Source organism: Lycium barbarum, chromosome 8, assembly GCF_019175385.1.
Source record: "Lycium barbarum isolate Lr01 chromosome 8, ASM1917538v2, whole genome shotgun sequence".
Lineage (NCBI taxonomy): Eukaryota > Viridiplantae > Streptophyta > Magnoliopsida > Solanales > Solanaceae > Lycium > Lycium barbarum.
Genome location: NC_083344.1, coordinates 105,906,914 through 105,979,002, shown reverse-complemented (window position 1 = coordinate 105,979,002; position 72,089 = coordinate 105,906,914). Strand labels below are relative to the sequence as shown.

Sequence of the window (72,089 nt, the reverse complement as noted above, 5' to 3'; positions counted from 1 at the left end):
CTATGTCCGGTGGGTTTGGGGTGAGTTTTGGGTATCCATTCCGAGTTTGGAGGAGACCAGAAAATTCTAGTGTCCAGTTTCTGGTTTGCTTCTTTGAGTTCGCGAGAGAAGGGACACAATCATGTAGTCGTGTTTGCGTGGGCCTTCTCGCGTTTGTGAATAGGAGATAGTTCGGGCCGGCCAAGGCGAGAAGCCTCGCGTTCACGTATGTCCAATCGAGTTCCTGAAGGCCAAAATTCTTGGGCCGGGTTTCTTGTCGTAGCGATCGCGATGGGCCTCCGTGATCGCGATGAAGGAATAATCACTTAATAGTGATTTATACTGAAAATCGATGTGAACCCTTCATTTTTCAAATATTTGGAGTTCTAGAGCTCGGTTTTGGATGATTTCAAGTTCCACTTCAAGATTCTTCATTGGGGTAAGTTTCTAACTTCCATCTAGGCTTTAATCCGTGATTTCATCCTTAAATTTTTATTTGAATCCATGATTCTAAGTATGAGAATAAGGGTTTTCTCATAAACTGGGTTTAAAGTAAATAGTGGAATTGAAGGCTTAATTGTGGATAGATTCTTATGAAATTTAGGCTACAGACTATCTAGGCTATGAGTAAGATAAATTTATGCTCAATTTCTAGTTTTACCTTGGGATTCGAGTTTGGTTAATTTGGGTTAGTTTTTAGATTCCGGACCAAAGTATAGCAATATGGGTATCGGTGGAATCGTGAGACTTTGAATGAATACTATTTTGACTATATTGAATTCGATTTCATGATAAATTATCGTTTTGACCTTCGGGATTTGAGACGTAGTTTTAGGTTGACTTTTTCGGACCCAAATTCTTTTATGGCAATATGGATATCTGTGGAATTGTATTTTAACGTAGAATTCGTGTTTGATAGACTTCGATCATTCCAAAGCACTCCGAAAATAAGAGGCGTTGGCTTGAGGGTTCGTGGCTCCCGTTCGGCCTCAAGAAAGGTTACGATTTATTCTTTAGACTCTGTTTGGAGGGCATATTTAGTTTATAAATATTGAAGGGGTATTGGACGTGATGGGTGTCCCACCTGACTGTGATGAACACTTATGTGGGTACCAGTGTAACTGTATGGGTTGGTGTGGTGAATAGTGATTTGAGAGGGGGAATGCATATTAGGGCCTTCGGGAATGATTGGGTGATATATCCACTGTGTTGGTATAATTGCTGATTATCTGGGCCATGAGAGTCATATTGATAAATACTTGCAATTACTGATGTCACTTACCTTATCACTCCATGAATTGTATGACTTGTGAAAGAATGATCCATGTTGGTGCTTGACTTGAAATATTTGAGAGACCATGATATTTATATGCTTATCCATTCATACATGACATGTACTTGATAGACATATGGTTCTTGATATGATGCATACATGCATTCATTCATACATACTGATGGATAAATGGTGAAAGAGGTAAGATTGAGGTTCATCCTTGTGATGTTATATGGGATCAGGTTACACGCCGCAACATATATATATATGTGTATATATATATATAATCCATGGATAGGGTAGCATGCCACAACATGGGATCGGGTTGCACGCTTCAATAGGGTATATAGACCTTGCAAGTCCTCCATGGGTCATGACTACGTGGCAAATCCCATAGCATGTGTATACCAGGTTTGACATTGGCCATTTTATTACATTCATACTTTCATATATTCACCATTCCCTATCTGTCTTATGTGCTATGTGCTTATATGTCCTGCTGTGATATTGAACTATCAGGCATAGTTGGTGAAACTAAGTTGAATTGTTGTGACGAGTGTTTAGCTTCGGTCTTTATATTATGTATATGTGTTTCCCTTCGTGGTCGGCCTATGATACCTACGAATACTAGTGTTGTACTAATACCACACTTTTGCACTCTTTTTTTTTATATGCAGTACTGCTCCCTGTTCTAGCTCAGGACCTCGTGGTTGATCCCGAGGCAGTGTGTTTGAGACATTCAGGGTGAGCTACATAGTTGACCCGTGGCCCCTAGATATCTCTTCCGTAGTTGTTTTCAGTTTATTTTACAGACAACTTATTTTGTTCCACGGGACTTGTATCAGACTATTCTAGTGCTCTTGTACTACTAGACCAGGTTTGTTGTATGTGACTGAGATTACTTTCCGCACTTATTTTATTTTATGACACTGTCGGATTTGTGTACTAGTGTATTGTTGTTCTCTTGTTACATTTCAAATATTTATCTGACTCTTGGGAATGGTTCGCCTACCGGTGAGATTGTGTAGGTGCCATCATGGCTCACGAAATAGGTTATGACATCAATAAATAGCCAAATAATTTTCTATATATTTCTATTTTACTATGATGGCGAGGACAAGCACAACAACCATAAGAACAAGCAAATTTTCTTGTAATTTACAAACGAAATTGAATCGAAACCAATGAAACAATGAAGAAGCTTGAGCAAGATGAGATCAACTTTCTCATTACAACTAAAAATAAGAAGGAGAAAATAATTAACCGCCTAAGTATGACGATTTATACAAATATATAGTTAGATTAACTTCCTAACTAAAACTAGCCAAAGCAAAATCAGAAAAGGGAATCCAAGGGAACCAAAGTCATGCGGGCTCATCAATAGACTTGGTGTCACGACCCAAATGACGGGCCATGATGGCACCTACACTTTCCCCCGGTAGGCGAATCAATCCCAAAACCATTTAACTCTTTCAAGACATTAGATGCCAAAAACAGCAAGTACACAAAATTAAACCGTTTAAGTGATAAACCAATGCGGAAGAAATGCTATCAATATAACCATTTCCCAAGACCTGGCCTAGACTCATACAAGAGCTTCTAAGAGATATACAATTTGAAATAACACTATAAGCTCAACTGAATACAACCTCTGTTTAAGGATAAGAAATAAACAGAAACTCAACGAGAGACTCCGGGCTGTAGGATCCTCTAGTAGCTCACCTGACGCCTTTGATATTTACCTCGACCAGTTACAAGGCTTTGTACACAACCTAAAAACACCTCTACACCCTATAAAAGGGTGAGCAAAAGTAGTATAAGCACAACACTAGGATCGTAGGTATCATAGGCCGGCAATGATTAGTTAACACATATAAATGAGCAGAAATTAACATGTAGGGCAGATAAGTAATCAAGTACAGTAAAAAATCATACTCGGATAATAGCCCACAACAATGAGATACAATATCACATCTTCCTCATGTCGTAGGCCTAGATGAAAGTTTATAATCCTCAATCCGTCAAGTCCTTAAATAAAGGTTCGTACAACACACAATAATCCAGCTAAATGATCAATCTAGAATCCACGAGAAACCTGTAATACAACAATATGGGATGTGATGTGAATGCGATGCAATGCTCCCCAGGCCTTCTCTCCATACCATACACACATGCTAAGGGAAATGCCTCATAGTCATGACTCATCAGGGACCCGCAAAGCCAATGTAACCATTGTCCCGACAAATGACCTCAGAGACGAGCACTCTCTTGCTCCAGTAAATGACCTCGGATCATGAGCACACAATCCGCTCCGGTAAAGACCTCAAATCACGGACTCTCATCTTTTTTTTATGCTCTCCGGCAAAGACTTGGGAGGCTACACTCTCTCACTTATCAACATTTCTAGTTATCGTTCATAACCAATCATCCTATAAAATAAGAGTGCATGCCATGCATGATATAAACATCAACACTAAATCATATTAAATCTAAGACAATTACTTGGAATAATGTACACATCACCTTCATGTCATTTCCATATTCCTTACTTTCCAAATGATTAATGAGATATCAAGGGAGAGAATGCAAACACATAACACAAATATAGTATATTATGGCGTCAAGCCCACATAATAGCTGACGGAACCAACCTAAATAGAATTTTCCTCCACACCATGCCCAAAGGCCAATCATTCTCTCCCCATCAATAACTATTGTCTACATATGTTCCCTAATTGGAGTCTAACAATAGTAAACCACAACCTACCTCAAAGCCGAACATGAGCCACGAACCATCCATCTTGAGCTTCTTCCCTTTCTGGAACGCATCCAAATGAGCAAGGTCTAATCAAATAAATATTCCATGTTAAGGAATGAATATAAGTACATCTATAACACTTCTAAGTAGATACCCCGAACGCCACTTCAAAACGACTTCGGGCCCACAAGGGAAAAATCATAACTTTAGGTTAAATTCACCCTACTCATGGTTTAATTAGTCCAAAACTTAATTATCAACCCTTTTCTAATCCCAATTGAGCCTTAACATCATTATTTTCCCCAAATCCCCAAGTGTGCTAAAACCTTAAATCAAATCATTTAAGAATCCGAATTAAATTGGTAAATTTGGGCTAAAAATAGTTTACCCAAGGTCAAAACAAGTTCAAACAACATAACTCACTCCATCCCATAAGATTTAGCCTCTAGATTCTAGATAAGTTCAATCCTTAAGTTAGGGTTAAAACCCCCAATTTCTAAACCACCAAAGCATGAATGAATAACTAATGGAAGAGGAAGTATTTAAGAGAGAAATGAAATAAGGATTAGGACTTACCTTCACCAAGGACCAACGGAACCCTCTGCAATTTCCCCCAAAATGAGCTCAAGAATTTTAGGTGGGTGAAAATGAGGTCCAATCCGAAATGGTAGAATAAATATCTTGTCTGCTCAGTAATTTGTGCTGACGTGAAACTTTACTGGCCGATGCGACGCCGCATCTGCAGAAAATATTCCGCAGATGAGAGCTCACTTATCCAGTCAAATTTTTGCAGATGCAGAAGAATACCCGCGGAAGCGGTCTTGCAGATGCAACCCAAATGTGCGCAAATATGGGCCACCTAAAAAAGAACGGACAATTTCTCACCAACTTCCAACAGTCATCTAAAGGTCAACCCTTACTCTCAAAATTAACTGAAAAGACCTAAAAATACTTGAGGACCACGTCACCCAGCCTCGTCAACCAATATACACGTAAAAATAACTCTAAAAAAGGGTATGTTATGTAGAAAATGAGTGAAATATCTATAACGACCAAACATGCCGTTACATCATATACCAATTAAACAACCGTTCTTCCTCGAACGGAGGGTAGCGAGAGGAACATATCTAAATCGATAAAAGTCGGAGGGTCTCGACTCAAATAATAGGACCGAGTACATCATGTTGTCGATAGCACTCCCAGCGCGGTTCCTCACTAGTTTTGTTGATTTGAAAATCATTTTACCCGGAAGGTATATAACGCCATCCTGGTCAGTCAGACTTCCATCGTTGGAAAAAGCTTGGCAAGCCCGGACGATTAGGCTTGGTGTTTTTGAATCCAAAAATTCCATCCCCATGTTATCTTGAAAATAGTACTTTGTTGACTAAACACACACGATAAAGATTACGATTGCCTGAATTTACTTTGCAAGGAATTCCATAAGCCAAGGGGTCGAGTTTTAAATCACTGGGCTGACTGGTGCCTTCGGAAAAATTTAGGTAGAGGGCACATCTGTGAAGAGATCCTTTGCAGAGGCGGAGTCAAAGACGTAGGTGTCTGTTCGCAGGTGTGAAAGTCGCTAAGGAGGAGAGAATTCGCAGAAGCGGATAGTCTTCAACAGAGGCGCTTTAGCAGACGCGATCGAAATTTCACAAAAGCGGCTAGGCTAGAGAAGGGCGAGTTTCACGGAGGCGGTGAAGTTTTCCACACATATGGATACGGGTAGGCGGAAGTTGGGCAGTTTCAAGTAGGGAAAGAGGAGTTTTCCCCCAACTCTTCATGCTCCTACTCCTATATCCCACCTAAATCCCACTCCCTACTTCCCAATCATTACAACCCCTCACTCTCCCCACTCCCCGTAAAACTCATCCCCTCACCCCTTTCTACCCCATTCCAATCATACACCTAGAAAACGAACCACAAAAATCGGTCAAAACTCTAAGAACTGAGGGATTTTTAAATAATACTCATCTCCTCCAAATCTCCACTACAAGGTATGTTCTTTGCTTTCCTTATGCTCTAAGAAAAATTTAGGCTTGTAAATCTGGGTTTATTCCTGATTATGGGTTGAGAATTTTGGGGTAGAATGTCAAAATTTTGTGATGTGGGTTTGCATGTGGGTGGTTGCAAAATTTCTAGAATTTGCTTGTGCTATAATGTGATCATGTCTACCAGTGTGTAAAGTACTAGAATTGCTCGAAATTAGGTTGAAACACTGAAGAACAATCGGGTGGGTGGTCATGGTAGTTTTTAGAATTTTAGGATGTTTGTTGCTTGAAATCGTAGCCCATTGTGTTTAATCTTTGTGCATGCTTGAGTGGTGGAGGATTTAGGAGTAAAAATTAAGAATTTTGGGTCCAAATTCCATAGGTCCTTGAGGATGAAGACGATCCTCGCATCTGCGAAACGAGTTCCGTAGATGCTGCCTCACATCTGCGCATACTCTTGCGCAAGTGCGGTGACATGCAGGGTAAAGGCTATTCTGCAGATACGCAAGGTTTTGCGTGGATGCAGCTTCGCATCTTTGTAATTCTTTTCGAAGAGGCGACACCTGTACAGATTCCCCGATTCCATAATTGTGGAAAATTTACGCGCAAGCAGCCTCGCATATGTGGTGCTAGTTCCGCAGATGCGACGCCTGGACAGAATTCAGAACCAATAGCTTCAAAACTGGTGTGGTTAGGTCATTTTTGCTGGTTTCTTTGGCTTGCCTGATAAATATTAAATTGCTAGACGAGAATTTATCGCTAATCTAACTTGATTTAGATCAAGGAAGGTGCTAATCGATGAAAAATGGATCTAAACGAAATGAGAACGTCGCTCAAGTCCAAGAAAATGTACCAGCCCAAGAAAATGCCGAAGGGGATGCTGAAGAACAATATGACACTACCTGATTCATGCCCCACGACTACCAGCCGATATTATGACTATTTGCCAGATAAGAAGCTCTTGCCCGAGAAGGGGATTAACTTGCGTAAGGTGCCCGAACATCTATCAGAATTCTAGAAGTATCTCATGGCCACAAGCTGGACTTGTTTTACCCCCACCCTATACAAGGCAAATGATGAATGAGTGCGGTAGTTCTACGCGAATCTAAAGCACGTGAGGTTGGCTAATCCGGAGATTATCATTCGGGGTACGGTAGTGAAATTTGATGCTGTGGTGATCAATGCCTATTACAACTGGCCCAATCATCTTGTGGGATCGATGCAGGAGAAATATTATTGTAGGAACGAGGACAGGTTAGTTTCAAATTGTGCCCAGAAGGCAAACGGGCAAGATTACTTGGGCTCGCAAGAAAACGGGGATAAAGAATACAAACTTTACCGCGGAGGCGAAGTGATGGCAGTACATCATTTCTCGTAGGGTATGACCTTCAGGAAACACGATGGACTGCCCATACATCCATGCCCTGATGATTTCCTGCATTCTGGATGACATCCCGGTGAACGTTGGCCATCACGTGATTCGGGAGTTAGAGTACTTGCACCAAAATGGACCGAGTCTGATGTTTCCTTCTTAAATCATTGATTTATACTTGAATGCAGGGGTTCCAGACCATCTTACAGATAATTGGGTTGACCTAGTGAGGGCGTTTTACCCACTGAAGGTTATCGGGAAGGTAGCATGGTGCAGAGCAAGAAAAGAAAAGTTGAGGTGACCATAGATGATGATGATTCCCCCTCACAACCAGAAAGACCCATTGGTTCGATAGATTCTCAGTTGAGGGCCATTCGGAAGCTAGTGACACATCTCTCTAGTGGTCCCTCAGAGGTAGATTCCTCAAAAGCTTGTTCTAGCCAGTTCACACGGGAGGAGATAAGGTAGTACTTGGATGCATAGAAAGAGTTTAAGGAGTCTGTAAGTTTGCTCGAGAGAGCCTATGCCAGTATGGCCAAGGCCTGTAGTGAGCTTCGTCAATATATCGACACAGAAAAGAGGAAAAACAAGTCGAGGAGAAAGCATTTGGTGCATATATAGAAGGCCATCAAAGCAATCTTCAAGTGGGCAAATCTGAAGGGAAAGCTTACAATCATCAGGTACGCGCGCTCTCTTATTTCGATAAATAACCTCGGATCACCAGCACACATTCTGCTCAGGTAAAGACCTCGGATCATGAACTCTCATCTTTCTTTTATGCTTTCCGGCAAAGACCCCGGAGGGTACACTCTTTCATTTATCAGCATTTCCAATCATCGTTCATAACCAATCATCATATAAAATAAAAGTGCATGCCATGCATGATATCAACATCAATAATAAATCATATTAAATCTAAGAAAGTTACTTGCCATAATGTACACATCAAATTCATGTCATTTTCATAATCCTTACTTTTCGAATGATAAATGAGATATCAAGGGAGAGAATGCAAACACGTAACAAAAATATAGCACATTTTGGCGACAAGCCTAAATAACAACTGACGGAACCAACCTAAATGGAATTTTGCGCCAAACCATGATCGAAGGTCTATCATGTTTTTCCTGTCAATAACTACTATCTACATATGTTCCTTATTCGGAGTATAACAATAGTAAACCATAACCTACCTCGAAGCCGAACAGGAGCCACGAAACATCCATCTTGAGCTTCTTCTCGTTCTAGAGCGCATCTGAATGAGAAAGGTCTAATCAAATAAGTATTCCATGTTAAGGAACAAATATAAGGACATCTATAATGTCACACTTCTAAGTAGAAACCCCGAACGCCACTCTAAAAGTGACTCTAGGCCCACAAGGGTAAAATCGAAACTTTTGGGTTAAATTCACCCTACCCATGGTCTAATTAGTCCAAAACATAATTATCAACCCTTTTCTAATACCAATTGAGCCTTAACATCATTATTTTCCCCAAATCCCAAAGTGTGCTAAAACCTTAAATCAAATCATTTAAGAATTTGAATTAAATTAGTAAATTTGGGCTACAACTAGTTTACCCGAGGTCTAAAAAAGTTTAAACAACATAACCCACTCAAATCTCACAAGATTTAGCCTCTAGATTCAAGATTAGTTCATTCCTTAGGTTAGGGTTAAAACCCCCAATTTCTAAACCCCTAAAGCATGAATCAATAACTAATGGAAGAGGAAGGATTTAAGAGAGAAATGAAATAAGGATTAGGACTTAGCATCACCAAGGAACAATGGAACCCGCTGAAATTTCCCCCAAAATGAGCTCTAGAATTTTAGGTGGGTGAAAATGAGATCCAATCCCGAAATGGGAGAATAAATATCTGGTCTGCTCAGCGATTTGCGTTGACGCGAGACTTTGCTCGCCAATGCGACGCCGACTGCGGAAAACATTCCGCACATTCGAGCTCTTATCCAGTTAGATTTCTGCAGAAGCAGAAGAAGAGCTGCATAAGCGGGCTCGCGGATGCTGCCCAAATGTGCGCGAATGCGGATCACCTGAAAAAAAAGGTACAATTTCTCACCAACTCCCAAAGTCATCTAAAGGTCAGCCCTTACCCGTTTATTTAACTTAAAAGACCAAAAAAATCCTCAGGGACCACGTCACATATCCCCTTCAACCAATATATACGTAAAAATAAATCCTGAGAAGGGTATCTTCCGGAGAAAAAGAGAGAAATTTCTATAACGAACAAAAAGTTGTAACATCAGATACCAATTAAACAATCATTCGTCCTCGAACAGAGGATAGCGAGAGGAAGGTACGTAAATCAGTAAAAGTCGGAGTGTCTCGGCTCGAATAATAGGAACGAGTACATCATACTGTCGATAACACTCCAAGTGTAGTTCCTTACTATTTCTGTTGATTTGAATATCATTTGACCGGGAAATTATATAATGTCATCCTGGTGAGTCAGACTTCCATCGTTGGAGAACGTTCGCTGTGTCCAGGCGATACGGGTGGGTGTTGTTGAATCTAAAAACTTCATCCTCATGCTATCCCGAAAACAGTACTTTGTTGACCGAACATACGCGATGAAGATTACGATGGTTTGAATTTACTTCGAAGGAATTTCATAAGCTGATGGGTCGAGTTTAAAATCAATGGGGATGACCGGGGCCTTCAGAAAAACTTAGGCAGAGGGTGCATCTGCGAAGATATCCTTCGCAGAGGCGGAGTCACAGACGCGAGTGTCTGTTCATTGGCGCGGAGGTCGTTAAGGAGGGGAGAATCCAAGAGTTTTTCCCTAACTCTTCATGCTCCCACCTCCCTCCCACCCGAATCCCACTCCCCACTTCCCAAACGTTACAGGCCCTTACTCGCCCCACTCTCTATAAAACACATCTGCTAACCCCTTTCTACCCCATTCCAAACACACATCCAGAGAAGGGACCACAAAAATCAGGCAAAACTCTAAGAAAAGAGGGATTTTTCAATAACACTCATCTCCTCCAAATCTCCACTACAAGGTATGCTCATTGCTTTTCTTATGCCCTAAGACGAATTTAGGCTTGTAAATCTGGGTTTATTCGTGATTATGGGTTGAAAATTTTGGGGTAGAATGTTGAAATTTTGTGATGTGGGTTTGCATGCGGGTGGTTGCAAAATTTCTAGAATTTTTTTGTTACTATAATGAGATCATGTCTACCAATGCGTAAAGTACTAGAATTGCTTGAAATTGGGTTGAAACACTGACGGACAATCAGACGGGTGTTCATGGTAGTTTTAGGTGGGGTTTTTAGAATTTTGGGATGTTTGTTACTTGAAATTGTAGCCCATTGAGTTTAATCTTCGTGTATGCTTGACTGGTTAAGGATTTAGGAGTAAAAATTGAGAATTTTGGGTCCAAAGTCCATGGGGGGATTCGGACCTTGCTGGGTCCTTGAGGATGAAGACGATCCCCGCATCTGCGCATACTCTTGCGCAGGTGCAGTGACATGCGGGGGAAGGGCTTTACCGCAGATGCAAAAGGTTTTGAGTGGATGCGGCCTTGCATCTACGTAATTCTTTCAACAGAGGCGACGCCTGCATAGACTACCCAATTCCGTAATTGTGGAAAATTTACGCGGAATCTGCCTCGCATCTGCGGTGCTAGTTCCACAGAAGTGATGCCTGGACAGAATTTAGAACCACTAGCTTCAAACTGGTGTGGTTTTGGTCATTTTTGTTGGTTTCTTTGGCTTGCTTGATGAGTCTTAAATTGCTACACGAGAATTTATCGCTGGACTAACTTGATTTTGATCAATGCAGGTGCTAATCGGTGAACGAATATAAGGACATCCATAATGTCACACTTCTAAGTAGAAACCCCGAACGCCACTCCAAAAGTTACTCCGGGCCCACAAGGGTAAAATCGAAACTTTTAGGTTAAATTCACTCTACCCATGGTCTAATTAGTCCAAAACTTAATTATCAACCCCTTTTTAATCCCAATTGAGCCTTAACATCGTTATTTTCCCCAAATCCCCAAGTGTGCTAAAACCCTAAATCAAATCATTTAAGAATCCGAATTAAATGGTAAATTTGGGTTACAAATAGTTTACCCAAGGTCTAAACAAGTTTAAACAACATAACCCACTCAAATCCCACAAGATTTAGCGTCTAGATTAAAGATAAGTTCAATCTTAAGTTAGGGTTAAAAACCCCAAATTTCTAAACCCCCAAAGCATGAATCAATAACTAATGGAAGAGGAAGGATTTAAGAGAGAAATCAAATAAGGATTAAGACTTACCTTCATCAAGGAACAATTGAACCCTCTGAAATTTTCCCTAAAAATCCGAAATGGGAGAATAAATATCTGGTATGCTCAGCGATTTGCGCTGACACGAGACTTTGATCGCTCACTTATCCAGTCAAATTTCCGCAGAAACGGAAGAAGAGCCGCGAATGCGGCCCAAATGCGGGCGATCTGAAAAAGAAGGTACAATTTCTCATCAACTCCCAAAAGTCATCTAAAGGTCAACCCTTACCCGCATAATTAAATTAAAAGACCCAAAAATCCTCGGGGACCACGTCACCCATCCCGTAAACTAATATACACATAAAATAAATCCAGATAAGGGTATCTTTTGGAGAAAAAGGGAGAAATTTCTATAACGACCACATAGGTCGTTACACTTGGGCCTCTCAGCTGGGCTAGAGTTTTGAGATAGAATGAGGCCCAATAGTTCCAACATCCCTACTCAAGGTGGAGAGTGAAATCACATCTAACTTGCGTAAAATGACATGACGACCAACACCAGATGGCATCTTAGTAAACATCTACAAGTTGAGAATTAGAAACATGAGATAGCTGAATGAGATCATTCTTCACCTCCCAAGCTATCCTTCATGAAACTACCATTCCACACACTCCACAACAAAATGGAATGGTGGAAAAGAAATACAAATTCTCTCCTATTTTCAAATTTACTACCATCGAACGTCTCCTTTTGTTGTTGCAAAGAATCACTGGAAAATTTTGCAAATTGATGTTAACAATGCTTTCCTCCATGGTAACCTTCATGAAGATGTATATATGAAGGTCACTTCCGCTGATTCTTCCATCTCTCCTTTGGTGTGTAAACTGAAAAAGTCACTTTATGGCTTCAAACAACTTCTAGAGAGTGGTTTGCCAAACTGTCTGAAGCTTTGTTATCTAGAGGCTACATTGCAAGCAAGAATGACTAGTCTCTTTTTACTAAGTTTGCAGCATCAACACAAAATGCTTGAGAAGAGAAAATATGCTACGGTGTACTCCTTGATCTCCTACTATTTAATATTACAATTACATGCCTCCATAAAGTCATCACAAAGTTTTATATTCCTCTTTCACCCAAAAGTGATTTGTCAAGACAAGAAGAGAAGTAGCAAAGAGGAAATGGCAGAACGTCCTGCTAGACATAAGAAAGATAAAACAATAAGTCATAGATGAGGTCAAGTATTCTTTCAGCCTGAAGATATATATCAACTTGTTAGAAAAATAACTTTGGGTCTGACTCAACCTCAAAAGCCAATTCAAAGGCGAGGATGACCCAAAATCATACAAGGATACAAATTTGCCTCTCGCTCGCTGATATGGGACAATTCAACACTCCCTGCACGCTCGAGGCATGGACAAGATAATATGAGGGTACACTGAAGAATTGATAGGTGTGGCTCAAACATCATATTAAGAAAATGGATATCGGGTCTAACACAACCCCAAAAGCTAATTCAAGCGGCGAGTATTGCCACACCATATAACGAGACAAATTAGCCTCCCACCCACCGATGTGGAATAATTTAGCAGAACTTTTAAAATTACCTACAAAAATCGCACATCATATGTTCAATGATGATTCTATTCTCATTTTCAATCTCATTCCGCCATTGGAGACATTTGTTCATCATCTTAATTTTCCTCTTACACCGAATATTTAGTTCTTTTATCAATAAACTAGCTATTTCGACAGGTGGATGCGCGTGAATCTCATGTTAAAATACGAAATTTTAAAAATATCGAGATAAAAGAATATTTCATACTTTGCTTCAATTTCATATTATGCGGTCAAATTGAGCCGTACGTTAGCACATTTTTCAAATATACGCTCAATTAAGGTATTTCCCCAATTTCCCATTACCTAATGTCACTTCTTAAATCATTAATCTGTAAGCCGTAATCTATAATTCATAACCCAATTTATTTACCGCATGAGAAAGAACAAACAAACAGAGGGAAAAGGGTTGTAACTTTGAAAGAATTTTCCAATGTATTTTATTATTAAAAAGAATAATAAACAAAGATAGATGTTTAAAATGGTTTAAATATAATTTGGGAAAAGGTGATCATGCACAGAAAGCCTCCAAGCTTAGCAGCTTACGTTAATTTATTACTGGTAAGACGCCATAAAATGTCCTTTTAATAATGAAAATATTCTTTTAAAGCCACAAAAATACAAATACTTATTTATTGTATCATGTAAGAAGGTTTTTTATTATTAAAAAAAAGCTCAAAATTCTTCCACATTAAGATATATTAAATTAAAAAAAAAGAATCCAATAGGAAAAAGGGTCAAATTTTACTTCTATTGAAAATTGGGCTATGGGTTAAATAGATTTTGAGTTACAAAGGATTTATGGGATAATGAAGCGAAATTGGGAACTTAAAAGTTTTTTTTTTTTTTTTTTTTAGCTGAATGGAACTTAAAAGTTTTTTTTTTTTTTTTTAGCTGAATGGAACTTAAAAGGTGGATTGGGAAAATCCATTAATTTGAGGGTAATTTTGAGAACTTTGCTAATGGTGGATGTATATTTGACATATATAATGAAAGATTAATGTGATTAACATTTTAAAATAGAGAATTAAATATGGCCTTTTCCCAAAAACTAATTAAAGCCTTCAGATGTTACTCCTTCTGTCACAAAATAAGTTTCTTCGGCTTAATTCATGCCCATTAAGATAAATATAAAATATAGTTTATTAAGTTAATTTTATTTATTAGATGTTTCTTGGAACTGAGCACTATTAAGAAGATTTTTTTTTTTTTTTAATATAAGAGTGTTGTATGAAACAATTACTCTGTTCATCTCAATTTAGGTGTCTTACTTCCCTTTTGGTCTATCCCAAAAAAATTAACTCCTTCTGTATTTAGTAAGTTGACAACTCAAATATCCCACATGACAAGTTTATAACCACATGACTCAAAGAACAATTCAGTACGTTAAACACATCTTTGATTTTAAGATCATAAGATTCGAAAGTCTCTTTTTTTCTTAAACTTCATGTCTAGTCGAACTAAGACACTTAAATTGGGACGGGGGAATTACTATTTTAGCCTTGAATTCCTCAAATGATACTCCCTCCGTCCCAAAAAGATTGTCTTACTTTCCTTATTAGTTTGATCCAAATAGTTTGGCATATTTTTATATTTTGAAATAATTTAACTTTATGTGATGATTTACATACATACAAATATTTGAGTTTTTTTTGGGCCACATATTTCAAAAGTCTTCCTTTATTTCTTAAATTTCGTGTCAAATCAAATTAAGGCAATCTTTTTACACGGAAGAAACAGGGCTGGGCATAAATACCGAAAACCGAAAAATCGGACCGAACCGAACCGAACTTCAAGAAACCGAAACTGAAAGAACCGAACCGAACTAGTTTATGTTTTGTTGCTTTTGAGATTATAAATTAGTGTAAATGGAATTGCTTCTAATATCATATCAAAAAAATTGAATTGAAAAAACTGAAACCGAAAGAACCGAAATAGCCAATGTTTAATAAAATCGAACTGAAGAACCGAACGTCCACCGTAGTAAGAAATACTTATTTTGGAACAATTGTTTTGATGAGGTGGCATATTCTGAAGCAACCATTGAAATGGAGTGAGCACCAAATTAGTGCCCCCTAAACCCCAAATCCAACCCCCAAATGGCTGATGCAGAACTACCAAAACGGAGCCCCGAACTCCGAAAAGACAAAATCAACAACAAGTGGGTCATATTTTCACCGGCAAGATCACGCCGTCCATCAGACCTCAAAGCCAAATCAAACGCAAACCCTAACAACCAAACCTCATGTCCATTTTGCGCTGGACACGAACACGAATGTGCACCAGAGATATTCCGTGTACCCGCAAATTCCACTAATGATTGGAAAATTAGAGTTATACAAAATCTGTATCCGGCAGTAAGTAGAGAATTGGGTTTTGAAAATAATCGGGTTTCGGGTCAAGGTGACGTGGCAGTTAGTGGATTCGGGTTTCATGATGTGGTTATTGAATCCCCGGTTCATCATGTGAATTTGAGTGATCTTGAACCGGTTCAAGTTGGAGAGGTTTTGTTAGCTTCTAAGAAGAGGATTGAACAACTAAGGGATTTTGACTCTATTAAGTATATTCAGGTAACATCAATTTGTCTATTCTTTTTAGGTGATATGGTGTATTCATTCTTTGTTTTTGTATGACCCAACCGCTGTTCAAAATTATAACCCAACCGCAAAATTGGCTAATTGATTTATTGGTATCGGATTATCGATTAATGATTGGTGAACGGATTATATTTTTGTAGTTAACGACTTATCGCTCTGGGAGCGGATTACTCAATTTTCTTATGGGACAGACCGTTAACCCGCTAAAGATTATTATATTTACATATCTACCCTATGTTTCAGTCTTCAGCTATATGATTATATTATCAGTTGTATTGTAGACTTTTTGTTGAATTCTAGTTTCTGGTTGAGACTTGAGATTGAGAGCTTCATTTCTAGTTTAAAATACACCAAATGAACAATTAAATGGCATTTATCTGGTGTGCTTTGTAATTGCAGAAAACTATGTATCTTTTCATTTCAAATTTATTTCTTCATTAGTAATTTAATCGATAACCACTAAATCGATACCAAACCAACCGATATCCTAACAGTTGTCTAGCGAATTAGTACATTTAGAAACCGGTAACTGATAAATCAAACTGTTAAGCGCAAATATTTAACCGATCCGCCTGATAAGCAGCCCTACATACAGACTACAGTACCGTGATTGTTAGAAACTAAAAATATTATTTCAGAAAACTGTTGTAGAAAATTGCATGTCAAAATTAGAAGTTGGTTAATATTTGTTTGGAAATGTGTTGACAGTGTTTTGAAGGTCTACCGCAAGGTGAATTCTTTGGTTGTAGTGAAAAGAAATCTTTAAAGATAATTGGTTCTAGTCTTTTTGGTGATTAATGGGTTCATTTCCATTGATTTGGAAGTGTTCTGCTTTTTGTTTACAACTGAAATATGGAGTAAACATTAATGGTAGGGCATCGCCATTTTTGAGACGTTGTGGGTAAAAGAATCTGGCTTCTTTGATGGAGTATTCTGGCAACAGTTTTTTTCCATTTATGATTTCTTTCTATTTATCGACCATTGCATTTTCATAGATAAATTATTGATATGAATCGTGCAGGTAATAGAAAAAATAGTTGTGCTTGGAAGTGTTGGAATTATAAGAAATTTCGAGGTTCTTAGCGTTCGACTACCTACTAACCTTTATCCAAGGGCTAATCTAATGTATAAAAAATGGGTCACGTGAACCCATGGTCACCCGACTAAACTCGGTATATTATGCATATAATCCTTAAAATATATCTAATATTAACTGAAGGACCACATGATCAAACTAGACTGAGTGGAGCGTTGGTTAAGTGCTGGGTTTAATCCCTTAGGGTTGTGGGATCGAACCCTACTAAGTGCACTTTTGCGTCTTTTTTTTTTAAAAAGGAATTTCTAAGGTGAACTCATCTTGGATTCGCCTGTGCTCCTATCTAGGGTCATGCCCTCGGTAAGCTGCAAGTGTGCCATGTCTTTTCTAGCTCTTTAACCAAATTGACTTGCTAAAACACTGGACAATTATGAGGACGTGTTTTTGTGCATATTTTAGAGCATTCGGCGAATAGAAATCAAGTGCGTAATAACAATGAGCAGCTAACAAAGAGAACATATCAAGTTATCAAAAATAGATTATAGTTTGGATGTTCAACTTGATACCAAAAATATGCTACACCATTTACAAGTTTCAAGTGTTCTTTCATTAAATGGTTCAAATTGACAATCAAATGTGATATATAGCTATCTACCCTATCAAACAAACTTTATCCAAATGCTACCTTCTTTTCTCCTGTCACTAAAAATACAAACTCAAAATAATCTACTATGCCCATCAGCCAGTTCACGTAAAATGGATGGAGAGTTATGTTACAAGCTCCTACGCGGATTAGCATAATCTACCTCCAAAGCAACTCACCTAAATACCTAATTAAAAACAGTTAACCGTAATGATATGCCTCAAGGGACTGACAGTCTATGAAATTTTTAAAACTCGTATGGAAAGTATACAGTAACTACCTATGAATTACCACAACTTCTTCTTTCTTGAACACCATGGTGTCCGGGCCAACTTGCGTGCACCTCGACTAATTCCACGAGATACCTGCCATCTCCCACTAACAACAGGTATTAACTCTGTCCACCAAGGCTAGGATAGATGAGAAGAAATCACCTAGCGTTCTTGATTCCTGTTCGCCGAATACTCTAAAATATGCACTCCGAAGGTAGTTATTTATTGATAAACTGCTAGTCATCCTAAATCTATGTAAGATAACTGATTAATTTTCATGAAACTAGGAGATGAATGAGGACACAATGGAGATTTAATGGCTGTTCCGTATCTGATCTAATGCCTTTTATATTATTTTCTATTATATGTGTAAAGAATCTGCAGCGTGAAACAGCATGTATTGTTTTTTGCTCTTTCTTGTTGAGTATAATATTGATTTACTCATTGGCTTTTAAAGGTGTTCAAAAACCATGGAGCCTCTGCTGGTGCTTCGATGAGCCATTCTCACAGCCAGATAATTGCTCTTCCCATTGTTCCTCCAACAGTTTCTGCCCGTCTTGACAGTATGACGGAATACTACAAGCAGACTGGGAAATGCAGCCTGTGTGATATTCAACCAAATGAGTTATTAATTGATGAATCAGCTCATTTCATATCGCTGGTTCCCTTTGCTGCAACTTTTGCTTTTGAGATTTGGATAATTCCTCGTGAACACTCTTCTCATTTTCATGAAATAGATCGTGAGAAGGTAATGGATGCTTTTCTTGTCCTTAGTTTGTTTTCATGAGAAAATTATGTGAAATTACAACCTTAACATTGTTTCTCTTCCTCAACCACTTAGTTGAAAAACCTGTCTAATGTTTTGCCATTCAAATATGCAGGCAATTGATCTTGGAGGGTTGTTGAAACTCATGCTTTTGAAGATGTCTTTGCAGTTGAACAATCCACCATTCAACCTCCTGATTCATACCTCCCCATTTCAAGATGACCCCTCATATGCACCTTCCACACACTGGTTTATACAAATAGCTCCCCACTTGAGTGGAGTTGGTGGATTCGAAATAGCTACGGGATGTTACATAAATCCTGTTTTCCCAGAGGATGCTGCCAAAATTCTAAGGGATGTGAGAATATCTAATTAACAACATTTAGAGGAAATTTATCTAATTATATATATCTTTAGATACAGTAGTTAACCCTCTGTTTGGATGGTTGTTTCCCGTGGTTCATTCATGTACAGTATGGTATGGTACAGCATGGTGTTGTATTGTATTGTATTGTATTGTATTGTATTAATGAACACAGTGTTTGGATAGACTGTATCGTTTGTTGTGGTTTAATAACATTTGTATCGTTTGTTTGACTGTATGATAACTTATAAGTTTACTAAAATACCATTAACTCTTAATTAGAAATTAGTTTACATATATTAATAAAATTCAGGTAAAGAATAAAATAGGAATTTTAAAAAATAAGTAGGTAGTGACTGGGGGTGGTGGAGGGGTGGGTGGTGTGAGGTGGGTGGTTGTGGGATGAGGGTGGGGGTAGTGGCTGGGAGGGTGGGGGTGGAGTTGGGTGGTGGTGAGGGGTAGTTGGTGGTGGAGGGGTGGGTGGTTGTGGGATGAGGATGAGGATGGGGTGGTAGGGTGGGGGTGGGGTTGGGTGGTGTGAAGTGGGTGGTTGTGGGATGAGGATGGGGGTGGTGGGTGGTAGGGTGGGGGTGGAGTTGAGTGGTGGTGAGGGGTAGTGGGTGGTGGAGGGTGGGTGGTTGTGGGATGTGGGTGGAGGTGGGTAGTAGGGTGGGGATGGGGTGGGGGTGAGTGGTAGTGTTGGGGTGGGGTGGATGGTGGAGGGTGGGGGTATAATGGGGAAATGAAATACGTAACCACGAAAAAATCACCAAATCCGTGGTTACAAAAATTGAGACTTTTTATGGTTATATAACCATGGGATGAAATACGGATTTACAACACCATATCACATAATTTTAAGAACAATGAAAATAAATATGGTTCATATAAAACCATACATTAATGAACCATGGGAAATCACCATCCAAACAGGGGGTAAGGAGATAAAGAGGATAGGGAAGTTCTACTTTTTTTAACTATATAATAAGTGTACGTTGGGCTGGACGATGAATGGCACTTTAGTGAGTCGTTTGGTGCTATTTTGACTTATTGAATGATTTCGGGTTTAAGGCCATGGACTTATCAGATTGAAACAGATTTGAAAACGCATTTCGGATAATGTTTGTGTTTGGCCTAATTGGTCGAGAAGATGGCTAGTCTCGTGAGTTCCTATTCTAGTAGTACATCATTGCTTAGGGTCCGAAGCCAAAATAACATATTTTTACAGCAATTAGACCAAAATAGGCTGTCTTTTTTTTTTTTATACCCAAATGGGTATTTCGTTGATCATTCAACGAAATACCCCAGTTACTGTTCATAGCAGCAACTCTTTTTTTTTTTTTTTTTTTTTTTTGCTATTTCGTGGATTGTTCCACGAAATAGTTTTTTTTTAATTTTTTTTTGCATTTCGTGGAACAATCCACGAAATAGCATTTTTTTTTTTTTTTAATTTCGTGAAAAAAATGATTTTTTTTTTACATATCATGACACAATCCACGAAATAGATGTTTTTTTATTTTATTTCGTGAATAAAAAAAGAAATAGGAAATTATAATTTTTTTTTTGTTTTTGCATTTCGTGTATTAAAAAACGAAACAGGATAAATTTTTTTCTAATTTCGTTCGTATAAAAAGGAAATTGGAATATATATATATATATTATTTCGTGTATTAATGAAGGAAATTGATTTGTTTTTTTATTTTTTTTGCATTTCGTAATCTAATGAACGAAATAGGTTTTTTTTTTTTTGTATTTAGTGAATAAAAAAACGAAATAGGAAATTATATACATATATATATATATATATATTTCATTCATGTACCAATGAAATAGGATGAATATATATATATTTTTGTGTTTCATTTATAAAAACATTTATATATTCACGAAATAAAAAAAAATCTTATTTCGTTTTTTTAATAAACGAAAAAAAAAATAATTGTAAAGTCAAGACATAACTTTATTTTAAATATAAATATAATTCTAAAAAATATAGGGAGAAAAACTAGTTGTAAAGTCGTCAAACTTTAGATGGTCATAACTTTGCGCTCGGACGTCCGATTTACGCGATTTGTTTTTTTGATTTTGGGTATTTTTCCGAGATCTATGCACACAAACTGCCGTAAGGCGGTTTGGCCGAGCCAATTTTTAAAAAAACGCCTTTTATCACATTCAATTTCAATTTTCCCCCAAATTAGCATGAAATTTTCAGTTTTATTTACTTATAAGATGATGATACGCAATAGATTTCAACGTAAAATTTCAGGGATAATGTATCTGTGAATGTCAATTTCACTTCTGCGGTTTCAATTTTTGAAAATAAAGCTGACTAATTTTCTCGATATATAAAGTTGACTAAAATAACCTTACAGTTAAACACTAAGTTTTTTGAAAAATATATTTAAAAAAAATTAAAAAATGGCTTTTAATCAATTTGGAATATATATATAAGATCAATTTCAAAAAGATATAAAAAAACTGTTTTTTTTTTTTTATATTTCGTGGATTGTTCCACGAAATGCAAAATAAAAAATAAAAAAAAAACAGTTTTAAATTAAAAAATAAAACAGTTTCGTTAATATAAATAAAACTGTTTTTTTTTTTTTTTTTTGCATTTCGTGGAACAATCCACGAAATATGTTTTTTATTTTTATTTTTTATTTTGCATTTCGTGGAACAATTCACGAAATATTTCATTGGTACATGAATGAAATATATATATATATATATATATTCCTATTTCATTTTTATATAAACGAAATGAAAATAAAATTATTTTCCTATTTCGTTTTTTAATACACGAAATGCAATATATATATATATATATATATATATATATATATATATATATATATATATAATTTCCTATTTCATTTTTTTATTCACTAAATACAAAAAAAAAAAAAAAAAAACCTATTTCGTTCATTAGATTACGAAATGCAAAAAAAATAAAAAAACAAATCAATTTCCTTCATTAATACACGAAATAATATATATATATATATATATATATATATATATATATATATATATATATATATATATATATATATATATATATATATTCCAATTTCCTTTTTATACGAACGAAATTAGAAAAAAATTTATCCTATTTCGTTTTTTAATACACGAAATGCAAAAAAAAAAAAAAAATTATAATTTCCTATTTCTTTTTTTATTCACGAAATAAAATAAAAAAACATCTATTTCGTGGATTGTGTCATGATATGTAAAAAACAAATCATTTTTTTCACGAAATTAAAAAAAAAAAAAAAAAGCTATTTCGTGGATTGTTCCACGAAATGCAAAAAAAAATTAAAAAAAAAGCTATTTCGTGGAACAATCCACGAAATAGCAAAAAAAAAAAAAAAAAAAAGAGTTGCTGCTATGAACAGTAACTGGGGTATTTCGTTGAATGATCAACGAAATACCCATTTGGGTATAAAAAAAAAAGACAGCCTATTTTGATCTAATTGCTGTAAAAATATGTCATTTTGGCTCCGGACTCTCATTGCTTAGCTGGTTGGGAAGGTATGATATTCATCTTGGATCGATGTATACCTTGCCTAGTTGTTTGAGGGGTACGACAACCATCGTGGACGGTCTCTGTGTAAAAGATGATATAATGAAGTTGAATTTTACTTGCAAAGTTCCGTCCTTTTCTTTGGCTTAACTTTCGGCTAATTATTACTAAATCCTAATTAACCAATACGCATTCTTTTATTAATTTCTCATTTAAGCATGATAAATTAGCATAGTTCGATGTAAATATTAGGTGCGGGTAAGTGTTTACCAATATAAAGTGCTAATGAAATTCTTAATGCACATACAAATATGGTATCAATATCATGAAGTAGTCATCATCTGCTTCATAGTTTGATTGGATAAACTTTTAACACGAAGAGCGACCAATGTGCTCTAAACCTTACATAAAATATTAGGAAATTCCTCCCTTAGTTATATAGGAGAAATTCTTAAGCTTCATTCCAGATGGCGGTTTTACAACTTAATTTTTCTGCTGCGGAGAAGGAAGTTTTCCTTCAATGAAGGCAGTGAAAAAGGTAACTGCACGAGCGGGCTGATAATATGGAACAAAATGTCCTGCTCCTCTTACTGTCAAGAAAATCAGATTTTCATATTCAACCACATAACCGCCAACCTGTGAAATATATTAAACTTGTCAATTTATATGTTTGTATATCAAATTAGTTAAAAAAAGGCATAATATATAAACAGACCCTCAAACTTGACATCAGCTGTCAACTAAATACTCCAACTCTGAGAATGCACATCTAGACACCTTAACTCTTCTCCGTTGCATCGGTTGAACACTCAAACTTATAAAATGATCATATAGACACCTCTAAAATTTATGTGTCACGTCAGCATCAAGTTTCCATGAGGCATAGTGGGGACAAGTTGAGATCAGGGGCGGACCTATGCTCAATGTAATGGTGCTCTAGCACCCGTTAAACTCGCCGCAGTCTAGGTATAGTTATATAAAAAATATATGAAAATTGGGTATAAAAACTCGAAAAGCACCCCGGAAATAAAAAACACAGCTGGGTGCTTCGGTTTCCAGGTGGAACTTCAAAGATTTGGGTGACCAGAGAACTTGGGTTCGAACCTCTACTCAAGATTTTATTTTATTAAATTTAATGAGGCACCCACGACTCTTAAATCCTAGGTCCGCCACTGTGCCAAGTTTGAGTGTCTGTTTACGTATTATGCCTTAAAAAAATAAGCAAAGAATAAAAAATGTCCTTCAATTTAATTTGATTACCTCGCACTGGGAATACCAAGGATACCATGGAGTCTTTACGGTTGGTGGACCAAGTTGATTTATAGCATATTTAACTGATGTTACAGGTATCACACCGCCTGTGTCTCCACTGTGTGGACAAAAATTAAATGTCCATGTTAGTTTGGAAAATTAGTTTCAAGTAGCATTTTTTCATATAACTGAAGTTTTATGTAATATGTTACCTAAAGATCCAAACACTGATATTGGCAGTCATCAGCTCTTGAATGACAGGCAATACTGTTAGTACTAAAAATTGGTCAAACTCTAAGCTCAAGCTGCAGAAACGAAACATAATATGCCAAAGTCAATTAATATGGCATGGCGCAGGTGTGGGAATTAAGTTCCTTATCACTAAAATCTAAAAGAAATTTGTGCAAGAAAATAATGTTAGTTAATTACTTGCAAAACACCCACATGTTCCTTGAATTGATGCAGTTGCATTTGCATGAATTGATTCTTGGACTTGTGGAGTGTTCAGGTAAACGAGTACATCCTGATCAGCACATGGATTGAAATCCAGTGTCTGTTTCACATGCAAAGTTGACATTATTCTTGTCACCAGTTTATGAAAAACAAAAGGTAGGGCAAGGATCAAAGTTTGACTAAGGAAATAGATAGCTAGTACCGATGGTGAAGGTGAGAATGAAGTACATAAAGGAGCATAAAGGTCATATAAGTAGGTATTGCCACGAGCCTCCTTTGCTTGGTTAGTAACTGTTTTACAGTCTTCTGTTACAGTATCCACCGAAGAAAAGTTGCAATTGAGAACAATTCCCTCATGAATTTCATCTGATATAAGAGCATGTTGCGAAAGATAATCATATAAACCATATAGTCTTGTTTCGTAGTCGATGTTTGGATTCCCAATCTGTCAAGATGTACAGTTGGATTAAAACAATATTTATAGTTGCAAGTGTTATGTTTAAGTAATTTGTGCAATCTTACAGCAATTCCTGCTAAGTTGATAATCGTCTGGTTAGTGATTTTGTTGTTGTTGAGGATTAATTGAGCAAGTTGAGGCACATAATGGCCAGCATAACTTTCACCAGCTAGGAACGAGTCTCTGGTTTTATATTCTGGAAATCTTTCCAACCAATTAACCAAGAAAGCATAGGTGTCTAATGCCACCTCTGTATCTCTAATAACATCATTGGATGATGTGTTAGAGTAAGAAAATCCAACGCCAACAGGGGATTCCAGGAATAGAATGTTCGCCACTGCATTGTTAACAACATTTATAAAATGATTATACAGTGAACCGCGTTAACGTAAATGGATGAAAAATTTCTAGTTGTAGGGTTTCTTACAGTTGTTCCATGCGAATTCATTTTGCGCAAGAGTTTTACCACTTCTATTGACTCTGAATGGACCTATCTCTTCGAATGCCCCAATCCCTAAAGAGGAGCAAGTTGGACCTGTCGCGTTCAGCACATGAATGGTGTAAGATTATAAGAACCAACTTAGACATTATTACAAAAGCTTACTATTGTACTATATATCTGTTTGTTTTATCAATAAAACTAAGTGTCGCAAGCATGAACATAGCTATGTAGGCCGAAGAGTGGTTAGTTGAACACCCTTCGCTGGAAATCAAACGATGTATATAGGTCAATTATTACTTCTTATATACATATAGCAAGAAACAGGGGCGGAGCTACACTAGTGGAAGGGTGTTCGGCCGAACACCCTTCGCCGGAAAATTACGTTGTATATATAGTTAATATATTGTATATATCGGATAAATGCAAACTGTTGAACACCCTTGACAATACCAACAGTGATGGCTCAGCAGTTAAGGGTGTTCAAATTTACCCCAGGGTCGCGAGTTCGATTCCTTTCGTCTCGCCTTCAATTTTACATTTTTCCAAAACGAAGTAGTGTTCTGCTAGCTGGGCTGCTTAGGCTGCATACTAAGGCCCATCTTTGACATCAACAATTTAATTTCAAATGGAGCATCTTATTTTTATTGTTTACTGATTTTATCTTTTGAAATATTCTCTCCTCCTTTATATTTTTTATTTATTTTAACAACATGATTCCCTCGTATAATATAATTTTTGTAAGGGCTCTTTCTATTATTATTGGAAGAACACTAAAATTTTGATGAGAATAATAATTTGTTATTATTTAAAGAAGAGAATTAATTTGTTGTCCATGCACTAAAATTGATTTATATGCATAAAAAGATTAGGTGCAAAGTAAAAACGGCCTTTTCATTGTCCGTGAATATCCTGGTGATAATAACACAGTTGCCTAGCTCTATTTTCCATTTTTTTTTTGTTGGATTATATCTTTTCTAATTAAAAAACCTTGTGATACAGTTTGAAATTTCAATAGGAAAATATTTTTAAATACTACAGAATTTTAGTCTTCTAAATAAAATGCACTACATGAATAATGAATTTTTTGGGATTCTGTAGTGGCTTATATAAAGAAAAGTATCAAAGTATTAATTATTTACCTTCTCGAACGATTTGAATAACATATTCAAATTATACTTTCACTAAAAGAATTTCGTTTGTTGACTTTTACGTTAGTTTTGATTTGTACTATTGTTAATTTTATAACAAGTACTTTTATGAGTTGGCTTAATATTATATATAGTTTGACTTAAATTTCTCGATGCACCCATCGGTAGATTTTTTTTATATGTATATACCTCTTCGAAGTTTGAACACCCTTACCGAAAACTCTGGCTCCGCCACTGACAAGAAATTACTAACCTCCATTTATCCAGAGCACAAGGGGCTTGTTTGAAGGATCTTCAGACTCTGCAAAATAATAAAAAAACGCTCGACCAGCTGAGGGATCAATGGTAACATAGCCAGAAAACTGATCAAAATTAACTAGGGGTTGGCCTGGCAATGACGATATCTTATCTGCTTCTTTGAACCCTTCTTGAGATCCTATGTACACTGGCGAATATTCAGATTGTACCATGGCCAAAGAGCATAGCAGAAAAAGAATAAAAACAGCTGCACTCTTCTTCATCTTCATGATTTCTTAGACAGTTTTTTAGCTAAAAGGAGTAAAGGAAAGTTGGTGCTTGGTTTTTGAGTGCAATTGATGTCCTCCTTGATTTAGTGTTTGAGTTTGTAGCAAATTTACTGAAGGAATTATCTGTTTTGTAACCAACTTTTTGTTGTGACATTTGTTTAGACTTAGTCCAATCTTATTTAGTACCGTACTAGTGTAAATAGAACGTAGTAGTAGCATCTTTTAACGTTCTTTTAATTATGATGCTGCTTACAGGAATATGACAAGTCAAATGGAATCCACCGTCTGGCTAGCTTAATTGGCAATGCATTTTTGCTTTTTGTTTTGGGTATAGCAGAAGATTTCTAGTTCTAATTGGATCTTTATTAGTTGAGAAACTTATGTTAATGCACCCTCAGCCATCTAGTTTACCAAACATGGGCGAAGTATGCACTACCTATACCCTTCAGCCGTATATTAGTGTATAGGTAGGTAGGTATATGTTCAATGGCAGAGCCAGAAATTTTAGTAAGGTTGTTCAAATATTGATAAGTATATAATTTTTTTCCGATGAATGAGTGCAACGATTTTTTTTTAACATCATCACTGCACACCCGCCTAAAAATTTATGGTCCGTTTGATTTCGCAAGTTATTCTTGATAAATTTCACTGTTAGAAAACTCTTACGGTGATTACAGTATCAAATGACAGCAACAACAAACAACATACCCAGTGTATGTAATCCCACAAGTTAAGAACAACAAGGGGCATTCCGAGAATGATACAAAGTGAGAGATAACGACTAATTGATTTTCTTTGAAAAAAAAGGAAAGAAATAGAACAAAGTTAGATAATTAAAATATTCACACAAGTAATTAAAAAAGAAAAGAGAACAAAATAAGTGGTTGCTAACTTGCTATTAGATCTCGTTGTTTTCTTTTTTTTTTAATAATACGTCTTCTTCTTTTCTAGGAAATAGGAAGGAAAGAAGAAAGACTAAAGGAGCTTCAGTAAATGAGTTCAACGTAACTCCAAACCAACATAAAAATAAACCAAACGCAAATCATAACTCAAATACAAATAAGTTTAGTCGGAACATGGAAGAAAATAAGTTCAAATACAAATCAACCAAGTAGTTTTAGACATTATTTGTATGTTTTCTTTTAAAAAAAGAAGATGACTAGTGTTTGACGCAAGCTTTAAACCATGACTTCTAGGTAAAATTGAACATCCTTTACCTCTAAGCTATCTATATCAATTATTTTAAGGGTGTTCAAAATTTAATTTATATCCAGTTAACTATAATATCTAATCCGTATACTAGTACCATTTTCCAGCCAAGGGTGTGCAGGTGACCACCCTTGGCGATGAGTGGCTCCGCCATTGTATATGTTGTGTATAGGTTTGTATAGTATATGTATATTTAATATACTTTCACTACCTATACACTGTACATATTTCATAAACTAGATGGCCAAATGATATTTTTCTTCCAAATTATGGTGCAGTGCCGCTAAAGTTGCTTCTATCCAAATAATGACAACTATAACCAACCATGGTATTCCCATCAGTAATTAATTAAATCAACCATACTTTTTGTTTTGCCAAAAGGTTTCCCATCACCATTGACTAGAAATGATCAAGTACAAATGTACCATGCACCATTCTTCCCTCCAATTATGAAGGTTACAAGCTAGGCTCTTTTAACAGATTACACAAATAATTATGGAAAGTATGATATACTCCACTATAACTTCATGTAATAGCCTTATAACTCGAGTATTTCCACACAGTTTAGTTCTAACCAAATCAAAACTTGGCGGATTTGATTACGGAGTATTTTGAGAATATTTTTACCATCATCTGTTACAGATTTGATGAAAAATAAGAATTTGGTTATTATTATGTGCAATTACTGTATTTCTGGAACCAAGCTGGCGGTGTTAAATATACATAGATGTAATACTGTATACACATATACTGTAGCAGTTACAAAAATCAAGCCAACTACTCGTACAAATGACATATGTACTTTAGGGGCAGTTTTAACATGCACTCCCCAACCCAGTTTAACTATGTATGTCCATAGAGTATAATCTATATGCACTTACCATGGAAATAAATATCAACAAGGTTATTTAAAAGGTAGTATTACAGGTAAACTCTATATAATAAGCAATAGTAACTGTTAACCTGAAACAAATTGTAGGTTATGTGCTATAACAAGTCGAATTTACATTGATGGTGAAAAAGTGATCGGTGGTGGTAGAGGTAGTGGCGGGGAGAGAGAAAGGGGGAACATAAAAAAGTTAAAAAAAAACTCAAAATTAGGGAGAAGGGTCAAATTTTCTACTGAACTATGTGAAAAGTTCAGATTTGCCCTCTATTTTAAAAATTGATCCTTAATTGTGGAACGCGTGGCATCAACGAGTTCTTAATCTTCCGCCGTTTGAAAATAAGGGCAAATTTTAGCTTATTTTAGTAACGGCCATGAGGGCATATCCAACCCCAACTATTAACGGAGTAAAAATATGTTTCATTTTGCATAGTTGAGGGGTAAATTTGACCCTTTTCCCTTTCTTCTTTGCACTGAAAAAGTACAATAAAACATCAGAGCTTTTAATATTTTGTTATGAAGTTTAAGGAGCTTCAAAGATTTAACTACAATATTGCTAGCATTTTACGTCCCGCCAAAGGAACAATGCATGCCTATCACAACATCTGGAGACAATCCGCCACTCAAGTATCAAATGAAGGCACCAGAACTTCCTACATGTCGTCCTGGATACTAAGAAACTAATATCAGCGTGCTTCACAGGTCATCGTTAAACTCCAAAAACAGAAGGACATAAACGAGAAGAAAAGGTTCGAGTTTAGACAGAATTCATATTTATTCTCTGGTTTACAACACAGTACAGTTCATTGTTTTTATTCTGTAGCACCACCTACATGGAGATGGGGGTACAAGAGCGAACTATGAGTCAATATTGAGTGACAGCATCCAAGAATTTGATGGAAATGGTAACTGCTGAACAGAATATTGCTCAAGGACAAAGACGTATTAGTTACTATCAAGAAAAGAGGCTAAGACATCCCTATCATATAACCAACCTTGCCAAACAAGATTCTCCAAGGCCAGCTGTACAGAACTTCAAATGCTCTCTTTTCAGTTGCAGTTCTAAGTCCGTCAAATTATTGATCAGCAATGCGGCTTTCTAAGAAAACTACAGATAAACCGCTTGGAGTTCTCTACTCTCACCCCGCAAGGGCAGTCAGGATACTGTTCGTACTTGATCAAAGTTGTCAATGGGTATGGGAGCTATCTCATCAGCCACTGAAAAATGTCCAACTGTTCGAGCAAAGAACACCATTTGTTGCTCAAGAGTGAATTTTATGCTTTCCGCCTGTGAAAAATCTTGTCGATTAGGAACTCCCAGAATTGCATGCTTCAATTTGAGCATTATAACTCAAGACACTCATTTGATTTCTTTGGGCAAGGACATACCACAGTAAATTGTAGCAGTAGCATCATAAAATGTCTTATTAATGTGGAGAAATGGTAGAATTAAACAGTCAACAAATGCCCTGGGTGTACTAAATATACATGTGATACTTTGTTCTCACCTTCCGAAATCCATGTGATTCTCCTTCATATTCCACGAGAGCCACAGGTAACCCCTTTTTCTTCAAGGCCTGGTAGATTTTTCGGGCCTGTTCTGGCTGGACAACCTGTAAGCAAATAATTCTGTCTTATTCTCACGGAACTTCAATAATTGTATATTTGCTCAATGTAAGATACAAGTTTTTCATTGCAGAAGGGAAGCTGAATTTTTTTTTAGGGTCCACTGAGATCAAAATTTAATATAACAGGGTTCAATTTCTTTTCTTAAAATGGAAAGAAAAGCACAAGTTGCAGCAGTATACCGTGTCTTCTAATCCTTGGAACAATATTATGGGGCAAGAGAATCGATCAACAAAGTTGATAGGAGACCGCTCCTTTAAAGCAATTTCGTCACCTGTATCAGGAAGAAAATGTTAAATTGTGACCAAAAGCAGTTAGAACTATTCAGTAAGTTGTGAATCAGTGTCAAATAATTACCAGCGAGATTAATGATATACTGGGATTCAAATTTGTGCATCTGATCACTCAGTGACTTCAAATCGGCAATCTGTTAAAACAGCATAAAGCGTGTTAGCCCGTGACTGGATTCCACCAGAACCATGTTCTCCAAACCACTCACCCTCTCCCCCAGTCCAATAGTGAAGTAGGATAGGAGGTACATGTTTGTGACATAGAGATCAGATAGATTGAGCATAACGTAACATTGTATTCCAAATAAGCTTTTCCTTATATTCAAAAGGAGACGCAGACAGAAAATCAATGCATACATTAAGCCTAAGGTGAAGAAACATAAGTAAATATGATTAACCATCACTTAAACTTCTACTATGCCATTTCGTTTTACTTTTTCCGGTTTTACCGTCTGCATACGCTCACATGATGGAAAGAACAGGGTAAGGGTTTACTAAGCATTTTACTTCGGCTGAGCCTAGCACTAATCATACCATAATAACAACCATGCCCTCCTTAATACCGGATTGATGTTGCATATCGACTTACTCCAAATAAAGAAGCGCCAGCTCTGAATGTATCTCTGAAACAAAGAGAAGCTAATGTTGTGTAACCACCAGCAGAACACCGAGTTATGCAAAGGCGCTTTCCATCAACCTTCGCCTCATCCACCTTAATCAACAAATATCCTTGGTAGCGTAAAGAAAACAGAAAAATAATAACTAAAGGTAGGAGATACATTTAATTCAATTTACCAAATATTTAGCACAAGAGCAACAATCATTGACGTCAACAATTCTCCACTTCCCCAAAAGGCGTTCACGGTATGCCCTGCCATAACCTTGAATTGAAATTTGTGAAGACTTAGTTATCTGATATATAGAGAGGGACAAGTAAACTTTAAGAACTTAATGGAGTGTAATGTATCAGAATTGAACGGACTGAAATATAGGATAAATTGCAGAAAGTTTATAGTAAATCAGATACAACTGCATTTGACAACAAATGAAAAAATTGTCCGAATCCAAGAAAGCTGGAAGTTAAAATAAAAAGCTCAAACTGATAACATAACCGTACTTCCTCCATAGTTAACATCCACAAATGCCCATCCTCGACTAGTCCAATATTGGATGCAAAGATTTAAGGTTCCACGCGCCTCATCTGTTGGCCCTCCTGTAACGCACATGAGCAACAGTTAAAAATTCAGTTAACTATGCACATACTCGGAATGAAAAGAAGATTAATGAAGCATCGTGAAAGCAAAGGTAATTAATAGTTTAACAGTGTAGGAACAGGAAAATAGAAGTTTACCAGAATAGTGTCTTAACATGGGTATTTAGAATCTTATATTAGACTCAGTTTTTACAGGTTGTTTATTATGTTCAGGGTTAGAAGTTGCAATAGAAATGAACCTTAAACAGGGATATGTTTTACTGTTGCTGTTTCTTTTTTCTTTATTTAAAATACCACGACCCAAGTGACGAGATTAGAGTTTCCCTAATTAGTTTGATTTGATACTTAGATGTTTTAAAAGTGAAATAACTGTGTTTAACAGATCTTTCCCTTTGCTTGATGTTCTCTTCATAATTTTCTAATTTCCCATCCTCTATGCTTCTAAAATTTTTCATTGTGCTGCAACAACTGATTTTATGTTCATTTTGACTTCATTTTGTCGGAGAAGCCTACACAAATCTGATGATGGAGTGCAACAACATTTTAATTACAAATTACGAGTGGTACAGAAATCCAATGACATAATAGCAGGTGAATCAAAACTATTCCGCCACAATAAATCAGACTGTCAGTTACTCGTAGCATTGTTGGAAGTTTCAATCTCTCTGTTTTTGTTGGCTATATTTATTGCTCGAAACCAAACAAGTGTGGGGTCCAGTCCCCTATCCCATATTTTAAGGAAGGAAGACTTTTCTTCCTTTGACAAAATCACATTGGTAGCAATTGTGGAATTGACCAACAAGCTAATTCTTTTGTTCACATTTTCGTGATGTAAGCGCTTACCTCATCATAGAAATTCATTCCTATAAATAGGCAGCTTATGGTTCATTTGTAACACACCAAAAATCTCAGACAATACATCTGAGTGAGAGCAAAGTGAGGTATTCCATAGACTGTAAGAAAATAGTCTGTGAAGAAAAATAGAGTGTGAGTGATATTGTAGTGAGGTGGGAAAAATCAAAAGAGTGTTTTTCTTTTTGAGTGTGTAGTGGTCTTTGGAGTATTTATACTCGTGACTACACAGTGTAAAATTCCTTACTATAGTGATATCAGCTGCTCCTCTTGGCCGTGGTTTTTCCCTTATTCAGAAGGGTTTCCACGTAAAATCTTGGTGTCATTATCGCTGAATTTTATTCTTGCTGATTTGACCATAAGTTAGTGTTCCGCGTTTATCACTAATACCGTGAATATTATTTTTGTGAGTCTATTTTATTCCCAACAAGTGGTATCAGAGCCAAGGTTCTGTCTGAGTATGCTCTGTGGTTGCAGCTCAGTTTGAACTTCCACATCAGAAAAGAATTATTTTGGTCTTCGAATAAAATAGTATCTGTATTTGTGATAAACAATGGAAGCCAACATTAGTAGAATGGTTACTTTGAGTGGTGTAAATTATGCCATTTGGAAGGGCAAAATGGAAGATTTGCTCTATGTCAAGAATTTTCATCAACCTGTCTTTGCCAATAAAAAGCCTGAAAATAAATCAGATGAAGAGTGGAATTTGTTGCATCGGCAGGTTTGCGACTTTATTAGACAGTGGGTTGACGATAATGTGTTGAACCATATTTCTGGGGAGACACATGCTCGGACCCTATGGGAGCATCTTGAAAGTTTGTATGCTCGGAAAACTGGTAACAACAAGATGTTTTGATAAAGCAAATGCTGGGTTTAAAATACCACGATGGTTACACAATGACAGATCATCTGAATACTTTTCAGGGGATCATGAACCAGTTATCTGCTATGGGCATTAATTTTGATGAAGAAATTCAAGGCCTGTTTCTACTTGGTTCCCTACCAGATTCTTGGGAAATAATTAGAACTTCATTATCAAATTCTGCTCCGAATGGTGTGATCTCTATGGATCTTGCCAAGAGCAGTCTTTTAAATGAAGAGATGAGAAGAAAATCTCAAGGTTCCTCCTCATCAGATGTCTTGGTGTTTGACACTAGGGGGAGAGGCAAGAATCGTGGTTCTCAAAATAGAGAACATCATAAAAGTAAATCCAGAAGTAGACTTAAATATATTGAGTGCTATCATTGTGGGAAGAAAGGGCACACAAAGAAGTTCTGCCGGATTTTGAAAAAAGAGAATAGAGAAAAGGAGGAAAAGAAAGAAGATGGCAATCGTGTTTCCGCTGTCACTACAGAAGATCTTATTACTGTCCTTGATGCGGATCTGATAAATATTGCTTGTGATGAGTCAAGCTGGGTTGTGGACAGTGGTGCCGCATCTCATGTGACATCAAGGAAGGAATTTTTTTCATCCTATACTCCGGGTGAATTTGGAACTTTGAGTATGGGTAATGCGACTATATCCAAGGTGGCTGGTGTTGGAACGATTTGTTTGAAAACTAGTATTGGAACTAAACTAGTTTTAAACAATGTAAAGCATGAACCTGATGTTCGTTTGCACTTGATCTCTGTTGGTGTTTTGGATGATGAGGGATATGTTAGAACCTGTATTTTTGTACAGTGGAATAATCCAGATTTATTTATGATAAGCTAAGGACAAAATTATTTTGGGATACAAAGTCGGGATTCTTGACCTTCGAATTTATTTTGAGATATAAGTTGTGCACGAATTTATTGGTATGGAACAATTAGGAAAATTTGGGACCAAAGGTGATAAAATTTGAAGTGGAAAGTCATCCACAAATTCCATGTGGTGCCCACACAACTTTGTGTCTTCTTCTAAGTGGAACAACTCATTATGTGGGCCAAGGCACCCTTGACTAAGTCTTGCATTGTTAAAAAGATGACCACTTCATTTCACTTCACTCCAACTCTTAAAAAAAAAAAAGGAATTGAAGAGCACCACAATAAGGGGGCTCTCGGCCAGCCCAAGGAAAAATCCACCCCCATTTCTTGCTCTTCCAAAATTATTTCCTTGGTACAAACCCACTATTTTGAGGTCCCTAAGTAGCGTGGGAGTGTCGTTGGAGCGATCAACCCATTATTTTTCATCCATTGGAAACCCTAGCATTTTGTGGAATTGAAGAGGATAGGTAAGAGTTGATCTTGCTTTTGTGTTATAAAGGTTGTTTGTATCTTGTAGTATGTTATAATGGAGGAAAATCATGAAATATGAAATGTTGGAGGTGAGTTGTGTATGTGGAGCTTGAGTCGTGTAAATGGGTGTTGTTGTGTTGTGATTGAAATTATGAATTAATGCCTAGTTAGTTGATTATGATCATTGTAAGGTGAAGAACAATTGAGAATCATCCATATATGTATATGTGTAGTGTTAGCCGAAAATGGGTCACCTTATGTGCCAAGAATTGAATTAGTATCGCTTATTGTTTAGCCGTCGTCGCCATGAATTCTATGTTGGAAATGAAAGTTTATTGACTCAAATTGATGTTGTAAATATTGCGGACTGATTTGGAAGTTGTTGTACATTTAATGTAAATTGTGTATTGATGAAAATAGCATTGTTAGAATGTAAATTGTAGATACGAACCATGATTTGGAAATGAAAAAAAAGTTAGGGGGGCTGTCTCGGTTAGGGGCTGTTTCGGGTAGCTTGGGAAAATTTATGGATTGTTGGAAAAATTGTATAAATTGCTTAGAATGTCTTGAAATGTTTTTGGTATGGGTTCGGGTTAGTATGTGAGCGTATAAGCGTCGATTTTGGCTTGAAGGTAAGTCGTCGAATTGAATTTACGAAAGTTGATGAATGATAGAAAAGAGAGCTATTATTGTTGTATTACCTTTCGGATTGATTATTAATGTTGTTAGGTTGGTTGTTGTTGTTGTTGTTGATTGATACGGCCGAGTTAAATTCTCGGGGTAGCCTATTTACAGGGGAAATGCTGCCCAAATTTCTATAGAATTAAGGGCGAAATTGGAATTTAATGCCCAAAGAGTCTTTAGCTAATGTTTGGCATTTTATGGCTTGTTTATAGATCGTGGGCAGCCCGAATCATAGGTTGGATTTAGCTTGAGTTTGGATCGTATTGGAGAGCGTTTGAGGTATGTAAAGTAATCTTCCTTCTTCGGCATGCCTTAGTTAAAATAGGCTATGATATAAGCCTCGAGGAAACTCTATTCTCACAATCCGAGCATGTTTATGAATCGCATTTGTTCTTTGGCATCCTTGCCTTGTCATGGCAAAACATTGATCCTTATGTTCTTGGAATCCATAATTTGTAAAGATTACATGAAAGCTGATTTTTGTTTTAAAGTTCATTCTTTAGCGATTCCAAAACTTCAAACGCCCATAATTTCCTCAGAAAAGCTCGGATTGCTTTGAAATTTTCGTAGGAGTTTGTATGATATAAAATGAGTATGCTTTTCATAGGCGGGCTCAGTTCGGGTCTATACTGATAGCAGCCATGGAAGCTCAACTCCATTGAAGGACAAGGAAATGTTATGTCAAGATCAACGGGCTTCAATTAGCAATTAAAAAAATTGTCTTGTGATGGCAGAAGACCTCCAGCCCTATTCAGATTTTTTTCCTCAAGTCTTACACCTATTTGGAGGTCCAAATTAAAGTCCAAAGTGAGATGAAATGAGGCCCAAATCAGCCCCAAAAGAAGAAGTTTCCAGCAGCCCAAATTGGCCCAAATTAGTTTCTAGAATAAATAATTAATTGTTGTTTTAATCTATGTTGACTTGCATTGGTCCAAGTGTGGGTAGTCTTCTAGGTTGTTTTAATCTATGTTGACTACATTGGTCCTAGTGTGGGAAGTCTTCTATGTTTCTAGGGAAGATAATTCCCATTTATTTCTATTTTGACTAGTTCCTTCCTTTACAACTATATATAGGGGTGATTGTCATCCATTGTAAATCAGATTTTGAAGAATATATTATATTGAGAGTTCTTTTGAACCTTTGTGGCATTACTTTTGGATTTATCTTTCAACCTAACTAGTTCCTAGTTCAAGGTAGTAAGATAATTTCTTCCTTGATATCTTTGATTTCTTTTTGGTATTCTTTCGAAGGCGGTTAGTTCTAAATACTAATTGTTGTCTTAAGTTACTCACAAAGCGGTCAGGATCCTAATCTACTGTTTTTGATTTGTTATCTCAAGTAAAGGCGTTAGATTTCTTCCTATAAATCTATATGTTGTTACTTGGATCTTGTCAAGACTTTAGAACTAACGTTCTTGGAAATTCGTGGATTGTTCCTTCGAATTTCCCATATCTTTTATTTTCTAGTTTTTAGATTCTTTTCTATATTTGCTTCCGCACTTCTTATATTTTAATTATAAATTTGGGATCTCCCTAACCTCGTTGTTATCATATACTCGTCTGTGGGTCCCGCGACGCCCTTCTTGAAATTCGACAACTTTGAAACAAAAAGTGATAATTATTATTCCGATTTCGAATATGACTATTTTACTTATCCTTCAGATTTATAATAATGATTTTATGCATATGATTCCTCACTACTCTGCTCGTGCCTACTGTGATATCGTTCACCGGTTCCCGGGCCGGTTCTGTTGTCGTGCGCTTTGTGATACATTCCGGTGTTATGCTGTGATTATGGTTCGCCGTGCTCCTCGCTCGAGGGCCGGGTTCCACTTATGTTTGGCGTTATGCTGTGTTTGGCGTTATGCTGTGTTGTGATGTGTGACGGGGATTCGGAGATTTGAAACTTTCTGGTGTTATGCTGTGTTGTGGCGCCATCGACAGGCGGGCGACCACATTTTCCTGTGCCCTATGCATAATTTATACTTTGGAAATAAACATTTTGATATATTTTTTTTTGATATGTATTATTTTCTATATATCTGATTTGATTATTGTTCAGATTTGTTTCTGTACCTTCTGCTTTGCATACTCAGTACATATTTCGTACTGACCCCCTTCTCCGGGGGCTGCGTTTCATGCCCGCAGGTACGGACGCACAGCCTGGTGATCCACCTGTTTAGGACACCCTTTGTGCTATTCGGAGTGCTCCTCTCTTTCCGGAGCTTATACTTTTGGTATATATATTTATTAGTGCATTTGTATATATTCGTTCATGGGTACGGTGGGGCCCTGTACCGTCATATGATTCTGTCGGTCTGTTTAGAGGTCTGTGGACATGTTTGTGGGTTAGGGTCTTTCTGTATGGATAGGTGTATATGTTGTTTGGGCGATCCCATACGCCGAGGCAGCCGGTATGCATATGTTTATACGTTGCTTTGCTAGCCCTGTGTGGCCTTTGTTGGTGTTTGCTGTGTACAGGGTTATTTTGGATAGTCTGTAAAACAGAGGAAACTCTGCCGAAATTTTTCTGGGAGTTGTCTAAATTTAGAATATAGCCTCGTCGGCTTCTGGTATATACTTGAATGCATTTGATAGATGGGTTTGGGTGCCCAGATCGGGCACTAGTCACGGCCTACGGGGTTGGGTCGTGACAAAAGTGGTATCAGAGCGGTTTGTCCTCGGAATGTCTACAGACCGTGTCTAGTAGAGTCTTGTTTATCGGTGTGTTGTGCACCACATCTATAAACAGGAAGCTACAGGACATTTAGGATGTTTTCTTTTTTGAATCTTAGATCGTGCGATAGAGCTGTGCTATTAGGATGATTCTGTTCTGATCTGTTGTTGTTTTTCTTTCAGTGATGCCTCCGAAAAAGGTGACGGCCGCCCAGAAGAAAAAGGGCGTAGTAGGAGAGACCAGCCGGGCTCAGAAGGATACTCGGACCCTTGCTCAGATGATGCGTGATATTACGTCCCGGCCAGCCGACTCTGCTACGTCTTCATCGTCAGAGGAGTCTGGAGCAGCTTCACCATTAGCTCCAGGGGCTCCAGCTCCCGCGCCTCCAGCTCCTCAGCCAGGGGCGGAGGACAGGACACTGAGAGAGGCTGTGCAGTTATTGACCACTCTGGTAGCGGGACAGGCTCGCAGACGCGGGCGGAGAGATGATGATGATGATGATAGGCGTGACAGCCTGAGGGTTCGAGAGTTTCTATTATGTGGCCCTCCAGAGTTTTACGGGTCTAAGCCCGACGAGGACCCCCATGACTTTATTCGGGGGATGCGGCGCTCACTAGATTTGGTCAGGGCTTCAGAGACTGAGTCTTTTGAGTTGGCTTCGCATAGACTACGGGATGTTGCTGCTCACTGGTATGAGTCCTGGGAGCTATCCAGGGGTGAGGGTGCTACCCCAACTACTTGGGACGCGTTCGTGACTGCTTTCACTCACCACTTTTTGCCCCCAGAGTTACGGCGGGCGCGGGTTGACCGATTTTTGCATCTGCAGCAGAGGGGTCGGAGCGTCCGTGAGTATAATATGGAGTTTGATTCTTTGGCCCGGTATGCACCTGCCATAGTAGCAGATATGGCCGATTGGATGCACAGATACGTGATGGGGTTAGACCGCTATTTGATTGATGGCTGTATGGCGGTGGCATTGCAGGCAGACAAGGATATTGCCCGACTACAGGCTTATGCCCTGGGTATGGAGGACCGACATAGAGCTGATTATTCTAGCAGAGATCGGGACAGGAGGCCACCCAAGAGGGCCAGATTCGCAGGTTATTCTGGAGATTCTCGAGGCGGACAGCCTCAGCAGCAGCAGTCAGGCAGACATCCTCCTCCGTCAGGCCGGGGTACACAGCCAGCCGGTAGGAGATTTGACAGTGCAGGACAGTCTGGGGCCGGTCAGAGCTCCAGAGCATCAGGGTCACAGATAGCTAGAGGTCCCAGCCAGTCCAGACCACCCAGGCCCCGTTGTTCCCATTGCGGGAAATCGCACCCGGGAGAGTGTTATCGACTTACTGGAGCCTGTTTTTCATGTGGTGGTCAGGGCCATCTTATGCGAGATTGTCCGTTGGCGAGCGGTTCTGGTAGTGTGGCTCAGCCGACGGGGTCAGCCGCTGGTTCATCATCTGCTCCATCAGTTGCACGCCCTGCGGGGCGAGGTATGCTTGCCCCGGCGGGACGCGGTTGAGGTTGTGGCAGTGCTTCAGGTTCTAGCGGTCCTTCGAACCGCATTTATGCCTTAGCCAGCAGACAGGACCAGGAGGCTTCGCCTAATGTCGTCACAGGTATATTACTGGTTTTCTCTCGTGATGTGTATGCATTGATTGATCCTGGTTCTACATTATCATTTATATCTCCACTCGTTGCTGATACAATTGGGATAGAATCCGAACCGATAGAGCCTTTTGAGGTAGCTACACCAGTAGGGGACTCTGTTATAGCCAGTCAGATTTATAGAGATTGTTCCGTGATTATCTGTGGCCGCTGCACTAAGACGGATTTGGTGGAGTTAGATATGATCGAGTTTGACGTGATTATGGGTATGGATTGGCTAGCTTCTTGATATGCTAATGTTGATTGTCAAAAGAAGATAGTCCGATTCCAATTCCCAGGGGAGCCAGTTATAGAGTGGGCAGGTAATACAGTATCGCCGAGGGGTAAGTTTATTTCATACCTCAAGGCTGAGAAAATGATCAGAAAGGGGTGTATTTATCATCTGGTCCGTGTTCATGATTTAGAGGCAGAGGCACCGACTCTTCAGTCAGTCCCAGTGGTTAATGAATTTGTAGATGTATTCCCAGATGAGCTTCCAGGTCTTCCTCCCGAACGGGAGATAGAGTTTTCTATTGATCTGTTGCCAGACACTCAGCCTATCTCTATTCCTCCGTACAGAATGGCACCTGCACAATTGAAAGAATTGAAAGAGCAGCTGAGAGATTTATTAGAGAAGGGTTTCATTCGGCCTAGTGCGTCACCCTGGGGAGCTCCGGTATTATTTGTGAGGAAGAAAGACGGCTCACTGCGGATGTGCATTGATTATCGGCAGTTGAATAAGGTAACCATCAAGAATAAATATCCCCTCCCCAGGATTGATGATTTGTTTGATCAGCTGCAGGGTGCCAGGTATTTCTCGAAGATAGACCTGCGATCGGGTTACCATCAGGTACGAGTACGAGAGGCTGATATTCCCAAGACAGCATTCAGGACCCGATATGGGCACTATGAGTTCAGAGTTATGTCTTTTGGGCTGACAAATGCCCCAGCAGTATTTATGGACCTGATGAATCAGGTATTCAGACCGTTCTTGGATATGTTTGTGATCATATTTATCGATGATATTCTGGTTTATTCTCGGTCAGAGGCAGAGCATGCGGACCATTTGAGGACGGTACTTGGCACACTTCGGCACCAGGAATTATATGCTAAATTTTCTAAGTGTGAATTCTGGTTATCTTCAGTGGCATTTCTGGGACATATTATTGGGGCTGATGGCGTCCGGGTGGATACCTAGAAGATTGAGGCCGTAAAGAATTGGCCTAGACCTACGACGCCGACAGAGGTGCGTAGCTTTCTGGGATTGGCTGGTTATTATCGGAGATTCGTGGAGAAGTTTGCTTCCATTTCAGCGCCTTTGATAAGGCTGACTCAGAAGGGAGCTAAGTTTCAGTGGTCAGATGCTTGTGAGCGTAGCTTCAAGTTGCTGAAAGATAAGTTGACTACGGCTCCAGTCCTGACTCTTCCGGAGGGTCCAGATGGGTATGTGATTTATTGTGATGCCTCTGGTATTGGTTTGGGATGTGTGTTGATGCAGCACGGCAGGGTGATAGCTTATGCTTCCCGGCAGCTCAGAAAACATGAAAAGAATTATCCTACTCACGATTTGGAGCTGGCCGCGGTCATTCATGCTTTGAAGATGTGGAGACATTATTTATATGGGGTTCACGTTGACATTTATACAGATCATAAGAGCCTTCAGTACATCTTTAGGCAAAAGGAGCTGAACTTGCGGCAGCGGAGGTGGTTAGAGTTGCTGAAAGATTATGATGTTGACATTCTCTACCATCCTGGGAAAGCTAATGTTGTGGCGGATGCACTCAGCCGCAAGTCTATGAGCATCCTAGCAGACGTGCCATCAGAGAGTAAAGAAATGGTTCGCGATATTCTTCAGTTGGCTAGTCTTGGAGTTCGCTTGGCTGATTCTGGAGATGTTGGGGTTTCTGTTTGAGGTATTGCTGAGTCCTCTATTACAGAAGATATTAAGCGGCATCAGTATGAGGATCCTATTCTGGCACAGTACAGAGACGCAGCGCTGGCACAGGAGAAGACTCCGTTTGAGATTTCACCTGATGGAGTGTTATTTCACAGAGGCAGATTGTGTGTACCTGACGTTGCAGGGTTGCAGCGACAGGTTATGGGCGAGGCACATTACGCTCGATATTCTGTTCACCCAGGGTTGACGAAGATGTACCATGATATCAAATGCCTATATTGGTGGGACGGTATGAAAAGAGATATAGCAGAGTTCGTTGCTCAGTGTCCAAATTGCCAGCAGGTTAAGATTGAGCACCAGAAGCCCGGTGGGCTATTGCAGGAGATGGAGATACCGACGTGGAAGTGGGAGATCATTAATATGGACTTTATTACAGGTCTACCTCGCACTCCACGGAGGTATGATTCTATTTGGGTTATTGTTGATCGGCTGACGAAATCAGCCCATTTTCTTCCGGTTCGGACCACCTATTCAGCTGAGGATTATGCCAGGCTTTATGTCAGGGAGATTGTACGACTTCATGGAGTTCCTGTGTCTGTTATTTCCGATAGAGGTGCCCAGTTTACAGCTAAGTTCTGGAGATCGTTTCAGGAGGGATTGGGGACCCAAGTGAGCCTGAGTACAACCTTCCATCCCCAGTCCGACGGACAGGCCGAGCGCACTATTCAGACATTGGAAGATATGTTGCGTGCCTGTGTTATTGATTTCAGGGGTAGCTGGGACGACCATTTACCGCTTGTTGAGTTTGCGTATAATAACAGCTACCACTCCAGTATTCAGATGGCACCATATGAGGCTTTGTATGGCAGGAAGTGTAGATCACCGATCGGTTGGTTTGATGTTGGGGAGACTGAGTTGATTGGCCCAGATGTGGTCCAGCAGGCCGTGGATAAGGTGAAACTTATTCGAGAAAGATTGTTGGCAGCCCAGAGCTGACAGAAATCTTATGCCGATAAGCGACGTCGACCGTTAGAGTTTCAGATTGGCGATTGGGTGTTCCTGAAAGTGTCACCGATGAAAGGTGTTATGCGATTTGGCAAGAAAGGAAAGCTCAGTCCGAGATATATTGGGCCCTATCTGATTATTCGCAAAATAGGCAAGGTGGCCTACGAATTGGATTTGCCAGCTGACTTGGGAGCGGTACACCCGGTATTTCATGTTTCTATGCTTCGTAAGTGTATTGGTGACCCTTCCAGAGTCTTTCCTGTAGATGATATTCAGGTCACCGAGGAGCTATCTTATGAGGAGCAGCCTATAGCCATATTGGATCGCTAGGTAAAAAGGTTGCGGAACAAAGATATGGCTTCTGTTAAAGTGTTGTGGTGGAACAATAACCGAGAGGAAATGACCTGGGAAGCTGAGGAGCATATGAAGAAGAAGTATCCTCATTTATTTTCAGAGCCTACAGGTAATCCAATTCTCTATTTGACTATGTTGTTTGATAAATGAATCGTTGATCAATGATTGTATTGTTGTGATAGTTAGTAAGGAAACTCCCCCAAATTGTTGTATGACCGGTAAGGTTAATCTGACATTCGAGGACGAATGTTCTAAAGGGGGGAAGGATGTTAGAACCCGTATTTTTGTACAGTGGAATAATCCGGATTTATTTATGACAAGCTAAGGACAAAATTATTTTGGGATACAAAGTCGGGATTCTTGACCTTCGAATTTATTTTGAGATATAAGTTGTGCACGAATTTATTGGTATGGAACAATTAGGAAAATTTGGGACCAAAGGTGATAAAATTTGAAGTGGAAAGTCATCCACAAATTCCATGTGGTGCCCACACAACTTTGTGTCATCTTCTAAGTGGAACAACTCATTATGTGGGCCAAGGCACCCTTGACTAAGTCTTGCATTGTTAAAAAGATGACCACTTCATTTCACTTCACTCCAACTCTTAAAAAAAAAAAAGGAATTGAAGAGCACCACAATAAGGGGGCTCTCGGCCAGCCCAAGGAAAAATCCACCCCCATTTCTTGCTCTTCCAAAATTATTTCCTTGGTACAAACCCACTATTTTGAGGTCCCTAAGTAGCGTGGGAGTGTCGTTGGAGCGATCAACCCATTATTTTTCATCCATTGGAAACCCTAGCATTTTGTGGAATTGAAGAGGATAGGTAAGAGTTGATCTTGCTTTTGTGTTATAAAGGTTGTTTGTATCTTGTAGTATGTTATAATGGAGGAAAATCATGAAATATGAAATGTTGGAGGTGAGTTGTGTATGTGGAGCTTGAGCCGTGTAAATGGGTGTTGTTGTGTTGTGATTGAAATTATGAATTAATGCCTAGTTAGTTGATTATGATCATTGTAAGGTGAAGAACAATTGAGAATCATCCATATATGTATATGTGTAGTGTTAGCCGAAAATGGGTCACCTTATGTGCCAAGAATTGAATTAGTATCGCTTATTGTTTAGCCGTCGTCGCCATGAATTCTATGTTGGAAATGAAAGTTTATTGACTCAAATTGATGTTGTAAATATTGCGGACTGATTTGGAAGTTGTTGTACATTTAATGTAAATTGTGTATTGATGAAAATAGCATTGTTAGAATGTAAATTGTAGATACGAACCATGATTTGGAAATGAAAAAAAAGTTAGGGGGGCTGTCTCGGTTAGGGGCTGTTTCGGGTAGCTTGGGAAAATTTATGGATTGTTGGAAAAATTGTATAAATTGCTTAGAATGTCTTGAAATGTTTTTGGTATGGGTTCGGGTTAGTATGTGAGCGTATAAGCGTCGATTTTGGCTTGAAGGTAAGTCGTCGAATTGAATTTACGAAAGTTGATGAATGATAGAAAAGAGAGCTATTATTGTTGTATTACCTTTCGGATTGATTATTAATGTTGTTAGGTTGGTTGTTGTTGTTGTTGTTGATTGATACGGCCGAGTTAAATTCTCGGGGTAGCCTATTTACAGGGGAAATGCTGCCCAAATTTCTATAGAATTAAGGGCGAAATTGGAATTTAATGCCCAAAGAGTCTTTAGCTAATGTTTGGCATTTTATGGCTTGTTTATAGATCGTGGGCAGCCCGAATCATAGGTTGGATTTAGCTTGAGTTTGGATCGTATTGGAGAGCGTTTGAGGTATGTAAAGTAATCTTCCTTCTTCGGCATGCCTTAGTTAAAATAGGCTATGATATAAGCCTCGAGGAAACTCTATTCTCACAATCCGAGCATGTTTATGAATCGCATTTGTTCGTTGGCATCCTTGCCTTGTCATGGCAAAACATTGATCCTTATGTTCTTGGAATCCATAATTTGTAAAGATTACATGAAAGCTGATTTTTGTTTTAAAGTTCATTCTTTAGCGATTCCAAAACTTCAAACGCCCATAATTTCCTCAGAAAAGCTCGGATTGCTTTGAATTTTTCGTAGGAGTTTGTATGATATAAAATGAGTATGCTTTTCATAGGCGGGCTCAGTTCGGGTCTATACTCGTCCGTGGGTCCCGCGACACCCTTCTTGAAATTCGACAACTTTGAAACAAAAAGTGATAATTATTATTCCGATTTCGAATATGACTATTTTACTTATCTTTCAGATTTATAATAATGATTTCATGCATATGATTCCTCACTACTCTGCTCGTGCCTACTGTGATATCGTTCACCGGTTCCCGGGCCGGTTCTGTTGTCGTGCGCTTTGTGATACATTCCGGTGTTATGCTGTGATTATGGTTCACCGTGCTCCTCGCTCGAGGGCCAGGTTCCACTTATGTTTGGCGTTATGCTGTGTTTGGCGTTATGCTGTGTTGTGATGTGTGACGGGGATTCGGAGATTTGAAACTTTCTAGTGTTATGCTGTGTTGTGGCGCCATCGACAGGCGGGCGACCACATTTTCCTGTGCCCTATGCATAATTTATACTTTGGAAATAAACATTTTGATATGTATTATTTTCTATATATCTGATTCGAATATTGTTCAGATTTGTTTCTGTACCTTCTGCTTTGCATACTCAGTACATATTTCGTACTGACCCCCTTCTCCGGGGGCTGCGTTTCATGCCCGCAGGTACGGACGCACAGCCTGGTGATCCACCTGTTTAGGACACCCTTTGTGCTATTCGGAGTGCTCCTCTCTTTCCGGAGCTTATACTTTTGGTATATATATTTATTAGTGCATTTGTATATATTCGTTCATGGGTACGGCGGGGCCCTGTCCCGTCATATGATTCTGTCGGTCTGTTTAGAGGTCTGTGGACATGTTTGTGGGTTAGGGTCTTTCTGTATGGATAGGTGTATATGTTGTTTGGGCGATCCCATACGCCGAGGCATCCGGTCCGCATATGTTTATACGTTGCTTTGCTAGCCCTGTGTGGCCTTTGTTGGTGTTTGCTGTGTACAGGGTTATTTTGGATAGTCTGTAAAACAGAGGAAACTCTGCCGAAATTTTTCTGGGAGTTGTCTAAATTTAGAATATAGCCTCGTCGGCTTCTGGTATATACTTGAATGCATTTGATAGATGGGTTTGGGTGCCCAGATCGGGCACTAGTCATGGCCTACGGGGTTGGGTCGTGACAAAAGTGGTACCAATGGTGCTGGAAAGTGGAAGCTTACTAAAGGTTCCATGATTGTGGCTCGTGGCGAAAAGCGTCGTGGTCTATACTGGACTACGACCTCTACCTGTGTTGATATGGTGAATGCAGTTGAGAGCAATAGCTCTTCAACATTGTGGCATAAGAGGCTTAGCCACATTAGCGAGAAAGGACTAAATGTTCTAGCCAAAAAGAAATTGTTGTCAAACTTCGAAAGTGCTAAATTAGAAAGTGTGAGCACTGCTTGGCTGGAAAAAAAAATAGAGTTTCTTTCAAGTCTCATCTTCCTTCAAGAAAGACAGAGTTGCTTAAGTTGGTGCATTCAGATTTATGTGGTCCAATGAAGACAAGGACCTTGGGTGGTGCACTTTATTTTGCAACCTTTATTGATGATTGCTCAAGGAAACTTTGGGTCTACGTCTTAAAGACTAAAGACCAAGTGTTGGGTGTCTTTAAGCAGTTTCAGGCCTCAGTTGAAAGAGAAACTGGAAAGAAGTTGAAGTGTATTCGTACTGATAACGGTGGTGAATATTGTGGACCGTTTGACGAATACTGCAAGCAACAGGGTATCAGACACCAGAAGACTCCTCCTAAGACTCCTCAGCTTAATGGTTTAGCAGAGAGGATGAACAGGACCTTGATGGAAAGAGTTAGATGTTTGCTTTCTGAAGCAAAGTTGCCGAATTCCTTTTGGGGTGAGGCATTGTTGACCGCCGCACATGTTATTAATCTATCCCCTGCGGTTGCTTTGCAAAGTGATGTTTGTTATACCCCATTTTAATCGGGTTAAATTAGAGGTACAACATATTGGTGATTCCTATTTTTTTTTTATTATTTTAAGGAGTCGCCACCTAATTATTTATGGTGAATTAGGACACCTAAGGTTAATTAAAGTGATTATCCTAAGTTGATTTTATTTTAAAGTCTACGAAACCAAAAGATTCTAGGTAAGGGTTCAATTAGTCTAAAGGGAAGGTATTAGGCATCCTTTAAGACCCATTAACAATGGTTAACCGACCGGACTTATGTTATTTAATTAAGGCTAAAATGTAGATGTAAATATTTAAGAAAATACCTTGTAAGTATTGCTAAAGTTATTTAAAGTAAAACTTGTAGAAAATAATAATTGCATAAAGAGTTTAGTTAAAATAAACTAAAAGAAGCAGGACATGTAACGTTTATATATATTTGGAGAAAAGCTAATGTTAGTGTAAAATTTGTGATGTTTAAATCTCTAAGATAGTAGGCATAAATTATGATTCCTTTTAGCCAAAATATGTAGTCATGCTATTTCGAAAATCAATTATTCTAAAAAACATAAATATTATAGATACTGTGAATAGTTTTAACATAAAAGGAAAATGAAACTCATGGAGCTAATTGTTAGTTTCTCTTTGAATTGACTACCCCATTACTAAAACTAAAACTCACTAATTTATTAAAGTTCATCTAAATTAACAAACAAAATGTTAGTCATACGATACATGTTAAATACACACAAAAATAAAAGTAAAGGGGTAGATATAATGTAAATGAGCTTGGTCCATTTTGGACTGCTGTGATCTGTTTGCAGCTGGGCTTCGGCCCAGTAACAATTCATATGCGTTGCTGCTGTTGTCACGCCTGTTGGGCTTCGGCCCAGATTTTATTTCCCTGTTTGGCTGCGGATTGGCTGCTACTGTATGGGGGTGACTCGAGAGGAGTTGTGTTGGGCTTTTGGCCCGACGCCAAAATGCGGGAGAAGATGACGAATCGTTTGGACTCGTATGCGATAGTCATGTATAAAAAAAAAAGTAGAGAAAATAAGGATTAGTAAAGAAAAGATTAGTGTTAAACTAATACGCAAAATACTCAAAGCAGCAAAGGAGATTAATGCACTCAACATATTTTCTAAAAAATAAGCATCAGGTCATGAATAACCAGTCACTCAAGAATTCTTAAGATATGACTATTGATTTTAAATTGTCAATAGTCAATAGAAGCTCATATTTTGAGCCAAATTTAAATGAAGTCTATCTCTTAGCACTTAACTGAAGACAGTGCTTGGAAAATATCAACTAGTACACACATAATATAAGGATTCCCCCAGGAATCTCAGGGCTACTAGATAAGAGGAAAACCATAATCAGGGGCATTTAACCAATGGAAACTGAAAATCCGAACCAGCACTGTAAGAAAACAGATATTAATACTCCAGTGGCATAATAAATTCAACCACAGCCTATTCTTATCTTTTTAACAATTTAAACATTCAAGCAAGTCAATTGGAGAGAGAATCATTTTGAATTTAAACATGGTCAACAAACTAATATTCAGTTGTTTTGCATAGCTAATGAAGCAAAGAGGATTTTCAACTTAAACAGAGCCTCTGTTTTTTTTTTAACAGAGACGCCTACTGAACTAGATTCATGTTCATGTAAAAATGAAGAATGCCAGTATATTATCTAAAGAGCGAGTAAACAGTTTATGCACTTGACATGAATAAAAAGGGGATTAGGCTGATTTCAAGTGAAGAAACAAAAAGTCGTCATTTAAGCAAACGACTCCCGTCTTGATATTAACTTCATATATGTTGATTACTATAACTACATGCTTCACACATATGAAGAAAAGGAGAACTAATAACTCAATAAGTCGAATCTACTATAAACACACAGAAGTAGTAATTAAGTTCAAGTCGAGTGAACAAACAACATCGACATGTGGCCTAATCATTTCATTATATCCAAATCCAAATAAATTAAATGCGTAACAGATTACAATGTTAAGAATGAATAGAGCAAAGAAGGACAATGCTGACAATAAACATCTAAGCTTGCACCCTTGTATTTCATCACAACTTAAGCAGATAACGAAACAAGCACAATATCATCCGAATTTAATCCCTTACGCAACTAAAACAGAATCATAAATTTCCATACAAGCCCCATTTTCTAAAATATAAAGGAGGAGCAAACTAATCCCTTAACTCGAATAACAACCGAACTAAACACGTACACTAACAACAGAACTGGATAATGATGATAACAGAACATGACCAAACAGAATTCAACAACCAACATCGACATGCTGTATAATCATTTTACCGTATTTAAATCTAACCAGATTACATTCGTCACAGGGCATCTCATTTGAATAAATAGAGTAAAAGAGAGACAGCGCCGACCTGTTTTAATCACATACACAATATACCTAAGATATACACACCGCGGTGTGTATATCAGACGTATATCGAATGTATACTTTCTTCTTACCTTGATAACCCACTGTATATCCTATATACATTCGGTTTTAAATAGGTTCTAAATCCTGGAAATTCAGTCAAGCATCCAAACTACAGTATACGTCTTTCAAATTCATTTTAGCGATTAACATTCTATCCTAGCAGCTCCCAAACATCAAAGAAATAATATAACGACAAAGAAACTACATAACTAAAAATAGCAGAATCAGCTAAAGATTTAACTAAAGCAGAAACTAAAGACTAGAAATAATAAATGTATCGAGGTTTACCTTTTTTGTGCGCAATGAACTGAGGCGTCGGGGTCTCGAATCTATGCTCGAACAACGAACGAACCCGAACCCGAACCCGATTAAAGTAATTAAATTTTCAAAATGAAGAAATGGAAATAGAGTAATTGTCGCCCACGGCTAAAATTCACTGGGAAGGAAAATTCAGTGTGGAAGATAGCTTTTGTCCCTAAAACACTGAAATAATTCTGCTTCTTTCCCAAACGATGCAGAGTCCTTTTTTCTCCCCCTCCAAATACCGAAAATCGGTCTAAATTTATAGAGTGAGGAGAGAGAGGAGCGTATGAGAGAGACGAAGGAGCGGGGAACAGGGGAAGTGGAGAGGAACGTGAGGAAACAGAGGCGTGTAGGGGACAAAGGTGAGTGGGAGAGAGCGTAGGAGAGAGGAAAGGAGGGAGAGCGTGAGGGGTGAGGGAAAAGAAGAGAAAGAGAGGGCTGAAGAGAAAGGAGAAATGGGTTAGGTTTTAGAAGAAGAAAAGAGTGGACCGGGTAGGGTAATTTAGGTTGGGCTGGACCGGGTAATTAAATAGGGCTGATCTCTTAAGTGGGTAGTGTAGAATAATGGGCTGGTCGGATTTGGGCCATTTGTTTGGCATATTGTGATATAACTTGTATAATGTGTATCATGTGGTTGGTGTAAAAAATAAATATTTAATTTAACGAGTCCGAATCCGAAAATGAAACGATGACGACCATTTAAAATTTGTGATAAAGTAATGCTAGTAATGTTGATAGTAAAAATAGTGAAAATTAATAATAGTGAAAATAAAGTGTTTAGCTTGTCAATAAAATTAGAAGCCCGAGTAAATAAATTGAAATAAAGGAGGGATAAAATTGGGTATCAACAATGTTCCAAACAGAGTTTGGTATGGCAAGGATGTTTCCTATGACCACTTGAAAGTGTTTGGTTGCAAAGCTTTTGTACATGTGCCTAAAGATGAGAGGTCAAAATTAACTGCCAAGACAAGGCAGTGCATCTTCATTGGTTATGGCCTTGATGAGTTTGGTTACAGGTTATATGATCCAATTGAGAAGAAGGTCGTGAGAAGCCGTGATGTTATCTTCGTGGAGGATCAAACCATTGAAGATATCAACAAAGCAGAGAAGACAAAATCTTCAAGTTCTGAAGGTTTAGTTAATCTTGATCAAGTTCCTCATACAAATGTTGATGACGTTGGTGGGCTAGATGACGATGGTGATGCCCAGAATCATGTTCCAGATCAGCATATTGATGATGATAACGATGCTGCTATTGATGAGGTAGATGCTTCTACTCATGAAGTCGTGGATGAGTCAGATATTCCACTTAGAAGGTCTACTAGACAGCATGTTCCTTCTTCCCGTTATTCACCTAATGAGTATGTATTACTCACTGATGGGGGAGAACCTGAATGTTATGAGGAGGCTGTGGAAGATGAGCACAAGGATCAATGGATTGAAGCCATGCAAGATGAGATGAAATCTCTGCATGAGAACCATACTTTTGAGTTGGTGAAATTGCCTAAGGGCATGAGAGCTTTGAAGAACAAGTGGGTGTTCAAAGTTAAAACCGAAGAACACAATTTGAAGCCCAGATACAAAGCTAGATTGGTTGCTAAGGGATTTGGTCAAAGGAAAGGTATTGACTTTGACGAAATATTTTCTCCTGTCGTGAAAATGTCCTCCATTCGGACAATTCTTGGTTTGACTGCTAGTCTTGATTTGGAGATTGAGCAGATGGATGTGAAGACTGATTTTCTTCATGATGACTTAGAAGAGGAGATTTATATGGAACAACCTGAGGGCTTCAAGGCAAAAGGTAAAGAAAATCTTGTATGCAAACTTAAGAAGAGTCTATATGGATTGAAGCAAGCTCCCAGATAGTGGTACAAGAAGTTTGAGTCTGTTATTGTTATATCCCGTATTTTTGAACGTCGAATTATTTGTAAGCTGAGGTGGGGCCCACACGTCAAGATATTTTTTGGAACATGTGACAAGTTATATGAATCGCATATGTAAAGTTAAACACAACTCACGAAGGACCCTTGGGCCAAATCTAAGTGGAAGCCCTCCAAACGAATATTTTTAAGAAAACGTTTTCGGGTGACCTGACTTTGAGGGGAAACAACGGCATTATAAGTTTGTAATTTGGAAAGATACCAAGAAATAGAAGTTGTAGATAATTGAATTAGCTTTCCAAACACAGGTCGTGGGTTCCCAGGTGACGTCGGTACAAGGAGATATGGACGTTTTAAGGTCGAAAGGTCAGTGGGCTAGGCCCAACTCGGGGCCAACCGGGTTAGGCCCATGACAAAAGAAAAAGAGAAAAATGAGGCCCAAAAGAGAGGGGTGGCCGGCCATGCATGGCCCAAGCCCACATGATTTAATTATTTTTCCATGTGACAAATAAATAAAGGGGTTCATTATATATTTTAACACATAGAACATTCAAGAAAAATTGAGAAGGTGAAAAACAAAAGGAGAAGAGCAAGAGTTGAAGGCCATACGGCCATGGAGAAAAAAAATTGACCCTTTGAAATCTTGTCCCAAAAATTATTTTCTTGTGGTATTCCTACTAATTCAAGGGTCCTCTACAACGTGGTGTAGTTATTTCGGTCGATTTAACACTTTGGACAAGTGAAGAAGATAAGAAGAAAAAGGTAAGATTTCACTCCTTTTGTCTTGGAAGAAATATATATAGGTGTTGTGGAATGTGGAAAGGAATGTAGAGTATGAAAATTTTGTATTATGGATATATATATATATATATATATATATATATATATATATATATATGGAAAGGGATGATTAAAATTTTATTTGTTATATTAATTGTGTTGTTGAAGCCTTGTAATGGAAATGGAAGGAAATGGTTCAAGTTGATATGGAAAATTGTTGAAAATGATTATAGGAAATTATGTGATTTTAATGTAGTTTTTATGTAATTATGGAAGTGAAGTCTAAATGTGAATTATTATGTTAGTTGGTGGATTTGGAGGGATGTAAGTCCATATTAGCATGAAAGGTTGGTTGTTAAGTTGTTATGGAAAGTTTTGTGATTTTATGGTAGATTTATGTAATTATGAAAATGAAATTGTTAAGGTGCGAATTATGATCATTGTTAATGAAATTGGAAGATGAAAATGTGTTATGAATATTTATGTCGAAAATTAGAAGTTTCGGATGAATTATGGTTTTGGTGGAATTTTTGTATATTTTGTAAATATTTTGTAGAATAATATAAAATGCTTCCGAATTGTATTGGAATGATCTTGAATAGTAAATGGATATGAAAACATTGATATTAGTTTGGAAGTGCGAAGTTAGATTGGGAGTTGTCGCACTATGTTGGAAAGAAGACTATTTATGCTAGAATGTGTTTTGTAGTGATTGTTGATGTTGTTGGTGTTGTTGTGGGTGTTGTTGTTAGTTATTTTGACCAAGTTAAAATCTCGGGGATGTTGAATTTATAGGGGAGATGCTGCCCAAATTTCTGTAGAAAAGTGTTAATTTGAGATTCAAGTCCTAAAGTCTTATAGTTAATATTTGGTAATTGTGACCAATTGTAGATTTTGGAGGAAACGAGAATTGAATTCGGATAAACGTAAAAGGCAAATAAGGTATGTAAAGCTTTACCTTTCCTTCTTTTGGCATGTCTTAGACTTAATAGGTTTGGATACGAGCCTCGGGGACAACTCTATCTCTAGAAATCCGAGTTTGAATTTACCTCTTTTTTATTCAATAGAATTGAATTAAGTACTTCATGCCTTGTTGAGACAATTGCCTAAACATCTATAATTTGCCCAAACGGAACCGGATTACACTAAAACCTTCATAAGTGGCTCCATAAAGTTTTATGCACGTAATTTGGGTGCGCCACCTCAGTTGACCCGAGGTGGACCCACTATTCCAAATTTTCTCCTTTTGTGCTATTGATTTGTTTTCAAGCAATATTTAAAGGAAATCTCTAGTTATTGTTCCGTCTACTAAAAGATAATTGTTTTAATTATTCCATTAAGTCCTACGATATATTTGACGTGTACAAACGATCTCAAAAGGTTTTGTTTTGACATAATCTATCGGAATATCCGAAAGGTACGTACTGCGACCCTCGCCTAATTTCTTTTCTAAATGACCTATTGTTCGGACTATTCTATCGAGTCTTCGTAAATGTTTTATGATGCATATAGTTTCTCACTACTCTACTCGTGGATGTCTCAATGCTTCCTTCACTGAGCCCGGGCCAGGATATGTTATCACGCGTATTCCACTGCATTGTTCGCCGTTCCTCGATGTGAGGGGGCAGGTATACATGTACATGGGTTGTGGAGTATGCTGTGCCATGTACACATATTTTGATATATGATGATATGATATGCTATGGCCATCTGATATGTTTGATATGTGCACATTCTGATATGATATGATATGTTACAGAGCTATTCCCTACTCTGGAGTATGCTGTGTTGTGGCGCCAGTGACGGGGTGGCGACCACGTTCTGTTCACTGTGTCCCATAATGGGGCCGGATATGGCATATGTTCTGACATGCATTACCTATGTTTTATGAGTAAGCATTTTTTATACTCCGGTTACTACACTTATTTTCTGTATCCCCTGTTCAGATTATGATTCTGTTTATTGTACCTTATGCTTTACATACTCAATACATATTCCGTACTGACCCCCTTTTCTTCGGGGGCTGCGTTTCATGCCGCGCAGGTACACCCATATGATGTAGAGTTATTATAGAGGATGCCCCAGCAGAGTTGGCAAGCTCCATTTGCTCCTGGAGTGCTGCCGAGTCAGAGTTCGTACGTGTGATTCTTCAGGATTGATGTAGAGACTTTGCAGACAGAGTCGTGGGTATAGTATGTCAGTTGTGTATGCGGCTTCATCAGCCGATATGTCATTCTGTATTATGTGTTAAATTCTGTATGATTATAGATTCTGTTTGATTCGGAAAGCATCGAACAAGCATATTTTGAGAGTTTATTATATATTTTATTTTTATCTGATTTAAAAAGTCTACTAAGATTATGTGTGTCCCAAAGGTCTGTGGGTTCGCTCGGCTTCGGATATGGGGTCGGGTGCCCATCACACCCTAGCGGAATTAGGGTGTGACAGTTATGGGGGAGCAAGGCTCCAAGAAGACCTCTTCAGATCACTGTGTGTTTGTAAAAAGATTTTCTGATGATGACTTTATCATCCTCCTGCTATATGTGGATGATATGTTGATTGTAGGCAAGAATGCTTCCAAAATTGACGAGTTGAAGAAACAATTGAGTAAGTCTTTTGCAATGAAAGACTTGGTCATGCTAAGCAGATTTTGGGCATGAGAATTACTCGTTCAAGAAATGAAAAGAAGCTTTATTTGTCTCAGAGAAAGTACATAGAACGTGTACTAGAGCGCTTCAATATGAAGAGTGCTAAGTGGGTTAGCACACCTCTTCCTGGTCATCTGAAATTGAGCAAAAAGATGTGTCCTATAACAACGGAGGAAAAAGAGAGAATGGCCAAGATTCCTTATTCCTCTGCCGTCGGAAGTTTGATGTATGCAATGGTATGCACTCGACCAGTTATTGCTCATGCAGTCGGTGTTGTTAGCAGATTTCTCAAAAATCCAGGGAAAGAGCATTGGGAAGCTGTGAAGTGGATACTCAGGTATCTAAGAGGAAGCTCAGATGAATGCTTGTGTTTTGGAGGATCAAATCCAATTTTAAAGGGCTATACAGATTCTGATATGGCAGGTGACCTTGATAACAGAAAATCCACTCCTGGATATTTGTTTACTTTTTCAGGGGGAGCTATATCATGGCAGTCGAAGTTGCAGAAGTGTGTTGCACTGTCTACAACTGAAGCGGAGTATATTGCGGTTACTGAAGCTGGCAAAGAGATGATATGGCTCAAGAGATTCCTTCAAGAACTTGGATTGCAGCAAATGGAGTATGTTGTCTATTGTGACAGTCAGAGTGCAATAGACCTGAGCAAGAACTCCATGTACCATGCGAGAACAAAACACATCGATGTCAGATATCATTGGATTTGTGAGCAATTGGAAAGAGAATTGTTCCAAGTCAAGAAGATTCACATGAATGAAAATCCTGCAGATATGCTGACCAAGGCGATACCGAGAGACAAGTTCGAATCGTGCAAAGAACTTGTCGGCATGCACTCAAATTAGAAGCCAGTGTACCCTCCTTCAGGTGAATGGGACTGGAGGGGGAGATTTGTGGGGTCCAGTCCCCTATCCCATATTTTAAGGAAGGAAGAGTTTTCTTCCTTTGACAAAATCACATTGGTAGCAATTGTGGAATTGGCCAACAAGCCAATTCTTTTGTTCACATTTTCGTGATGTAAGCGCTTACCTCATCATAGTCGTGATGTAAGCGCTTACCTCATCATAGTCGTGATGTAAGCGCTTACCTCATCATAGGAAATTCATTCCTATAAATAGGCAGCTTATGGTTCATTTGTAACACACCAAAAATCTCAGACAATACATCTGAGTGAGAGAAAAGTGAGGTATTCCATAGACTGTAAGAAAATAGTCTGTGAAGAAAAATAGAGTGTGAGTGATATTGTAGTGAGGTGAGAAAAATTAAAAGAGTGTTTTTCTTTTTGAGTGTGTAGTGGTCTTTGGAGTATTTATACTCGTGACTACACAGTGTAAAATTCCTTACTATAGTGATATCAGCTGCTCCTCTTGGCCGTGGTTTTGCCCTTATTCAGAAGGGTTTCCACGTAAAATCTTGGTGTCATTATTGCTGAATTTTATTTTTGCTGATTTAACCATAAGTTAGTGTTCCGCGTATATCACTAATACCGTGAATATTATTTTTGTGGGTCTATTTTATTACCAACAACAAGAGTTATATGAAAGCAAACGACAAAATTGCATTTCACTATTCTAGAATCATTCACTTTATTATCGGGTTCAATTGAGGAAGTGTTGGAAGGCGTATGTAAGCTCTTTCATATGACAATTACAAACAATTGGCTTACGTAATTCCCACATTATAATGATCAAACTATGAGCCAAAAGTCAATATGGTTATTACTTTAAAGATGTATTTATCTTGCTATCAAATTTTATATATAAATGAATTATATGAACATTTAGAATCTGGAAGCTACCAAATAAAGCTAAATAGAGAAACAAAGTGATCCTGCCATTAAGGTGATAAAATCAGTCCCGTCATGAAGCAAACACAATTTTTGATAAGGATCAAGAAGCAACAGAATTATTTCCTCACTTGGACAGACACACAGAAATAGACACGCTCACACACTTATCTGGATATCCCTGTATTCAGAATACATGTGTGTGTGCACGCGTGTGCGCTCAATGGTTGGTGAACTTGTAGAAGGTCAGTGTTTGGAATTTGTTCCTGATAACTGCCAGAAAACAGCTAAGAAAACGACGAACGTTTCCCTATTCACCAAGTAACTATTGAAAAAAGAGAATTTTCAGTGAGAAAAGAGAAGAAAGAAAATCGTATTTTGTATCATTAACAGCTCCATTCACGGCTCTTATATTTTGAGAACGTGAAACTGGCCAACAGCACTGCCATGTAACAAGTTTTTTCTTCAGCAGCTTAATAGTAAAAATGTTCAATGCTTAGTATCTTAATTTTTCAGCGCTTTGATCAATGTCATGGAAACGTCAATTAGTACTCAGTGTATAATGAAAATACGACTTCAAGAAATACAGATTATTTACCATGGCTTTCAAGCAACAGTGGAGGTTTTTCTTCTTGACTACCCTTATAATCTGGATTACATGGAGGATAGAAGTATGCATAGGCATTTTGACCAGCCACATCTGTTGGAAATTCAATAAGCTCTGGCTGGCTAAAATATGATATGTACTTGTCACTGTCTGAAGAAGATGACCACATGATACTGAAATCTACAACCTTTGACATATGATCATCTAGTATGACCTGTCGCAAAGCGTGGAATTCATTAAGTCAAGCTGTGGAAAAATAGTTTTTGGAAAAAACCACCGATACAGAAAAGAACAAGAAATAACCTTTGCTAAAGAAGTAGGAAGAACAGAAGATGCACCCTCAATGTAAAGGATCTGGCCACTTGCAAGCTAAACAACATTTGAAGTAGATAGTTACACTTTCTGCATGTTGCACCAATAAGACAAGTTCATCGATATAAGATGCAACTTACAATATTTGAAATGAGAGTGAATGGAGTATCAACTGAACAGAAAGAGTTCTTAGCTTGATTTATAACACCAAGATATGACTTTCCATGTTGCCTGCAAGCCATCATGGATAGAAATTTAATTTAGACATGTCGACTTAACACTACAAGAGAGGCTGGGAAATAATGAGACAAGCTGAGAGAGAGACCTGTAGCTGCAAGCAAAAACGGTTGATTCCTCTTTTCCCTCAACAATGTCATAACAATGATTTCCAAAAACCCAAAATGGTCTTGTGAACTCAGCATTCATAGAGTAAATTGCAAGGACCTCATTTTTATCTTCATTCTGATGTAGAAGTAGTAAAAAAAGATGAATTATCAACCAACACCATTAAGTGCAGAATATGCAAAACTCTTAAGGTGTAATGTATTTACCCATTTGTATATGTTCCAAAACCCTGTGTTTCTATCTGTTATGAAAAATAATTCCCCTGCAATAATTCAAGGAGGTGGCTTCAGATATTCAAAGTCTACTGACATAACAGTTATTCTGCTTTTGGAATGGGAAGTAAACAGCAGAATCTTAAAACTTATCCTGCCTTTGGACGACCATAGAGGCTCAGTTGGCGATTCCACGAGAGGAGGACAGCCACCAGCAACTACTACTCGCTTGTCAATGACTCTATATCATTTAGTTCAACCAATTGTCAAACACTTTCAGTAAATTTGGATTCAATGTGCATAAACGAAAAAGAGGGAAGACGTCATCTTTTTCACTAAAATTTGAAGCATCTAGCAATGTGGACAATATTGTCATTATCTCTAATAAAGAGAGGATGTTAGAAGACTTACTCACCCGTTCTCAGATATATACCCGACCCAATGCTCTGCTTTATCCCAATGCCTGTTAGGGTGACTCCATTCTATCCAGGCCAAACGTTCCCCTTTTAGGTCCAACCGCGGGAATGCATAGAAGTCATTCCCACTAATCAACACTTTTGGTTCTGAAATTCATAAATAAAAGCAGAAGCAGCAATTCATTTGCGTTCTCCATTTTAACATTATAGATCAATCGATTCACAATACTTAAAACCTTTTGCCACTTACATACCTTCAGGGGTGTTATCATTAAGGGGAACACTCACAATCTCATTAGTTGGCTGGGCATCAACGCCGCGATGATCTGTTCGTTGATAGAAAAGAGCAAGAATATACAGTTTCAACAAACAAGACTGTAGAGAAAATATCCTTTCCAAAATCTATAACAACAAAACATGTTCTGATTATAAGTAAAGATATATGTACCTTCTCTTACAGCAATGTAACGGTTTAAACGACCATCAAAGACCCCATCAGCATACCTTACAACAGGTCCCCCATAATCTGGAGTTATCGGCACTGGACCTGAATCTATGATGAACAAATTATCAATTCAACCTGCCGTACTCTACAACTTCTGTGAAAAATAATAGACATACTACTTCCTCTGTCCTATTTATGTGACACGATTACAGTTTGGAGAATTAACTCGTTTCCTTTGATTACAAATTTGTTTCTTACATTTCCAAATATAAAGGGCAGCCCGGTGCGCAATGCATCCCCTTTAGCAGGGTGCGGGGAAGGGCCTACCCTAATGCACCCTAAACCCTGCTAAAGCGGGATGCTTTGTGCACCGGGCTTCCCTTTTGAATCATTATTTTTCTTTTATGTTGTACTGCATTTTACTCACTACACAATGTAGGCGCTTGGGCATTCAAAGCTATTCCGTCAATTAATGTTTCAACTGAGATGCCAACTTTTATACAAATACATAAATCCTATTTCTGAAAGATCGTTAATTTGTCTAAATTGAGACTGAAAATTAGACGTTTCTCATACTTCAATCCCATCATTCTTCTCTAGAAGGGTGGTGGGGGTGGGCCGGGGGGGGGGGGGGGGGAGGAAAAAAATATCAATGTTTCCTCTGTCGAAAGGCATTCATCAAAATATCTTTAGCTTAACCCTAAAATAGCTTCTTCTCTTTCCTTAGCTGCTAATATTTTCATAGTTTGGCTACTGTTCCATTAAAAAGCTTAGCACTTCGATTCCATTTTATATCAGTACATAGTACTTTAATACTAAAGATATTACTAATAGATACTGACCTGCAGAACCAAGAATCTGTTTGTACAATCTCTGGTCATCAAAATTAGAGAAAACAACCACATCTCCAGACACCCGAAAAGACCCACCACCATATTCATGAACAGTTGTCCTAACATTAAACTCTCTTGGTGTAACATCTTTAGGTGCTTCGCCTTTTCTTGCAGCTTCTTTAACAAGAACAGCTCGTCCAGACTCATCAGGTCTAGTCTCCAACCACATTAATTGTCCATGCGAGTCTATAGTAAAGCCTTCAAGACGCTTATCTGAACCTGAGACAATATTGGCAGTTATAGGTGACTTCCATGAACCATATGGAGCACTCATTTGAAGTAACTATCTGATTGCTTGTGTATTGAGAATCTTGAAGGTGAATAAAATCTAAAGTTAAATGTAACTGAAGTTGTTCAATGATAGTGAGTGAGAGTAGCTAAAATAGAACAGATCTCAGTGACAGAGAAGTGGGCTCCGGAACCAAAATGCCCCGAAAAAAAACATTTTGAACCAAAATACCCCAACAAAAAAAAAAGTTACCAAAATGCCTTTAGCGCAGCAGTTAACGGGGACGGCTCTGTTAACTACTATAGCGCAGTAAATTACTGCACTATAGTGTCCCTCCCATTTTTTTTTTTTTGCTCTTTTGGTTTACTCTTCTTCCATTACACTTTTTAACGTACTTTGACCATAGATTAATCATGCTTCGGGACTCCGAAACTTCAATATTTTATATAGAGCCCTACTTATTTTTGTGCGATTAATAAGGTAGGATTAATACATCAAGGATACACAAAAGTTCGGATGGCCGTTTTAGTGGTTGAAAAGTGCTCGAACGCCATTTTCGTTTGAAGGCTCGGTGACATTAGCTTGAAGTTCTTTACGAATACTTAAACTTGTTCATTAATAATTAATCAAAAGTTAGTCAAAATGGCAGCATTCATACAAAAAAAATAAACTTAATTAAATTGCATCATTCATAACCTTGAGTAGATGAAAATACTTAACATACTAATATTCTTCAAAATAACAGCATAATCATAAATTAAACTTAAAACTAAAATCACAACATTCTTAATCATCATCAAAGTACAAGTCCTCAATATCGTCCTCAGAAAAATATTGGCGGTTTCTTAAGACACATCTTTTTTTCAGTAGCAGTTAGTTCTCTACCGGTTGATGATGCTTGTTCTTCGGCCAACTTTAGCATGTAAAATCTACATCGTCTTGCCAGCATTCTGTTGTTTTCTTTTCTAATCCTTTGCACGGCAAGCTCGCAAGTTTCTGGACCTACTTGAGGCATGGTTAAGGAGTACCTTGTTGGGATTGGAGCGTTGAGATTTTCCAAGTCACGAACAAAACGTTCTGATTCGGCAAGCCGATGTGACCATTCTCAGCGTAAACCGCAATAATATTCCCGCGGATCTGAATATTTCACACTGAAAAAATCATCATTACGCTCTATAAGAAGGTGGGGATTTAACTCATCTAGTTTGAAATCACTGGTATCGCTCGAAAAACTGCTATGATTTGAACTCTCATCATCACTGCTATTTGGTTCTTTTGGAAGGAGTAAAAACCAAGCTGAGTTTCTACTACTCGACATTGAATATGGTGTAGTCTAATAACAAAAGAAAGGGCTACTTATATAGTTGCAAACCCCCAAGTACCCTCGGGGAGGGGGGTCTTTATGACCCTACCTACTTACCGTATTGTAAGAAAAATATTAATCTTCATCGGACATTTCATAATCCGAATCCCACTTGGATCTAAATCTTGTGTTACCATGTATACCATATTCTACCCTATGGTACGTATTTGCATCCGATTGTTCTCTTCGCGAAAACGATTAAGAGCCAAATTAAACTCTTGCGGAGTTCCGCGAGGCATTGACATAACACGTTTTTTTGGGCGTTTAAGCCCTACTGACGCTAACTTGTGCTCCAGTGCTGCAGCCTCCCTAACACGCCAATCTCACTCTCCTCTCATTTTATTATTGTATTCTCAATTGAATCTATCGTTAGGGTTATTTAAGTAATGAAAATCATCATCACCTAGTTCCCAGGTCCTACCCATTGCTTCAAAGATGTTTGCTGGAGTGAACGATATAACACGATTAATATCTCTAAATTGGTCAAAAAATGACATAGTAACTCAATTGTGTGTGGAATGTTGTGTGGTTGGTAACAGTTATTCGTCAAATTACATTATATAAAGTTTGATTCGAATCATGACGTTTTTCTGTTTGACAGTTGAGGTGACAATATGATGCAGCGGTATAGCGCAGTAAAATACTGCGTTATACTAGTATAACACATTAAATTACTGCGTTATTCTGTCATAACGCATGATTTTACTGCGTTGTGACAGAATAACGCAGTAATTTAATGCGCTATTCTGACATAACGCAGTTATTTCATGCGTTATGCAACACTCCGTACTTAATTTGATTTGACGTAACACTGCAGGACACTGTAATTGCATGCATGCGTTGGTTCTATATTCAAACTTCAAATCCTATCAATACCGAGTTCGTATAAGGCAAAAAAAAGCAAAAAATTCAAAGTTTCATCTAGTTTTTGCATTTTTGTATTCCTCCTGTATTATTCAAAATATGACAGATGTTCCAAGAATTAGAGTTTCTTTATTCTGGGACGGACAAATTATATTCGAGGAAAATAATTTGTGCTATGATTCTTCCCCAAAATACCATGTTAAGTTTCCACTTGACTTAAAATTCTCAAAACTACTCCAAGCCTTGTATAATAGACTACAAGTTAGTAGAAGTGATTTTGATCTAAATATAATTGGAAAATATCCAATGTCATTTACGCCGCAAGGTGTAACTAGTTATGGACAGTGGTATATTCAAGACGATGATTCTTTGACTGATTATTTGAAGGCGCCTTATGATTATAGGCAATGCATAACTTTAAACGTCCTTGAAATGTATATAGAGAAGGTGCCCATTAATCGACTTGAATTCATGGCTAGCGCTCCTCGGGAAGCCCGAAATAGACCTCGTCGGCAAGCCCCGTTTATAATTCAGGCCGAAGTCACTCAAGAGGAACCTACTTATCAACATAATTACCCTGACATGAATACCTATGAAAGCATTTTGACTAGCCAAATTCCTCTGGATAGTTTAAGTCAACAATTTGATGGGCAGTGGTAAATATTCATTTTTTACAATATTATTATTATTATTATTATTATTATTATTATTATTATTATTATTATTATTATGTGTAGTGGCACTTGAATGCTACTAATGATGTCGATTATATTATTTAAGGGTTATACACCTGATATGGATCATATCGGACGGTCTCCTCAATCGGGATGGAGGAATCAGGTTGGAACATCCTCAGCCTATCCAACAACTCAAAGCGATGGTCCTTCCTCAAGTTTCGGTGCACTTGATTACTATCGGTACGTCTATTTTTTTTTTAACATCAATAGTGTTATTTGATGTGTAGTAGTTAAAACACCCTAATTTCTTATGTAGGGAGAATGTGGTGGTTGCACCAAATTATAGGCAAAGGCCTGTTATGGATGGTCCGGATTATCCGAATTATATAGTGACATCATCCAGCGTTAGTGAGGAAATACCTAATGCGGAGGAAAGTGACGTTGAGAAAAGTGACGATGAGATTGAGGTTGGAACTAATCCTCAACATCAAGTAGAACTGTTACAAGACATGATGGACAGTCTGGCACACGAGGAGGAACTGAGTTCACAACAACCATTTGAACAACAAGAGTCGACTCTGATTCAGTGGCATTCCGATGAGATCCCCTATATTGATCATCTTCAAGATCGCCCAGATGCCTTTGTCTTTACTAGGGATGATGATCATATTCGGCGAAGTTTGTGGAAAGAGGAAGTGGATCTTTTAAAACAAAAGGCTCGTATTGAAAAAGGGATGATTTTCAGCTCGAAAAAATCATTGCAAAGGGCTGTTAAGATTTATTGCATCCAGGGGATGAGGGAGTTTAAAGTTGACGATTCCACACGAAAACTTTGGCGATTGGTCTACAAGAGAAAATATCAAGGTTGTGAATGGATGCTCCGTGGTAAGGAAACTGCTGAAAATATGTGGACTATTTCAAAGTTCTACACAAAGCACACTTGTGATATGGGTGACCTCCCAGATGATCATTGCAATCTAGATACTAATTTGATTACGCATGTATTAGTTGGTGACATTGGAAAAAACCCAAGGTATCCCCTTCGCCTAAGTTTATTTTATTTTTGGTGTTAATATAATGTTCCTCGTTGTTATATGCTGATATTTTAACTTTTTCAGGTTCCCTATTAAAGATTGTATTGGAGCCGTCCTGAAAGTATATAGCAAAACTGTTACTAGGAGGAAGGCGTATCTTGGGCGTAGGCGTGCACATGAGATAGTCTACGGCAATTGGGAGGGCTCTTTCAAGAAGTTGCCGAGATACATGCCGGCTCTACAACACTTCAATCATGGTACTGTTGTTGAATGGAAGCTCAAATTGAAGCCTGGTGTGCTCGGTAATATTTTTGATTTTGTGTTTTGGGCATTCAAACCATACATTGATGGTTTTGCTCATTGTCGGCCTGTAATATCCATAGATGGAACACATGTGTATGGGAAGTATGACATAAAGCTGCTAATACAGTTGGAATGGATGCAAATGGAGCTATATTCCCTCTAGCACTTGCAATTGTAGCTAATGAGAGCATTAGTACGTGGGATATGTTTTTGGACTACTTAAGGCAACACGTTATTAAGGATCGCATGGGAATATGTGTGATATAAGACAGACATGCTGGCATATTGCACAATATGTTCAATTTGCAGGGGTGGCAGCCACCCTTTGCCTACCATCGTTATTGTTTAAGGCATTTGAAGGCAAACTTCCAAAAGGCATATCGAATCCCAGCACTTTGCAATTGGATGTGGGCGGCTGCAACAGAGCATCAGGAGAAAAAGTTTAACCTGCAGATGGACATTATTAGGCGGGCGAATGAGGAAGCCTTCCACTGGTTGAATGCAATTGATAAAGACAAATGGACATTACACCAGGATGAAGGTAGGTGATTGGGTATGCTGACAACAAATAGCTCCGAGTCATTCAATGGCTTGTTGAAATATGCACGGGGACTACCCGTCACCGCAATGGTGAGAATGACATTTAAGCAGGTTGTGGAGCGGTTCGTCAGTAGATCAAAAGAGGCCAAAGCACATGCAACAGCAGGTCTAAGATGGATGCCAAAACCATCAAAATTGTTCGAGGACCACAAATATAAGGCTCAGAAACATGATCAGATGGAGTACAACCCTCCAGAGCGCATATTTGAAGTCACAAAAAGTGTGCACCAAGGTAAAGGAGGTAACGTCCACAAAATTTGTGAGATTCCAAGAACATGCACATGCAGCAAGTGGCAATCATATCACATGCCATGTTCTCATGCCTTCAAGTGTTTTATCGCAATGGGAAAGAACGCCTCCCCGTACATGGCTGAGGAATACACAGTTGAAAATTATGCAAGAACGTATGCTGGAAGGTTCTACCCACTTGGCAGTGAGAGTTATTGGCCATCGGATCCATTTTCAATCGTTGCAAATAAATCATTTATCCGTAAATTCAGAAAGAATGCATACTCGCGTATTCATAATGAAATGGATGTTCCACCGAGGAGATACACTCGAAAATGATCATTTTACAATTATGTTGGTCATGATAAGCGCAAGTCTCCCTTACGGCATGGTGGTCAAACTATATCTCGCGGTGGAAGTACCTCTCGTGGTGGAAGTACCTCTAGTGGTGGTGGCACATCTCGCGGTGATGGCGGAAGATCAACTCAAGGGCATTAATTGATGAATGTTTTTTAAGTTTTTTTCTTACTTTGATGATTGTATTTTAAAAGTTTGGGTTTCTTATTAATGAACAAGTTTAAGTATTTTCATCTACTCAAGGTTATGAATGATGCAATTTTTTTTTGTATGAATGCTGCCATTTTGATTAATTATTAATGAACAAGTTTAAGTATTCATAAAGAACTTCAAGGTAATGTCACCGAGCCTTCAAATGAAAATGGCGTTCGAGCACTTTTCAACCACTAAAACGGTCATCCGAACTTTTGTGTATCCTTGATGTATTGATCCTACCTTATTAATCGCACAAAAATAAATAGGGCTCTATATAAAATATTGAAGTTTCGGGGTCCCGAATGTTACACATTGGAAAATTCATGTCGTCGTGTAGTGAGTGAACGACAATGAGCTTAAGGATAACAGGAAGTTCTTAAGATTATAAAAATGGATAATTAGTGGTCCTAGAATGCGTGCGTTAAGATCTTGAAGTTATATGAGTTGATGGGATAAGAATTGATAAGGATAAGTGGAGTATAAGTGAGGTTTAGGAAAGGTTTCATAAATTTTTGCGTTAAGAATTGTTTGGCAAGGCCTTGAGGGCGAGTTATAGGGATGTTTAGATCATTAATGAATTATTAAACAAGTGTTAAGAAGGTTGTATAAGGATTGGAGATCAAGCGAAACGACGAGAACAACTTCGGAAAAACTGTGAGTTACACGACCATGTTATACGGCCCGTGGAATGTTATACGGACCATATAATGGTCCGTATAACCCAACAACAACGAAGTATTCCATGGTGGTGAACCACGACCACTTGTACGGACCGTGAAATGTTCCACGGACCGTACAAGTGTCCGTGGAAGTCCCGACGGGCTGAGTAAGTTCAATTATATAAATGTGATCCTACTCCATTAATTTCATTTTCCACACACTTCTTCATCTCTCTCAAGACCTCTAGAAGGTTCCACATACTTCATCTACAAGAATACAAAGGAAAACAAAGATCAATATCAAGAATTCAAGTGGGTCAAGTGCATAAAGCTCACTAGGGTCCATCTAAGTCAAGAATCCTTTGGAAGTTGAAGCTAGGGTTTTCTCCAAGTGAAGTATTGCCAACCAAAACCCGTTCCTACGCATTCAAAGGTGAGTTTTATGATCATTCTTGGTTGTTTAAGGTGTTGAAAGTTAAAAACACATGGATTGTAGAAAAATATAGGAAATGGGTCATGAATGTGTGAATAGTGACATTGTTGGGTAAAGGTTTGGATTGAATTATGAATATTGGTGTGTTATGGTTGTAAGTATGTTGTGAATGACATTTAGATCATGGAATAAGTATTATATATGAGAAAACGCGATAGTGAACTATAACCACAATTATGGAGAAATTGAAGAGGAATTGTGAAATGCGGATAATGTAGATGAATGATGATTGTTGTCTATTATATTGTGAATGTTGTTATGAACGTTTGAGAGTTGATATAGAATATGGGGAAAGTAGTATAAACAAAGAAAATGCTACCCAATTTTCTTTAGCTTTAGTAAGCACGTTTAAGTAATCGATTAGCTAATGTTCATGCGACTTCTCTTGAAGGTAGAAACGTGGGCATTGAAGGAGAACAAGCAAGCGATAGAATAGTTAAACGGAAAAAGGTATGTGAGGCTAGTCCTTTCTTTCTATGGCATGAATGTTGACACCCAATTTTGTCCCGCCTTCCTCCAAAATATCTATTTACGCTTCTAGTATATTTGGGCAACTTTAAAAAATAATTATTTATACTTTACTACAATTATTAGCTTTTATTAATACCGGTGTTCCATTATTCTATTGCAGTCACTAGATGTTATTATTTTTATTACTACTACTACTATTATCCTTATTATTATTATTATTATTATTATTATTATTATTATTATTATTATTATTATTATTATTATTTTGTTATTATCATTATTACCAGTATTATTATAATTCGCATTATAATCATTTACGCATGTTTTAACATATTATGCACACGCATCGCATTTTTATTTTCGCGCAATTAAATAATAGCGTTTATTTACTGATATTATCGCACGACTATCACGACGTCATATAATTTTATTTTTATCCGAGCACTAATAAATACATACTTTTGTATCAAATAATATTTTGGCACACATTAATTAATTAAAATAGGTCTTTCATTTAAATTTAGAAGCCCAATTTATTTCTTTCATTCAACCCAAATCTGAGCCCAATCAACAACAATATTTTTCGGACCAGACTACATTTTAATTCATCAGCCCACCATTCGAATCGACCCAGCCCAATCAATTATTTTCAGACCAGCCCATATTAATTCGGTCCATTTACAATCAGCCCACGTTTTTTTTTTAAATTCATCCACCCGGTCCACTACCCGATGACCCGACCCGATTCCCTTTTCAAAATGAACTGCTAGGTTTTCATCTCTTCAGAGGCGCCGCACCCCTCCCTTCTCTCCCTTCTCCCTCTTCTCCCTCTCTCCTCACTACCTCTCTCTTCGTCGACGAATAGGGCAAAATCACAGAGGCCTTTCACCAATATCGGGCCATGCATGGCATTTCGGGGAAAGGCAATTAATGTTCGTCCTTTCCCCGTCAGTTTTTCAACCATTGAAGAGGGTAAGATTTTTGTTTGCTTCCTGTTTCCCTTCTGCTTGCATCTGAAAAACAACTAATGAGTTTTGTTCGTTCATGAACCCAAATCGTCTTTTATCGGTTCCCTTTTACTTTCGGGTACGAAGGGTTTTATGGTTTTTGTTTTCTTTCTTCGTTGTTTCTGATCGACGACAGAAAAAGGGCCTCCCAACGTTTGATTTGAAAGTATTTGACCAGAAATCCCGCCCAATTCTCGTTTTAGAACCCCAACATAAACCCTAGTTGATTGATATAAATAATCCTTTCGGGCGTGGGGGGGGGGGGGGGGGGTCATTTAGGAGAGAAGTCTTTAGCCGCCAAAATTCCCTAAAAATAGAGTCTTTTTAGCCGTCATCGAATCCCAAAAAATACAAGTCTTTTAGCCGCCGAAATTCCCCAAAAATTAAGTTTTCTTCAGCCGCCCCAAAATCCCATACAAAATATTAGTTTCTTTTTTTAGCAGTCACAATATCGCTTAACATCGATTCAAACAAAAAAAAACACTAAATTACTTTCTGTTTTCTTTTGCCTCTGGATTGCTTCGAATCCGAGGGTGTGCAAACACGGAGATTGTAGCGTTTCGAGGTATATTGGAGGCTCAAACTCCACTTCGCTGCACCCGAAGAAGGTAATTCTCCATTCCTTTTTTTTTATATTGTTTTTGCATTCTTTGGTTGCTCTGTGTTATTTTAGTTTGTTATTCTGTGATTCAAGCATTTTAGTTTAGTTAAGTTAATTTAGTTTGATAGATAAGTCTGTTTCTGTGTTAGTCTGTTTGCGTGGTTAAGCATGTTTATGTATGATAATGTAGTTTAGTTTGTTTAAGTATGTGAACAACTCTTCTTTAGTTAATTAATTTAAGTCTGGTAGTTCAATAAGTGTTTATGTGTTCATTCATGTTTGTTGTCTCAGTTGGTTTATTTTCAGTTTAGCCTAGCTTAGTAGCATTGTGCATATTCCTGTTTTAGTGAGTTTAATCTCGGTTCAGAAGTTAAAATATTTAGATGTTCATGTTTAGTTTGGTTTAATTTCCAGTTTGGTAGTTTAACAGTATCTATCCATTTATATCTTAATTCAGTTCAGTTGATTCCAGTTTTATTAGTACTTATGTGTTCATATGAGTTCATACTGGGATGATTATGTCAACTAGTAACGATACATGGCATATTAAACTGTAGCATGACCCTGTATGTTTTAAATGTTAGTTTAAAAAATAACATCTGAGTCATCTAGATTGGGTCTGATATCTTTTAGGTTGTTTATTATGAATATTAGGGTAAAGATGCTTGAATTTGGTTATGTGTTAGTAGGACAAACCTTTTTCAAGCTTGGATGTGGAGTTTTTTAACTTGAGAATTTGGTGTATATGTATGAACTATACTAAATATGGTATGATGAGCTGATCCTCTGCATTTGAACTTGGTGTCCCATCTTTGCATTTGTTAAATGTGTCCATTTTCGGATGCGAATGTCCTTGTCAAATGCCACTGCTTTATGTGAATCCGTGTTGAGTCTCAAATAATTTTGATGTTCTTAATAAACTTGGTCATCGGATTCTTAAATTGATCACATAAGGATTGTTCCTAGACTCTACTTATTGTCTGAACATAAGTCAAACTAAGCTATAGGTTGGTTAGTTTAGCCACCTTGAGTCTTATGCAAAGTCTTTAATTCTGCGATAATTGCATGACCATTTTTGAATCTTTGCATGTTCTAACCATGTATCTAATGTGAGCCCCGAGGCTTTTGTTGACTGCCTAAGTGACAATATGCTTAGTTGCATGCTCTTATGTTACCTTCTACTGAATCTGAATCTATTCTTCATTCTTACATATAGTTGTTATCCTTAAAGTGTCACATGAACATGCCTATTGCGTATTTTCCTCCAGATGTCCTATCCAAAACTAAAACTTCGGTACTTGTTAGTCTATTATTCGAAATCACCTTTCTTTGCTTCTGTGTGAGAAATGCTATTTTCTATTTTGTTTGATTTCTAGTAGAATAAAGAAGCAGAATTGATGGATATATCTTCTCCAGTCAAAGGTTGTTATTACTGTTGATAAGACATGCATGAGACTAGAAATTGTGAATGCATAATAGTTGAAGATCATTACTAGTAGTTAAAACTAATCAAACATTGTAATTATTTTTCATTTTTTGCATATTCTGATGCTTTTAATGAGTTTAGGGAGATTCGTTCAGTCTTAGTGTTGTTTGAATTTGATAACTGTTTTCCTACTTCAGTTTAGTTTTCATTTCAATTTAGTTGTGTTTATTTCCGAATTCATATGGTTTAGTTCTGTTACAAGGTTGTTTCTGCTTCTATATATGATCCTCTCGTTCTTGCTATTTATTTTCTTCATTCTCTTCACGTCTGAGTCAAGCAAAAATTCAATAGGTTAAGTGCATATTGGTCTGGTTCAGTAGTCTGTTCCTTCAAGTTTAGATAGGATTAAGAGTATAATCAGTATGTCTTATTATATGCAGTAGGTGTTCTTATATGTGAAGTATGTATACCAGTGTATATTATGAGGATATTGTGGTTAGCACATGGATAGGGTGGTTAGTTGGTCATTGCGGATCAAGCTTGAACCCTCCCCGGTGTTAGCCATGCCTAGGATTCATCAAATCCCTTGGAACTTGTGCAACATCGGGAAGACGGGGGCAAAATCTTTCCAATACTAACCATCTAGACATCCTTATGAATGTGTATACGCGAAATATACTCGAATATACGTAATATATACATAAATTATTTATTCTGAAAACTGGAACTGCCCTATTGTTTTTGGGCCTACTTCACTGTTTCTTTTGTATTTCTGATATGTTTTGGGCCTGCCTCATCCTTATGACTGTTATCATTTTAATTGGGCTTGCATCTATTTTTATTTGACTGTTTTGTTTGGTATCCGGGCCTCACTGCCCATTTTATCTGTTTCATATGTTATCAGTTCGGTGGCAAGCTCTTTGTTTTTGGGCTGGACGTTTCGTTTGCACATGAATATTTGTCTTTAAATGTTCCATGTATGATGATCATGCACTAATTCTTTTCTTTTATGTTTTTTTTTCTTTTGCATGACATCCGAGATTGCGAGGAGTCTTGAATGAGAATCGACTCCGCCGCGAGATCAAACAATTGCATTGCTCCATTCATGTTCCCTAAACCGCTAAGTTTGGCTAAAATAAATCCAGCGACGCTTAGGATTGATTTCTCTATTCGAACAACTCTTTCTCCCCTCGGAGAATGACCAGTCCGAAGCAATATAGAGAGGAGAGAA

General features: G+C 37.9%; 3 protein-coding genes and 2 long non-coding RNA genes across 5 annotated transcripts; 3 read left to right on the top strand and 2 right to left on the bottom strand.

The window, feature by feature from the left end:
• The first annotated feature begins 15,234 nt into the window (after positions 1–15,234).
• LOC132606533 (ADP-glucose phosphorylase) lies at positions 15,235–19,133 on the top strand. Its single transcript, XM_060320082.1, has 3 exons — positions 15,235–15,787; positions 18,223–18,513; positions 18,647–19,133. The coding sequence occupies exons 1-3, from the start codon at positions 15,317–15,319 to the stop codon at positions 18,905–18,907; spliced, it is 1,023 nt and encodes a 340-aa protein (XP_060176065.1). The 5' UTR covers positions 15,235–15,316; the 3' UTR covers positions 18,908–19,133.
• Positions 19,134–22,901: 3,768 nt separating this feature from the next.
• Positions 22,902–26,696, bottom strand: LOC132608079 (serine carboxypeptidase 1-like). Its single transcript, XM_060322152.1, has 8 exons — positions 26,423–26,696; positions 25,007–25,114; positions 24,645–24,916; positions 24,325–24,567; positions 24,110–24,222; positions 23,882–23,974; positions 23,679–23,787; positions 22,902–23,054 (listed from the first exon to the last, which is right to left on the bottom strand). Exons 1-8 carry the CDS (start codon positions 26,694–26,696, stop codon positions 22,902–22,904), a joined length of 1,365 nt encoding a protein of 454 aa, XP_060178135.1.
• Positions 26,697–29,766: 3,070 nt separating this feature from the next.
• Positions 29,767–60,756, bottom strand: LOC132606532 (uncharacterized). The gene is made up of 17 exons (XM_060320081.1): positions 60,301–60,756; positions 59,462–59,566; positions 59,268–59,339; positions 59,013–59,160; positions 58,756–58,838; positions 58,592–58,647; positions 58,366–58,502; positions 58,181–58,271; positions 58,032–58,097; positions 57,720–57,942; positions 31,820–31,920; positions 31,503–31,589; positions 31,297–31,419; positions 30,775–30,844; positions 30,600–30,691; positions 30,300–30,404; positions 29,767–30,079 (listed from the first exon to the last, which is right to left on the bottom strand). The coding sequence occupies exons 1-17, from the start codon at positions 60,623–60,625 to the stop codon at positions 29,948–29,950; spliced, it is 2,016 nt and encodes a 671-aa protein (XP_060176064.1). The 5' UTR covers positions 60,626–60,756; the 3' UTR covers positions 29,767–29,947.
• On the top strand, positions 34,779–37,926 carry LOC132605225 (uncharacterized). The gene is made up of 3 exons (XR_009569105.1): positions 34,779–34,984; positions 35,885–35,951; positions 37,820–37,926. It is a non-coding gene; the product is annotated as an uncharacterized LOC132605225 (long non-coding RNA).
• On the top strand, positions 43,656–46,217 carry LOC132605224 (uncharacterized). Its single transcript, XR_009569104.1, has 3 exons — positions 43,656–44,069; positions 44,970–45,036; positions 45,965–46,217. It is a non-coding gene; the product is annotated as an uncharacterized LOC132605224 (long non-coding RNA).
• Positions 60,757–72,089: the final 11,333 nt, after the last annotated feature.

What these genes read in the sequence shown, in the direction of transcription:
- LOC132606533 (XM_060320082.1), top strand. Translation starts at nt 15,317, where the DNA reads ATGGCTGATGCAGAACTACCAAAACGGAGCCCCGAACTCCGAAAAGAC. An exon ending in ACTCTATTAAGTATATTCAG is followed by an intron (nt 15,788 to 18,222) that starts GTAACATCAATT and finishes TGGCTTTTAAAG; the next exon opens with GTGTTCAAAAACCATGGAGC. An exon ending in ATGAAATAGATCGTGAGAAG is followed by an intron (nt 18,514 to 18,646) that starts GTAATGGATGCT and finishes TCAAATATGCAG; the next exon opens with GCAATTGATCTTGGAGGGTT.
- LOC132608079 (XM_060322152.1), bottom strand. Translation starts at nt 26,696, where the DNA reads ATGAAGATGAAGAAGAGTGCAGCTGTTTTTATTCTTTTTCTGCTATGC. An exon ending in TGTGCTCTGGATAAATGGAG is followed by an intron (nt 25,115 to 26,422) that starts GTTAGTAATTTC and finishes TGAACGCGACAG; the next exon opens with GTCCAACTTGCTCCTCTTTA. An exon ending in TCAACTTAGCAGGAATTGCT is followed by an intron (nt 24,568 to 24,644) that starts GTAAGATTGCAC and finishes ACATCTTGACAG; the next exon opens with ATTGGGAATCCAAACATCGA.
- LOC132606532 (XM_060320081.1), bottom strand. Translation starts at nt 60,625, where the DNA reads ATGAGTGCTCCATATGGTTCATGGAAGTCACCTATAACTGCCAATATT. An exon ending in TTAACTATGGAGGAAGTACG is followed by an intron (nt 31,590 to 31,819) that starts GTTATGTTATCA and finishes ATTTCAATTCAA; the next exon opens with GGTTATGGCAGGGCATACCG. An exon ending in GCTCTTGTGCTAAATATTTG is followed by an intron (nt 31,420 to 31,502) that starts GTAAATTGAATT and finishes TTGTTGATTAAG; the next exon opens with GTGGATGAGGCGAAGGTTGA.